We start from the raw sequence: 58406 nt of genomic DNA, 5'->3' as shown, positions 1-58406 counted from the left end.
ATAAACTCGCCCGATCGGGCCCGGTCAATTAATTGGCCCAACATCTCTAATTTTCTTTGTGATTGGGCTTCTTTTCCTTTGAACCCAAAATCCTTAGCTAGCTTGTTCATTACTTGATCCGAAATATTAAATTGGATCACCTCATAAATTGAGCCCTTATTCACCGAACTAAATTTCTTTAACTCGGTCTTGAGCTTTAAATATACGGTCATAAAATACGATTCGACTCTAATATCTTCGTAGTGGCTCAATAAGCCCGAGAATCGTAATAAATCTGCAAATTCCTACAAAATGATACCAACTCTACAAAAACACTAGAAAACGTACATTAGTAATAAAAATAGCTCCGTAGAGCTCAAATAAGCACAAATATGACCGTAGGACGGGGAATAAAAATATATATAAAATAGACTCATCAGCCACAGACCCCATTGCTTCTCTGTTAGCTCATCATCCTCTTCAGCAGTAGGACAATCACGCTCCGTGTGGCCCATCACCCCACACATAAAGCAGAAAGTAGTCAATCTTTCATATTTAAGTTGAACAATTGCCACATTCCCCTGTTTATTTCTGATTTTTTGTACTCTTCGCAAGGGTTTCGATGTGTCCAACATAATCCCCACTCTACGAGATTTGTCCCAACCCAAGTCATCTTTCTCCACCTCCATAACAACACCAATTTTCTCCGCTATCACCCTAACATCATCATTCGATCTGCTGTCAAAAGGTAAGTTATTAAATCGTACCCAAAAAGGGCAAAATTTCAATTCAATCGACTCCGGTTGTTCATCACCATTAATGTCCTTAAGCAACAGTAACTGATTATCAAAGTTCCACGGCGCTCCGTCAAGGACTTTCTCCTTATCACGCCAATGGAAAAATTGGATTATAAATAGGTTATTTTCAATTTTACGAAACACAACATCACGTTTCAGAGTCCAAGTTTGTTTCAAGGTATTTTGCATAGCATCAAAGTTATACGATCTCACCGTCAAGAGTTTTCCGACCACCGAAAGGGCAATCTTGCTTTCCTAGGAACTCGAATTGGAAACCCCCAATTCCGCAATTTCGTCCTCATCCGCGGTAATTTTCAGATTCGACCACCTCTCCACGATATCATCCGCCATTACACCAGAAAACAGAACCCCAGAACAAGGTGGGAAGGCTTGAACACACAAGAGAAAACACCTCTGACCTCCGCGAAAAAGAAAACCTATTCTCCAGAGCGAGACTCGATATTGCTGAAAACTTGGTTTTTCAATCTTAAAGCGAACGATAGCTAAAATAAAACATTTAAATATTTAAAGTCTAAACCTATTCTCCAGAGCCGTTTTATTTCTTTTTACTTGTGCACAAATATTTTTAAAATGTATAAAATAAAACATTTAAATATTTAAAGTCTAAATTATCCTTATCTGAAAAATCCTTAATTGTCTACGGTATACGAGTAGTTGTTAAAAAGGAAAATACTTGGGGAAAATCAAGCATTAAATTAACTTGAAAAGTAGGAATATTTGTATTGGGAGTAGGCGAATATTTTTACTACCTCCGTCCCCTTTTGATTGTCCCTTATGAATATTTTTCACGGGAATTAATAAACATAAATAAAAATTGTAAATATGAATAGTTGCATTGGAAATATGTATATTTTGATAAATGGAGAAAGTTTTATGGAAAATATTTATATACTCGTATGAGAAATATGAAAATTATTTTAATTTAAGAAATAATTGAAACGTAACCATTAAAGGAAAGCGCCAAAAAGGGCAAACGTAACCCTCTTCTTGGAACTGAGGGAGAATATTTTATTTTGGAAATTAATGTTAAAGTATTAACTATGGACTTTTTTTTAAAACATTCCCAATTATTGATTGATTCATGTCGATCCCAACTTTATGAGTTTCTTTTTTAAAATAGTCTCTATCATATAATAATCAAGTAAACTAGTTAAATTTGTCACATGTTAATTTTTAGTGTTTTATTAAAAAAGAATAGTAACATGAAGATGGTGTAAAGGGAGGGAGCAGGTGTTTATAATGGTGAAGATTCAATATTAAGAAAGACTCCTAAAGCTAGAACTGCTCTAACTTAATCAATAGTTGAAACTTTTTAAAGAATACCATCGTAGTTGAGATTGTTGGTGTCAATATATCCTTTTATTTTTCTCCAGTTTTATCTTTGTTGATTTTCCTCCTTGTTTATCCAATTTACCCCAATCTTTTTCCTACATCGACAGCTTTGCCAATGAGTAGATGCAAATACAAGTAAACCTACATGCACATGGTGTTCCGAACTTTCAGCTATAAACTAAGGAACTAGTTTAAAGCAGATTAATGTCTCTATTATATTTCTGAGGGTCTACACAAACAGTATAAGTTAGTTATTCTTAATGTGGAATAAGGTAACTCGCGTCAATGGGAGTGAGTATAAATTCAATGGTTTTTTGTACTTTTGGTTATTTATAGGTCCCAAAGGTGAGTGCTACAAAGGGTGAACCTCTACTTGTGTCAGGCAAATAAAGTTGTTAACCACGTGGCGCGCATTTAACAGTGATTTCAGTGAGATAACCAATAAGGTCTAGCTATGTATGTATGTCTCATAGTGAGATAAACAACGTTGTAGACTACTTACAGTCAATATTGACATCTGATATCACATTTCGTACAACTAGCTCCTAAAAATGAGTACCTCTATATAGTAGGTCGGACCACTTTAATTTGTGTTGTTCGGAATTAGCCTAATTGATTGTGTTGTCTTTTATTGTTTAGCCAACTTGAATGTGTCATGTTTAGGGGCTTCAGTAGTTGATGTCTTGTGCCTTGAGGGCCTGTTCTCATTGACTGAACTCAAGTGAACTGAACTGAACTGAACTTATTAGAGCTGAACTGAACTTAACTGAATATTTTATAAGAGAAGGAAACTAGGAGCTAGGGATGGCAATATTAAGTGGATATCCACGAACCCGCTCCACCCGCTATAAATAAATGGACGAAAACCCGAATTAAATGGATGAGAAGCGGGTGACGGATGAAGTGGGTGATGGATCGGATCGGATGTGGATGATACTTTTTTCACCCGCTAACCATCCACCCACCCGTTTAATATATATTATAATTTTTAATCTAAGAATTTTAATAATAAAATATGAAATGTGCAAGAAAATTACTTATTTTTTTGTTGCAAATTAATTTTTCAAACAATATATTGTTATTGTTTCAATTTGTAGTAATAAAATAAAAAAATTATGGTACAAATAACCGAAAATTAGAGTTTATGTGAGTTTTTTTTTCCACTTTAATACTCATCCATTAGTCATCCGCTCCACCCGTTTCATCCGCGGTTGATGGACGGACGGATATGGATGATTGGTGAAGCGGATGACGGATGGATGTGGATGGAGCGATTAGAGTAATGGATGGATGCGGGTGAAGCTCCACCCGATCCGAATCCGATCCATTGCCATCCCTACTAGGAGCTGAACTAAACTTATTAGAGCTGAACTAAACTGAATTGAAAATAATCGTATGTGAACAGCCCTGAGTCATTTTAATGTGTTTACAAGCCATCTTTTAAGAGTTTCATCCATATTTTTTATCCGTATTCTTATTTTTTTTTTCTTTTAAAAAGATTGAGAAAACTTTTATGAATAGTGTGAGGACTAATTTAATTATCCTTAAAATGTTTGTCTACTTATATAGTTATATGCCCTTATTGGTATGATGTCAATTAGGGGTGTCCAATATTTGAATTAAACTGAAATCTAATCTAATCCAAATCGAAATATCAATTCGGTTTGGACCCAAAACTTTAAATCAGATCGGATTGAGATTTTTTAAATATTTAGATTTTCGAATTGGATTAGATTGACCCTAATTCGATTCAAACAAAACTGAAAACCGAAATGTAAATTAAGCATTTATGAACATGCTGCTCTAATGTCTTAATTAAGTTGCTGTTGCTAAATGCTTTGGTTTTGGTGGTGCATGGTGTTGCCTTGTATTTTGCTCACTTCTATAAATATAACTAAAATAATTACCACTCATATCATGACTATGCACATGTCAACCTCTCATAAAAAATTTCCCTCCAAAACTAATAATGACATCATTATATTTTTCAACATAAATAAAATTTTGATAATGGTAAATTAATTATACATTTTTTAACAGATTTAATATTTAAATTCTTCTACTCCGTATATTTTATACAAATTATATGAATTAGGGTTTGCACTCTTTATTAATTTACTAATTTACTTCGTTAGATATTGCTTAAATTATTTATACTGCGTACATATTACCCACAAATAAGCCAAAAAATTATTGTTAAAATCGTGCATCGCACGAGCCTAACCTAGTTGCTGCTAATATTTGTTGTATGGTATTATTGAGTTATTGTTGTAACGGTGTTTCCTTGTACTTGTACTAGCTTAGTACGGAGTAGTAATTAATATTGACTTGATGTTGAACAATTTGATTTAATCATGATTACTTTGAAAAACTTGTAAGTCTTGTACAAATGTTTTTTTTTTTTAAAAAAAATTGTTTTTTTATTTTTTTTATTTTTATTACCGTATTAGATGCTAAAAATCAATACAATTTATTTTTGGGTCGGATTCAAATAATCGAATTTCAATTCAAATTGGATCGGATTGGATTGGGAGAGTAATTCGAACTGGATCGGATTAAAAGTTGAAAACCAAATTATATTTTGGATCGAATTGGTTTTGGCCTAAATCCAAACCGAAACCGTACGGACACCCTTAATGTTATTGTCTCTAAGCTTTTTCCTTGTATAATTTTATGATTTATATCTTATGAATAGTGTTTGTACAATTATACCCTTCAAAATAATTATTTACCTATTTGCCCTCATTAATAAATATTTTTTTTTTAATTACGAAGGATAGTGTGTGACATTTATATCCCTTAAATATATATATTTTCTTCATTATGCTGCCAAAGTGCCAAGTGAAAGAGCTTCCCGAACATAACAAGGTTTGGCGTGTGAGTGCCTTAGTCACTAGAGTATTTTTTAAATATATTATTGTTTAACAAAGAATTCAAAGATATATAAATCTCATGCATTCAATTCCTACACCTTTTACTTTAGTTGACACTTTTTACTCTAGCACTATGCCAGTCGCCCCACTTCGCACCACAATAGCAACCATTCAACACCGAACAACCACCTTTCACCAATTCCCACATTACCGCAACCCTAGCACCAGCGACCACCAATTACTTCACCCTATTGCCACCTTTCACCAATTTCACAACTCAATTTTGATTGGGAGACGTACGACGTCGTATGGAAGGAGCATGGACATGGAAATAGACATTAAGCTGTATAGATCAGTGATGATTATAACGAAACCCGAAAATCCAATCGAAATATCTCTAACCAGTTTATGAACTTTCTTAGCCATTGTCGAAACGACGTTGTATCCAATGTTACTCAAGTATACCAATGTTGCTCCATTAAATACCCCGGTCAACCTGTATGGAATAAACCTACCTGAGTTATTCGGGTTCTTTGGATTTGTAGATTTCTTTGTGGAAAAGGGTTAAGGGTGGGGAACGGGGAAATTTGTAGATTTCTTTGTGGAAAAGGGTTAAGGGTGGGGAACTGGGGAATATTGTTCCTTGGCGGGATATGAGTGGGGCTAGCGAGGCAGGGAAAAGGCTTTGACAGGCGAGGTAATCGTGGAAGAAGAATGTAAAAAAATTATTCTTGGAACAGATCAGGCTAGTTGGCAATGGAAGCAAATTTGGAGAGTTAAAGAACATATCAAAACAGGTTTTACAGGCAATACCTGGAAACATAATGCTATTGGGTACTCTGTGAAATCAGCTTATAAATGGCTGCAAAAGGTTAACCTTGAAGTCAATTGGTGCAATTGAGTTTGGAACAGGTATAACATTCCTAAACATAGATTTACTCTCTGGATGTCTATGTGGGGAAGGCTTAGAACAAGAAACAAGCTCCTGCAGTATGGGGTTATCAGTGATGATGCCTGTCCTTTATGTGGTGATGCTTCAGAAACTAGTGAGCACTTATTTTTTGAATGTGACTATAGTAAGAAGCTGATTAAGATGATACAGGATAAAATTCAAATGACAATGGATTTTGGGAACCTGATTACTTGTAATGAGTGGTGCTGGAAGACAAAGAACAGGTTTCAGAAACAGGTTCTACAGAGCATAAGTTGTGCTCTGGTGTACAACATTTGGCAGCAACGGAATGGGGCTGTTTGGGAAGGAAAGATAGATAGACATGATATTGTTGTCAATAGAGTTTGTATAAATGTGTATCATAGAATTTGTAGTGTTCTTTCTTGTAAAGTTAAGGCTAAGGATGTAGCTTGGTTAAGAGGCTTATGCCTAGGGGTTTAGTAACCTCTGTGTATCTTTTTTTGTGATTAATAAATTTTCTCGCCTTTTCTCAAAAAAAAAAAAATTATTCTTTAGTGTTTTAATCTATTAAAAAACCAATGAGAAGGTAACACGTGTCAAGTCACTTTCTTAAATAGATAAATCGGTATGGTAATTATTTTAGCACATGTACGTGGATCAAAGGTAGAATTGTTTCTAAAATTTTTAAAAGGTGATATTGTTTTAAACAGAAAAACCAATTTTTTTATTTTTACTGGAAAAAACCATATCTTATTAATTTCCATATTTCCTAAATAAAAAAAATTAAAAAATTCATACCGTACAAAAAATTTTACAAGTACTTGATACTCCATTTTTCTTTCCAAAATAAATAAAATACTTGGGAGTAATTCAGGAGAGAGAGAAAGAAAGTGCAATTCCAGCAACCCCGATCACTCAAACCAAGATCCAACCACAACACCAATCCATCAATGGACGGCGTAGTTGTCGGCGCCGGCGGAAGAACCGGCGCCGCCGCAACCGGTGGCGGCGGAACAACGTTGTCGGAAGTCTACCAAAATGCGAAGAAACTACAATTGAAGATCAGAGATTCCCTCGAAAGACTCGAACGCCTTGAATCGTCCACCTCCACCGCCTCCGCCGCATCGCCGGAGTTCGCTTTTGATGTCAAGAAGGATATCTCGAATCTTCATTCTCTTTGTAATGATATGGATCATCTTTGGCGCTCTGTCGCGGTTAAATCTCAGCGTGATCTCTGGAAAAGGTTTTTGCGTATTCTCTCTCCTAGGGTTTCGATTTTTGTTTTTGTTGATTGTTTGTTTGATTGATCTTTATTTTAGTAATTTATGGATGATTTTGATTTGATTTCGGAAATTTGCCTTGATTTGATTACAGAATTTTGAAATTCGCTGGTTTAGAAAAAGAATATTTTAATAGAATATGAATTTGAATTTAGCTGTTGATTTTTAGTTGAAATTTGATTATGACAAAGGTGTTATCTGTTCTTTACTACAGTTTGTTGTAATTCAAGCTAGCATCTGCTACAATTGGTTAATTCTTTGTTAGTACTATGCTTTATGGTATCGCGAAATAGCCAAAATTTACTAAGTTCTCTTGAAACACAATTGAAATTCCTTGTGGCCTGTTATTTGGATTGGGATTGTAGAACGGGTTCTATCGTGGTATGTTGAGATTGTCATGTTGATTTAACTGTAATACTTCTCAAAGCTATTACTAGGTCGTATTCCTAATGCTTATCCATATTTATGTCGAAATGCAACTAATGTAATGGCGGTCATTTTCCATTTGAGAGAAGTTATAACTGTATTGTATTAGTTTTGTTGTATAGAGTAGTTTTCTGCTGGCTTTGTATTTTGTGCAAGGATGTTTACATGAGCATGATTGTATTTTATTGTTAACCAGAAAAGTTGAGCAAGTTGCTGAAGAGGCATATTCATTGAAAGAAAGTTTAGACAAATACTTTATGAGAAACCAAAGGCGGATGCAGGAAGCAAAAGAGAGGGCCGAATTGCTGGGAGGAGCTGTACGTTATTTCTTCGTAGTTTAAGCTAGAGTTTTTAAATATATGCACTTTTTTCATTGCTATCTCTTTGTTTACTATATCCTACTTCATTATCTTATATTGCTGCTTCATGCTCTAGAATGGGGAATCTTCTCATGTCCTAAGAATCTTTGATGATGAAGCACGAGCAATGCAGTCAGCTCACAACTCTTCAAGGATGTTGGAAGATGCTTATTCAACCGGGGTGGCCATTCTTTCAAAGTTCGCTGAGCAAAGAGAAAGCATGAAGGTAATTTCTCTTGCATTGCTGGATTTCAGCTTAGCTGGATACACATCTTTTCATTTGTTCTTGTCCAATATGAGCTTTGTTTTTATTTTATTTATTTATTTATTTTTTTTAAAAAATAAAAATAAAATTGAAGATGTGTGTTAAGATTATCATGCATGTAATGGTTCTAGATGGATATAAGGGTTTTGTGTGCATGAAATGTCATATACACAGTACTCTGAATATAAAGGGTATATATCAGTAGGACATTGTTAGTGACTAATTGAGTATAATTTCTCTGTAATAATTTCCATTTTAAAACTTGGTTCTACCCCCCCCCCCCCCCCCCCCCCCCCTCCTCTTTAGGCTTACTGAAATGGATGTAATTATGATCTAGACTTCCGTGGATTTCTATAAAGATATACCAATGATAATGCAAGATTAGTCTCACACTAATGTCCATGATAATGCTACTCCACCTTGAAGTATATAACTGTCTCGCTATCTATATGAAATTTCATTACCAATAATTGGAGTGGTATTGAGTAGTAATTTAAGTATGGAACTTGTGAAGATAAGCTCATTATTGGGGATAGAGATACAATTATATTGAACTCTTTGCAATTACCAAGCAGGTCATACTTACTTTTGTCTCATACCTTGCCCTTTTTACATATACGTGATATACCTATTTTCCCCTCCTTTCCTTTCTCCATCAGACACCTTGTAACTTTCCTCATCACTGCCACTTTTGCTTCACGAAAACTCTAATTAAGGTCATGTTTCCTGTTTCAAAAACTGTGCAACTCAGAAACTCAAGATGAAACGTTTTTTCAAAGCCAGCAATCTTTTTAGAATTTCCCCCGTAAGGATCTTTAGAGTCATTAAATGACCTTTGTCTTTTGAAATCTTTTGAACAAACCAAGTTACCAAAGCTATTGATTTAAGGTTTTAGTTTTTGCATTTCCACTTTTCTATTGCGACACCCAATTTACAGTTCATCTATTCTGCCCACTGATAGCCCCCATTTTCTCAATCGGCCCTTACTATATCTTCTACTTCATCCTCTCTTCGCCATTAATCAATATACTTCCTCCGTTCTTTTTTACTTGACCCGCTTTGACTTTTACACTATTCATCACCCCTCCTTTGACCGTCTTTTGTGAATAATATATAAGGAAAAACATATTCATGTAAGATCTTTTTAAATTCGTCTCAATAAGTACTATCATAATATGTAAATTTTATAATTTTTACTTATGGAGAATTAAAGTTATTGTTCGTTAAAGTTTTGCATTGGCAAACGTGATAAAAGAAACAGGTCAAGTAAAAAAGAACAGAGGAAGTAACATTTAATTTTACACAATGATAATATTAAGGGAAAAAATAAGGGAATTTTTCTTTATTGAACATTTGAGCTGATCAATCATAGTATTTCTCAATCATTATACACATTGTATCTCTTCTATCTAATCAAGGAACAATGTCAAAAGAAGTTGAAGAAATAAGTCGAATAACCCTCAAAAATGAAAATGAAGAATAAGAGTTAAGGTGGCCATTAGGCAGTTTAGGTGTTAAGTGGTGATAAAACCCTCACAAGCAGGGTTTCCAAGAGTTTGGAAACTGAAATATAAGCGAGTTATCTCAAAGTTAACCCAAAAATTACTGTGGCTCAGTGGGTTTCATCGTCTTCTGTTTTAGCACATTTGTGGTTCCGTACCCCCTCCCTAATTTTATTTTCTGTAATGAATAGTCAAATTTCAAAATTTATAGACTTTGATTAACAGTATCTTGAAACTATATTGATTTAAATTGTGCTACTAACTGTCTTTGTCTATAAAAGTATATAACTGTATTTAGGTATATGGATTTTGTAAATTAAGCTATTAAATTATGTAAGTTACTTATGTGCAAAGATCAACTTTTGAAGACCACTAAAAGCTTCTTGAGAGTTGAAATGGCTTAATGGCTATTTTGGGATAGAGGAAGTTTGATAATTTTGGAAATGTAGGGAAGGAAGTTCATATGGTGATCAGCTTGATGATTTAATGATTTTTGTGGCTGGAGTTGAATAATAGGATCAACCATTGTGGTATGTGGTGGTATTGGGTGTGAACGGTTGGGTATACACTATACAGTGATTTACCTTGCTTCTTCTTTTACCATTGTGGTATGTGGGGGGGGGGGGGGGGGGGGGTGGGGGGGTGGGGCAGCGTGGTGTTCCAGGTCTTTGCTTCTATGGCATACTGCTTAGTTAGCATACCTCAATCAACTATTTAACCTCAATTCAATGTGGGTTGAAATGGGAGTTGAATAGAGTCCTGACTTTTAGCTTGCTTGGTATGCACAATATTGAGCTCAAGCTAAGGTGAATGGTTTCCTGTAGAAGGTTGGGTTGATTCTGTGAGTTTAGCTGTTGGAAGAGGGTGAAGAATAGTGAGAGGAGTATGAGTGGAGGAATGGGGGATGGTGATGGAGGGGAGGAAATGGCTGTTTTGGGGTTGTGGCGTGCTATCTGCTATGGTTTCTTTGGGAATAAGGATTCTGAGGTGAGGCGGAATTAGTTGGGAATGTATGGGCGAATAGGGGGGAAAATGAGCTAGTGATTGCAGAGAGTGGAGTTTTTTTTTTGTAAAACAGACATACACTGATGATTATAAGGTATGACGCCATGTGTTAATGAGGAAAAATCAAGTTTAGTGCCCTAATAAGTTATATGTTGAAGCCTTTAATCGTCCTTTAAGCATGGCACGTGAAGTTGAAATACGAAGAATAAATTTAGTTGCTATTTTTCAGTTACTCTACTAAAACATCGAAAGGAAAGCTAAGGCTCTCTTTTTCTACTAAAATCTGCACGTTTCTCCCTTCTTGCTGCTCAGGAAAGTACTTACAGCAGCTACTCTGCAAGATTTTCCTGCTTGTGTATGAACTGTATTAAAAACTTGGGCAATGTGGCTTATGTTTGCCCCACCACTTACTTTGACGTTGGGAAAATTTTATATTATATATTAGCTATGAACATTCTTGTCCATCTCATTACATTAAAAGTGAAGGGTGTAGCCCTCTCTTCATCGCTTTATTGTTGATTTTTTCATTATTGCATTGTTTCAGAGTGCACATCGCAAGTTACTTGACGTCCTGAATACAGTGGGGCTCTCCAACTCGGTGCTTAGGTTGATTGAGAGGCGGAATCGTGTTGACACTTGGATTAAATTTGCTGGAATGATCCTCACATTTGTTGTCTTGATTATGTTGTGGAGGTGGAAACACTAACAAACCCCATTTGTGATCCATGATGGATACCGCATTACCTTACTGTCTGAATCTGTCCCTTGTGTGGAAAGACGGGTATCCTTTATGGTTAATGTCACCATTCGTGGCTACTGAATGATTATATTGTAAAAAGATTGGTCTAAAGCAGTTAAAACGATTCAGGTCTCAGTATTATGAGCTTTTGACAATCTATGGAAATGTAAATAGTGATACGTTGTTTTACTGTTCCTTTTTTTTTTTTTTTTTTTTTTTTTTTTTTTTTTTTTTGAGGAATTTAGTGTTCATTACTTCATTTAACGGAAGTGGTGCTGCCAAAATTCTTGTACGTTGTTTTGTTGTAGGTTTTTGAACCTGATTCATTGCAAATCGGGAATTATTGGCTTGTGGCTTCATTGGATCCATGGTCATTACTCATTGCACTATTGTCTATTTGTATTGGACAGGATTTTGGACTTGAAGATTGTTTAACAAAGTAAATTTCACATGCGGCTCAATTGCATTCGTGTTATTCTTCATAACATTACGCAATATGTATTCTTAACTAGGAAAAAAATGATTTGTTGTTCTTTGAATTAATTCCTTCTTCAAAACTAATTTGGAAAAGTAAATGAAGTAATTGTCTAAGAAAAAGACTCAATATATTGTGACATATAACACTTGATCTCCTAGTCTCCTATTCAATATCGATGTGACAAAAATTTCAACATATACATTTGGATACTGACTAGTGACTAGTCATTATTCATCAAGTGTACATTGCTTATACACTTTACTAGACGTGACTGTAAGGGTTACGTTTTGAAACTGCCTCCTCCTTTTCTCATCCCTTTTTTCTTCCGATACTAATGTCCAAAGTAATGCAATATTACTGTATTTAATTGTGTCGTTCTTTAAAAATGTCCCTTATCTCACAAAGTTATGATACCATCCCTAAATAGTAATGGCCAAAAATGAAAATTTAGGATGAACTTGCCATACCATATTTACCATGGTTATATGGACATTGTTTATTCTTATATAGAATTTCATATATTATCACCAACAATTATTACTGTATTACTGTATTTAATTGTGTCGTTCTTTAAAAATGTCCCTTATCTCACTAAGTTATGATACCATCCCTAAATAGTAATGGCCAAAAATGAAAATTTAGGATGAACTTGCCATACCATATTTACCATGGTTATATGGACATTGTTTATTCTTATATAGAATTTCATATATTATCACCAACAATTATTACTTACCAAACGAGTTGTTACAATTTTAGATTATTTTGTCAGTAATAAGTTATTTGTACGTACTCGTAATTTTCAATAAAGGACAATGATGTAGACAAGATTTGATCTCACGCTTTGAGTATCATTCCTAATACTTTACCATAATTAAAGTACTTGGCATTCGCTTTTTATAAGCTTTTTGATATGTATGCTTTGATTAAATCTTATGCAATTTCGGGACTGAAGAACTTTATACATATAGTAAAATGGTTTAAGTTTACTTTGTTCCCATTAAAAGGCATGAGTCACCCTAGGTGGGCTAGGTCATTACATATTATTTGAAAGTTACTCTTATATGGGGTATGAGCCGTATGACCACATATTATAAGTTAAGTCCAATTAAAAAGTAATCCCTATCTTATAATACATTCATTTAGTTTGTATTTTAGAAAATTTGCTAACTTTATGTTGTCATGAATATTTCTTACTTCTCTTTATCTTGTAAGAATTTTTTCCTCGTCATTTCTTGTTGTATTTTCAACATTGCTTGCACATACAACTTTAATTTAGGGTGATTTTCGTGCCATTGCTAGACTATTAGCATGTTTTAATGTAAAATTCAAGCTCTCTTAGAAATGATTATCATTAGATAGTCATCATCAATTAATCATTTAAACTATCTTCGAGAAAAAACCCTCAAATTATAATTATAATATGTGAGATTTATTTTCACCATTAGAATAGATATGAGACATAACATATAATAAGTAGCAAAACGTACATTTAATCCCAACTCGATTTTAAAGATTGGATAATATTAAAATAAGGGTTTGTTCGTATTTACTGAACTGAACTGATTGGAGCTGAAGTGAACTAAACTGATTGGAGTTGAACTGAACTCAACTGAACATTTTATGAGAGAAGGAAATTAGGAGCTGAACTAAACTGAACTCAACTGATTAGAGCGGAATTAAACTAAACTGAACTAAAATGATTAGAGCTAAAATGAACTGAAATTAAATTGAAGTGAGAGAACATACATGAAAACTACTCGGGTACATAGTTTAATTTGTTAAAAGGGTTAGGAATTAGTTTAGCGTAATTGAGATAGTGTAGATTTTTCTAGAGATGCACACACAAACAAAAGAAGGTCACGAACTCACGATTACAATTTGCTAAGTTCTTGCAACTTGTGAATCAACTATGTATCAAAATAAGGGGATAAGATGAGGGATTAGAGGACTACAATTCCACACGCCATAGTCTTATTGAGGTTTTTTTAAAAAATATTTTTTAATATTGTTTTTTAATAATATTGAAGAGAGTAATCCAACGCTAGAAACCAAAAATCAAGGCTATCGAATGATAGTGAGCTCAATGCAATACCTTATCACTTTTGCACATAAATCCATCAATTTGCAGTTTTTAGTAAGTTGGAGAAAACCATATTAGAAATCAATCTTTGCTCTTGTTAAGAAATGATATACTATCTCATATTAACCTAATTAACTTGATACACTTGTCAATGCATCATATTAACCATAAATATAAATAACCAATAAACATTACTCCTAATAAAAATTACTCATGTAAAATAAATGTTGACATCATAAATAAAAAGTCAAAATTATTAAAGGTAAAAGAAAAATTATTATTATGAAAAGAAGGGAGTATTGAAATCCTGACCAAGTATCAACCCTCACGATTTTAAAGTACCTGTATTAACTCCCTATGTTTTTTTTATGTTTTTCTTAAATTTTTTTTTTTTAATATTATGAAAAGAGTAAAGTAATACGAAGTATATAAGTAAGGTACGAATAGGAATAAATTTTTTTTAAAAAGTAAGAGATAGGCTAGGTATAATGCGAGAGGGAAAAATATTATAAAACTAGGTTAGAACCCGTGCGATGCACAGTTTATATAAAACCTATTTTAAATTTGTATATATATATTTTTTTAAAATAAATGGCTGTTATACATGAATATATATAAATAAGAATTTTGTACATTTTGTAATTTTTTATTTTTTATTTTCATCAAAATTATGATATAGTATCTGTTCAACGTCGTCTAATTCATATTTCAATGTAGGAGGTCACTTATTAGTGTGCTATTTAAAATTGTTTCAATTTCGTACGATAAATTGATAGGTTTTAATTGTAATGTGGAAGCTTTTAACATTTAAATTTCAAAAATGTTAAATATGGTAGCTCTACAAAAAAAAAAAGAAAAAAAAAGATGGCATCATCATTGCATTTAGGCGGGAAAATTTTTATTAAGAGAACGACATGTGGGCAATGGTGACATCGGCATCTTCTGTTTTAGTAATAGTTAATTTTTATTAAGAGAACAACACGTGGGCAATGGTGACATCAGCATCTTCTGTTTTAGTAATAGTTAATAGATAGATGATAATGGGGTCAAAAGAAAAACATAGTAGTACTTAGTATTTAAAATGAGTGGGGTTGTGGAGATTCTAAATTTGGAGATGGGGCGCTTAAAAAAACAGCCACTTTTGGGAAGTTGGGCACTTTAAAATAAAAGGAGGAAGTATTCTTTCTTTTATACAAGTATTGTTTTACTTACTTACTATATATATGCAATATAAGAAATTGTTGAATAATGTGAGTCTGTATAAGATAAAGTAAGAGGGAATGTAAAAACGTGGGTTTATGTCAAAGAAAGATGAACAATGTAAGATAGAAAGTATAAAAAGGTGTAATTACTGTGGGGTTAAAAGATAAGATGGTAAAATAGGTACCATTATATGAATAAGGTAGAGGCGATCCTCAATGGCCTGACCTACTAGCCTGATTCAATCTGGACCCAAAAAACTGCGAGATTGGATAAAATCAAATACATATTTTTAATAAAATATTAAAAACCTGAACCCGACTTGAAAACCTGCTTTGTCCCGGCAGGCGTGACACTTTTTTACAGGTTGGGTATGATATTTCATGTTAAGGCTCTGACCGCCTTGAGCCTAATCACCTCTAGAATCAAGCAGAGTGGGCAAAACATGAATGGACGATCTAAAATGAAAAGGATCGAAGGGAGTATAATTTTTTAATTAAGCATGTTGGTGGGATTATAATGTTGATTTACCCCATAATTCCCTAATTTGAGTAATAGAATTTTGGCACATACATTTGTTCTCCATCAACATTTTGTGAAGTTTATAGAGGAAGAAAAATAAAACTTGTATAGTAATAATTAGGTAAAATTGTCATAATTAATATGACTTTTTAATGGTTTTCCAGAAGAAAACGAACTTTTGATTATTACAGAAGAATTGCAAACCTATTTAATACATTAATTATGACACGTTCACATTTTCATTGGTAATTCTATTTTATATATTCTTTAAAAAAAAACGATTTTAATTAGAAAAAAAAACCCCAAACAACCCCTATATCACGTCAATGGCTCCCGCTTCAACATCCATGATACCCCACCCCACCCCTGCCATCATCGCCGAAAACCCCCAGCCCCATTATCGCCGAAACTCCGTTCCCACCATCATTGTGAAATCCTCACCCTAACCCCTTACAACCGCTGGAACCCTTATTCCCACCCTCCACCAACCTTGAAAAACCCACTAGGTCCACCCCCATTCCGCACCAACCTCAAAACATCAGCAAATGTGGTTGGTGTGCGACAAGCTTATGTGGTGGTGAAACGGCGTGTAGGGTATTGTAACACCCAAAGTCAACATGAGCCCACTAGTAGATCAGATTTTGTTCTCTCTGGGCCCTACCTCATACTGATTTACTTTGGTATAGGACAACAAATTCTACCCAAAAGGCCTCTACTAGGTTGAGGTATCAACCCCCATATAAAGAAAGCTTCATTCTCCTCACTATAGACACCAGCTCCCCTCCTTTGAGGAGCATGCGTACTAGAGACACAACTAGACATTGAAATGGGTCTTGGCTTTGATACCATTTGACACCCCAGGTCAACATGAGCCCACTAGTAGATATTATCATCTCTAGGCCCTAGTGCGCAAGGATTTGCTTTGGTGCAGGACAAGAAGTCCTACGCAAAAGGCCTCTACTTGGTTGAGGTATCAACCCCCATATAAAAGAAGGTTTCGTTCTCCTCAACTTTCAATGTGGGAGCGCCATAGGCACCTTAGCTTCTCCCTTCCTTTAAGGAGCATGCGTCCCGAAGGCATAATAGGGCATTGAAATGGGTCTTGGCGTTGATACCATCTGACACCCCATGTCCACATTAGCCCACAGATATTGTCCTCTTTGGGCCTTGCATGCAAGAATTTTTTTAAGTGTAGGACAGAAGTCCTACCCAAAAGACCTCTACTACTAGCTAGGTTGAGTAATCAACCATCTCTATATAAAAGGCTTTGTTCTCCTCAACTTTCGATGTGGGATTAAACACTAGTTCCCTGCTATCCACCCTTGAAAGGGAACCTGCGTTCTTGAAGGCACAACAGGACATCGGAAGGGCCCTGGCTCAGATACCATATGTAGAACCTAAGGTCAACATGAGCCCACCAGTAGATATTGTCCTCTCTGAGCCGTAGCAGCAAGAATTTACTTTAGTGCAGGACAAGAAGTCCTACTTAAAAGGCTACTACTAGGTTGAGGTATCAACCCCCATATAAAGAAGGCTTTGTTCTCCTCAACTTTCTAATTCTTTTTAATTAACACGAATATTTAGTCACGTTTGTCAATACACGATTTCAATAATGAATTTCTGTAATTAACAATAATAAAAACAAAATATAATAAAGTTGATTTTGAAAATATATATCGTAACGAATCTAACAAGATTACACAAGACTATATTTTTCATTACATACAAATCACAAAGTACAGTCAAAGAGAATTGTGTTAACAGAATTCAAAATATGTCAACTAAAAAAAAACAAAGAGTTAGTATGAAACGGAAGTAGTACAATTTTTTAATATTCCAACTACCCGACTTATCTCTTATTTTATCTAACTTAAATTGTCTAAAACTATGTGCCGGTCAAAGTATAATACTTAATAAAAATGGATGGAGTATTGAAAATAATAAATATAAGAGAACATAATTAAATTACCACTCTCAATTTGCATCCAAAAAAAAAAACTAAAAAAATACTACTCTTAATGAACTATATATGCAATAAATATTAATTGGCTATTGGTGCAGTAGTGATTAGGGTTGCACTTGGTAGGGAGGATCGCATGTTGAATCCCCACAATAATAATTGGGAGGAGACTGGAACTTAACCACCAAAAACTAGATCTCAAATTCGAATTAGCTCAAAGGATAAAACTGGTGAAATACAAAAAAAAACTATGAATGCAGAAAATAACTGAGTATGTAAAGTGGAAAGCAATCAATCCCTCCCCTCACCCTATTTCTTTCTTTTTTTTTTTAGGAAAGCAATCAATCCCTCTCACTTTAGCGGTAATTTGAAAAATAACTACCATATTATTTTAATGATATATAATATGATTGGTTCATTTTTTTCATGTTATAAAATGGCCACGATTAGTCTTATAATATCTACAATGTAAATATAAATTTTGAAAATTAAAATCCAACATAAAATAATCTTTTTTGAGAAATTATAAAATAAGAATAAAATTTACGAAAATGAAACTAAAAATTTGATGAATTAAAAAAATGTTGGTGATACTACTTTTTTTTTTTTTTTTTTTTTTTTTTTTTTTTTTTTTTGCAACACTTTTCTTTTCACGCTTGCCGATGCATGTTTTCAATAGTTAATATCTTTAAGTATCAATATGTAAAAATTATAAAACCTTATATCAAAATTGTATGAATCGAGACGAACCTAACAAAATTCCACATAACTATATTTTTACTTAAATATAAACTATCAAAGTGAAGCACATTATGGTAGTTATATTTCAAACGAAAACTGTAAAATTTTCATACAACTAAAGTTCTACATTAGCTATCCAATTTCATTTGCATATTTTCAATGCCTAGTCATACGATAGCTCTAGAATTATTATGAGACATAGAGAGTATTTTTGATAAGTTGTTTTTTGTTTTTTTTTTTTTTTTTTTTTTTTTTTTTTTTTTTTGTGAAGAATTTTGGTGTAGACACTGTCGAGTTTACAGTCTTTATACACAAATGAAGGCCCAAAACCTCTCATATAAGTGCTGCTAGCTTAATCCCGTATTCACCTTACCTTATCTTTCTGTTTGTTTTACACCATTTTATCTGCCATCTTTCTCTCTCCTCTCTTCTCACTTTCTCTCTCTTAATTCAATCCACCCAAAACCTCTAAATTATCATTAAACCCTAAACCCCCAATTCATTTCTACGTTCCTTCAATCATTGTATTGAAGGAACCAACAAATTCAAGCTCGCATCAATGGAGTCGGAGTCTCAAGTGGATACGACGTCGCTTCTTTCACGACAACCTTCAGGTATTCGTGCTGTCCCTTCTCATGATGATGATGATGATGAATTTGATGATGAATTAGTTGTTGAAAACAATAATTCTCCTGAAAAAATGAATAAAATTGATGAAACTAATAAGAATTCGATTACTAGTAGTAGTAATGGAAGCAGTGATAGTAGTATTAGTAGTAGTTTTGCGAGTAGTGGTAATAATGGAAGTTATGTGAATGGTGAGGAGGAGTTTGAGACTCCTATTGATGGCCCAGATAATCAAACCCTAGATAAATTGATTGAGGTTGATGAAACTGATGCCCCTGCATCAGGTTCGCCGGGTGTTCGGGCACCGAAGGCGGGTTTGCCGGTTGCGAAGGTTTCGGATGATGGAGATGATGATGAAGACGATGAAATTGAGGTTGATAGTGAAGAGGAGGATATTGGTGTAGTTGGGGATGGAATGGGTAGGTCTTATGGTGCTGAAAAGGCGCCTAGAGTTAGGGTTTTGGGTGAGGAAGAGGAGGAGGAGTCGTTTGAGGAGGCGAAAGAAGAATTGGGCGATGAGGGCACTCAGGAAAAGAGTGAACTTGAGTCTTTGGAGACTAAGGATGTTGTTGGTGATGATATGGGGTCTAAAGTGGAGGAAAAGGCTTCCGAGTCTCGTGATGGTGAGCCTGTTAATGAAGAAGATTCTGTTGTGGATTCCATAAAAGTGGATGCTGTTGAAGCTGTAAGGTCAGGAGTTGCTGTTGTTGGGGTTGAAGATGATAATAAGCAGGATTCGAAAGTTGAATCTGTGGACACTGTTGCTGGGGAAACTGAAAAGGAGGTGGATGCTGAGGTTCGAGATGATAATAAGCAAGATTCGAAAGTCGAATCTGTGGACACTGTTGCTGGGGATACTGAAAAGGAGGTGGATGCTGAGATTGAAGTTGGGGAAGAGGAGACCTCTGTTGTCGAAGAACCTGCTTTAGCGGATTCTGCATCTGTTGAAGATAGTGGTGTCAAGCAAATTGAAGAGGGGGATTCTGTAGTGGACTCAATAAATGTTGATGCTGGTGAAGCTGTTAGGTCTGGAGCTGCTATTGTTGGGGAGATAAAGGAAGAGGAAGAATCAGGGGATACAGGAACAGATGAAAATGATGCTGTTGTTGAAGAATTTCTTTCGGCAGTGGAAGGGAAAGACTCAGGGAATTCGGGAACAGTGGGTGAAAATACTGTTGCTGAAGAATCTTCTTCGACAATTGAAGATACTGCTGCAGAAGTACCCGATGAAGTGGACTCTAAATCTGTAGAAACTAATGAGGCCAAGGTTACTGATGAAGGAGATGCTGTTGTTGATGCGGTGAATGTTGATGTTGTTGAGGCCGTAAGATCTGGAGTCGCTGTTGTGGGGGGTTCTGACGTGGGACCGGAAACAGACATCAAGGAAAAGAGTGGCTCGGATACTGCAGAAACAAAGGTTGACAGTTCTGCTGTTGAAGAACCTGCTTCAACAGAGGAAGATTCTGTTAAAGAAGAACCTGCTAAAACGGATTCTAAATCCATGAACACTGATGACGCAAAGGTTACAGATGAAGGAGACTTGGTTGTTGATGAGGATGATGTTGGTATAGAACCCGTGAAATCTGGAGTTGCTGCTATGGAGGACTCTGGAGCAGCCACTACTGAGATGAAAGCGGAAGCTAAGGAAGTAGAAGCACCTGCTGGTGAAAACACGACATTGGCCAATGATAATCATGCAAACTCATCTGAGGTGAGTACTTTTTTATGATAATCATGTTGAACTAGCTATTAATGACATTTTTATATGCCTAATTAGGTTTGCCTTTGCAGATTGTTGATAATTCTGACAAAGAGGCCCTCACAAATGAAGCAGAAACACCTGCACCAGAAGAGATTAATGCTGAAGCTGCTGAATCCAAGCAGCATGAATCTGCTGATGGAATGCAATCTGTTTCTGGTGTAGAGCAAGAGAAGGTTCAACATGATGATGTAGATGATGATGCATCTGATAAGATCGATGATAAAACTGAAACTTTGATCCCGGATAAGGGAGAGGAAGCTGAGGAGAGATTTTACATACCCCAAGAGGAATATGATGAAGGCTCTGATGGTGAAGGTGAACCTCTGTTCTTTAAGAATGAAATCTCTTCCAGAAATTTTGTGGAGGAGTTGGCTTCTGGTGATCGTTCAGAGATGATTGATGGACAGGTTGTCACGGACTCTGAGGAAGAAGCTGATTCTGATGAGGAAGGGGAGGGTAGAGAGTTGATTGATTCTGCTGCATTAGCTGCTCTTTTGAAAGCGGCAACTAGTTCTGGTTCAGATACTGGTCCAATCACTATAACATCTCAGGATGGATCTCGCCTTTTCTCGGTTGAGCGTCCTGCTGGTTTGGGAACATCACTTCGTTCTGTGAGACCTGTGTCTAATTCAAGCAATTCCAGCATCTTTGCTCCACCTAGTGCTGCTGCTCCATCTGAGGAGAGCCTAAGTGATGAAGACAAGAAGAAGCTGCAGAAGATACATGACTTGAGGGTGAAATTTTTAAGGCTTGTTCAAAGAATTGGCCAGACAGTAGACCAATCTGTATCATCACAAGTTCTTTATAAACTAGCAATTCTTGCAGGAAGGACGACAGTTCCATCCTTCAGTCTTGATAACGCAAAACAGACAGCTATGCAGCTTGAGGCTGAGGGGAAAGATGATTTAGACTTTTCCTTGAACCTGTTGGTTCTTGGGAAAAGTGGTGTTGGCAAGAGTGCCACCATCAATTCTATATTTGGTGAAGAGAAGGTTAAAATTAATGCATTTGAACCTGAAACCACTTCTGTTAATGAGGTTAGTGGAGTAGTGGATGGAGTCAAGATTAGGGTCATTGATGCACCTGGTCTTAAATCTTCTGCATTGGAGCAGGCTTTCAACCGTAAAGTCTTAGCCTCAGTCAAGAAGTTCACCAAGAGATATCCTCCAGATCTCACACTTTATGTGGATCGGCTGGATTCACAGACAAGAGATCTGAATGACCTACCCATGTTGAGAACAATCTCCAACACTCTTGGTTCTTCCATCTGGCGGAGTACCATTCTCACACTCACTCATGCTGCTTGTGCTCCCCCAGATGGTCCAACTGGCACTTCAATTGGCTATGAAGTGTTTGTGGGACAGCGTAGTCATGTTATACAGCAGTCTATTGGTCAAGCCGTTGGTGATTTGCGTTTTATGAATCTAGGCATGATGAACCCTGTTTCCCTTGTGGAGAACCACCCTGCATGTCGGAAAAATCGGGAAGGGCTAAAGGTACTTCCTAATGGCCAGGCCTGGAGACCACAGTTAATGTTGCTGTGCTACTCCTTAAAAATTTTGGCTGATGCTAGTCTGACCTCAAAGCCTCAAGATCCTGTAGATCACCGGAAGTTTTTTAATTTCCGTACCCGTTCGCCTCCTCTCCCATACTTGTTAAGTTCGTTATTGCAACCCCGTACCCACCCCAAACTTTCAGCTGATCAGGGTGGTGACAATGGTGATTCTGATGTTGACTTGGATGACTTGTCGGATTCTGATCAGGAAGAAGATGAGTACGATCAGCTCCCACCATTTAAGCCTTTGAGGAAAACTCAGATTGCTAAGCTTAGTAGAGAGCAGAAGAAGGCATACTTTGAAGAATATGACTACCGAGTGAAGCTTCTTCAGAGAAAGCAGTTGAGAGAGGAGCTCAAAAGAATGAGGGATATGAAAAAAAATGGCAAACCAAGTGTGGATGAATACAGTGAGATGCCAGAAGATTATGATGGTGAGAATGGAGCCCCAGCTGCTGTGCCAGTTCCTTTACCTGACATGGTTTTGCCACCCTCTTTTGACAGTGACACTCCAGCTTATCGATATAGATTCTTGGAGCCAACTTCGCAATTCTTGGCCCGGCCAGTTTTGGACACTCATGGTTGGGACCATGACTGTGGGTATGATGGTGTCAATGTTGAGCAAAATCTTGGGATTGCAGGACGCTTCCCTGCTGCAGTTACTGTGCAGGTGACTAAGGATAAGAAAGACTTTAATATTCACTTAGATTCTGCAGTTTCAGCGAAACATGGAGAAAATGGTTCTAGCTTAGTTGGCTTTGATATTCAAACCATTGGCAAGCAACTTGCCTACATTGTGAGAGGGGAAAGCAAATTTAAAAACTTGAAGAAGAACAAGACTGCAGCTGGAGTATCTGTTACATTTTTGGGGGAGAATGTTGCCACCGGGGTAAAACTTGAAGATCAAATTGCTTTGGGCAAGAGGCTTGTTTTGGTGGGAAGCACAGGTACTGTTCGTTCTCAGAAAGATGCTGCTTATGGAGCTAATTTGGAAATACGTCTCAGAGAAGAAGATTATCCAATTGGCCAAGATCAGTCCTCATTTGTGCTGTCACTGATGAAATGGAGAGGAGACCTGGCAATAGGAGGAAACCTTCAGTCCCAGATTTCTGTTGGGCGGGGTTCAAAGATGGCTGTTCGTGTTGCCTTGAACAACAAACAGAGTGGGCAGATCACAGTGAGGACAAGCAGCTCCGATCATGTAGCTCTTGCATATGCTGGTCTCATTCCAATCGCTCTTGCCATTTATCGGAAATTCAGGCCTAGTGTCAGTGAGAATTACTCTATCTACTAAAATCTGCACTTCATTTTTGGTTTCTGTCATTTACTTTTGCAATGGTGATCAAATTTTGATTGCTTTATTACTTTTCGAGTCGCTTCTTTTGTCATTTTCAATAAGGCTTTGTTTCATCATTAGTAGCTCTTTCTTTTTTTGGGATATATACCACTCCCTAATATATATGCGGGTTATCAATGTATTAATATGAGTACGAAAAACGACTTTTGTTGCTTCCCATTAATGGCAATCTTATTTCTTTGAATATCTTCTAGCTAGCCTCTCCCTACCCTGGCCCCCTTATATTTCTGATATCTTTTTGCATGGCAAAATCATCTTGGATCTGTTCGTTGGTATGGCATGGAACGAAATGAGTCTTTTAAATTGGAATATATAGCCTCTAGATTTTGGCTGGTCGAAGTTATGGCCTTGGCCATGGATCGAGTCTTAGTTTTACATGGCCTATTGTTTTGGAAGAACAGATGAAGTAGTTCACCATGGTTTTTAACTGTTCTTTTATGCTCATGATTCTTGAATTAGATGAATGAGTATTGTGTGCTTCTTTGTATCAGTACTGTAAAGTGAACTTGCCAAACTACCCTTGTAGGGTCTGTTTGAACTTCTAAATAATCTAGTTCCATGTTCTGAAATAAACAGAAATTTTCAATAGTTAAATGGTTACAGACGTAAAAATATAGTGATGTAGGAGAATATATGCACAAAATCTTGTTTTACTACATATGCTAAAGTTGATTTCATACTTGGGAGAATTGAGCTTTGGATTATTACAGAAATTGAAATAATGTGAAAGTAAATAAATAATTCACTTGATTTTTTGCACTGATACTAGAGTTAATTCAGTAATTAACTTAGGGACTTAAGGTGAAAGTCTGTGTTCAATTGTCATTTTTGCTTTTCGAAAATAAACAAACGATCTTTGATTAAATTATTCTATGCTTCTATTTCATTATTTTTTGGTATTGATAAACTTTATTACGAACTAACGAAATATATGTTACTTCCATTCTCTGTTCTTTATGTTTTCTTACATAGGTTCTATTTTTTTTTTTTTTTTTACTTTATTCTATATAACAAACTAACCATGTATATGTTACCTCCATTCTTGTTTGTTCTTTATGTTTTTTACATAGTCGATTCTTTATACTTCTGCTTCATTCTTTTTTTTTTTGGTATTGGTATATGTATTATTTTATCTTCTTTGACCTTGCACAACCAATTGGTTGTTGGTGTAGTGGTGATTGAACTACACATGGTAGGGAGAACTTGTGTTCGATTCCTCGCAACAATAATTGGGAGGGGACTGGAATCTAACCACCCAAAACTGATCCCGAATCCGGATTAACCCAAAGGGTGAATCGGGTGGAAAACCAAAAAAAAAAAAAAAAAAAAAAAAAACAAATAATATAGGGCCTTACTTAATCACTTGTTAAGTTGTCATTAATGGACCCTATTTTCATGCTTTTGCTGCATGTTACCCATTTTTCCATTCTTTGTTTATCTTCTTTCCTCAATTCTCGTGTAATAGTTCTCCGTAACTGTCAATAGTATTTAGTAACAGAGGCAGTAATTTTTTTTCATTTCTGAATATGTTTGGTAGATTTGTATCATTAAGTAAGTTCCGTTATAACTTTATCAATATAATTTGATCAAAAAAGAGATGTTACTCATATTCAGGTACCCGTATCTCAATAGGTATGTACCCGAGTGTATGACTCTGTATTTTATGAAAATTTTCCATGATTTTGAACTAAAATGAATTATCTTATCCATGTCAAAGTATTAAGGGTCTAACACGGGTACTGAAAGTGAGATGAAGAGTCTCGGTAACATAACAAAAAAGTGATTAGTTGATACAAAATAGAGAGAGTAGCAGTTTAGGGTTCGTTTGACATTGCTGTGGTTTTCTATTTTTTGGTTTTTTGGTTTTCAAACTCATATGATATAAGTCATATAATTAAACAAAAATTAGTCAAACTTATTTAAATCATGATAATTTTGAAAACTGACAACAGAAAAGTGAAAACACTTTTTTCTTGTTTCCTGTTTTTGGTTTTTTGTTTTTAAAAAAACTAGAAAACTGAAAACAGAAAACGATGCCAAACAAGCCCTTAATTATTTGATTGCCAATTATCCGTTCAAGTTACAAAGAAGATACCTTCGAAAACTCGGATAAATGGTAGTTCACACATCATCAAGAAAATTTATCCCAAATTATCCAGAAATAATTCTAACACAATGACAACACTCTAACACAAGCTACAGAACATTAATAGGCAATGGCCATTCGATCCTCGGAAACATATCGGAACCCATTTTCATCAGCTTCCTCAGCAAAAATTTTAGCAATCTTCTCAATGGGGATCAAAGGGAAGTAATGAGCCATTGGTAACCCACTCTCTGCTGTAAAGTCCACCACTTTGTTGTACCTCTCAGCCCAAAATGCCGCGGTTGGAACCATTAACTGGCTTACTTGCGAGAGGATTGGAACTTGTTTACACAACTGCCATGCCAAAACTGCATATTCCTCAGCTACTGGTTCATACCTGATGATTATGTCTTTGGCCACTGGCTTGTAAGTCAAGTATGCCTCCTTTGCAGCATTAGCTGTTGCATCGAGCAGGCCGGTTGCTTGGATCTCCATGGCTAGCTCCCGTGTCACCTCTGCAGCTTTCTTTGTCACATGTGTCATTAGTTTTGGCAAGGGCTCCTGTCTCCAGTCTATCTCGTGGATGAACTCGTCCACCTATATACCTCATGAGTAAATATTCTTGTAAAAAGACATAGCAAGTACAGTTTTTGTTACAATTATCATGTTGGTTAATAAAATTTGTATCTAAGACTATATAAGGCCAAAGAGACGTTGAACATCTGCTGTAAACAGAAATACTCACTGAAATAATGCATCTTTATACTATGGATTGCAATGCAGGGAACAGGGTGTTCGCTACGGATAGCCTGATAGGGTAGTGCTTTGTTACTTGTGTAGCATGTCTGCATGTGTAATAAGAGCTGTTTATAATGTGGCTGCGAGTCAGAGACCTATAAAGTATATACGATCCTTCAACAAAGAAACAGATACTGATTGAAAAGGTTAGGGGAAATGGTGCAGGAAAATGGCCGCAACTCTGCAAGTGACAGGGGTATGTTCACCTTTGATGTATTTGGATGTTCTTGCATACATGTTTTTGGTGAAAATTCAACTTCAAAGGTCCATCAATCATGCCACTCATATCTTGAGTCGAATTCTACGGTATGAAAGAATAGCCCAAGTAACATAGGAATATAGGATATGCACTTACTATTTATTTCAGGGGTTTTGGACATACAATGTTGCTGATGTCTTTGGCAATTTCCTATAATAGTACTCTTGTATTATGGGATGTATCCATACTTAAGTGATGGATGAGTGATGATATAGCCCAAGCATGAAAATTCTAAGGTCCCATAAGCCATCTTACATGGCACTCTCGCCAAAAAAAAAAGTGGTCCCAAATTTTCTTATAGTGATCAAAGTATTTTTCAGTTTGATCACTATAAGGAAAATACTTTGATTACCGTAGAAACATCCTTTAAAAAACTTTATAACTAATAAAATAAAAAAAGAGGGACTACTTTTTTTTTGTAGTCAAGAAGCTGTCAACTCAGCAGGCCCCAATTTTTCTTATGAACTTTGATCACCCTAGAATCATCCAAAAGCATCAAATTATCAAAAAAAAATTTGTTATGTCATATACTTAGCTATAAGTGGTTGAGACAATGTAACAACTAAATTCCGGCGAAGTAAGGATGTTGATACAGTGAGTCAAGTGAAACTCATAATAACAGATTGAAGGAGCATAGGAGCAACTTAAATGCAATGCAGATCTGATTGTGTTTATGCACAAAATTTTCATTCTTAGCTATTGTGCCTATAATAGCTCGGATACATGCAACCCTCAAGACTTTAACCAACTTATTCGGCATCCAAAAAATAGTGTCATCAAACTCAACACTAACCTTGCGGTCGAGGAATTCAAGAAGCTGTATGGGAACATGGTGGAACTTGTCACAGAAAGGTCCAACGATTCTCAACACGAATTCTTCGATGGCCTCGATTCGTGCCTTGAACGGACCACTATGCTCCTTGCTCAGTTGATACAGTTTTGTTAGAAAAACAACCATGTTTTCCACCGTTGCTTCCACAAAATCCAAGTGCTTGAGCTTTTTCTCTTCATTATCATACACCTAATAGATTAATGTATCATTATAGGATCAAACTCACATATAAAGTTAATAGTCGTACTTCCCTAATAGATTAATGTAATTTGAACTAGTAACATGACTAAAGATTTCAACTCGATCAAAACTTTGACTCATCATAAAGCATGTATAAACTAAGGAAGGTTTTGGAGTACTTACAACAACAGAGTTGCTTACTTCAAGAGGTTCTTGAGGTTGTTCTATTGCTTCCATGGTGAGCTGAGTAAAGCTTGGATAAACCTATTCTTGTCTCTCAAAATTTTACGAGTAAGATTTATCCCATGCCGCTTTGCAGAGTTGTAGTTATCTTGACTCTTTGTCTTGGAAAATGGAAACATGGGCTTTTGAAAATTATCTATAAGAAAGAAAAATAAATTAAATAATCTCAATATTTCTTCAAGTTTTTTTTTTTTTTTTTTTTTTTTTTTTTTTTTTTTTTTTTTTTTTTTTTGAGAATCAATATTTCTTCAAGTAATAAAGAATAAATGTTGTTGTTTGCTAGATAAGATTTATAAAATTAACAATGATGAAATATAAAAATTCAAAAATGCTAAAGGTTGTAAGTTGTGACCAAAAAAAAAAAAAAAAAAAAAAATGCATCACAATCCTACATGGCAGATGATGTCGCAAGTTCCATAACTTATAAAGCATACATTTTGCTTCTAAGTTGGTGATTTTGTTCCACGGCATAACTATGTTTTTGAGATCTTCAATCAAGTATTTTCTCTTTCATCATATACGGAGTAGTATTATTGGAACCACAAGTACCAATACATCTAGTAGTTGAGTACCATCTCTTCTCTCACCAACCAGAGTTACCTGACATCATAGACCCTAACTCTGATATTTTTTTATTACTATTTTTGGGTGGAGATGTTGTCAATAATTTAAGTACTGCATTAGGAATTTTAGGATTTAGAAATCAGTATTTCTGTATTAACTACTTGACATCATCTACAGAAACATAAGCAGAATTTTACATATTGTCAATTGATATAGCAGTAAATATTAACAGAATTTTCAGTTTTACAGACATTTATCAATGAGTTCATGACAAAAGAGATACTTTTCACTATAACTTTTCTCACTACAACTAAATGATGATCCCCACCCCCCCAAAAAAACACGAAATTACATACACGACCGCAAGTGCCGAATAATATTCAAAGCGAACAAAGGCTCTACATCGACGAGTGATGATGCATACGAGGTCCTTTCCAACCACATAGATATTTCCCATACACACTTGGTTTTTGTTGCTTCTTTTTGTTTCCACCGTTCATCAAGGGTGTTGTGGGTGCAGATCTAACAACATGAGCCCCGCTCCCACGATGAGCAAGGAACTGGTTGTGCAATGTACTGTATTCAATGTCACTGCGCTTGTCAAGCCATGCAAAAATGTCACTGAAAACAAGCTCTACATTGTCATCAGGCTCTCCGGATGTTAAAGCGTGCCACATTCCTGGATATAGTTTGAAGGTCTTGTCGATGCTGCTGGCTTGCTCATACAATGCTCTGCTTACTTCTGGGTCAGTCACTGTGTCTGCTTCCCCATGTAGTACAAAGAATGGCACCGTTACCTGTCAATCAATCATGCTGCATTACTAGAGTTATTTATAAATTATCTTCAGAATTTCAGATTAGGGATAACTTATATATATCATATAATCCTTTTATTAATATACGAATAGCAAGTCTTCTCATGACTGACAAAGAATGAGAACATAATTTACCTCATGTAAGCTGTCCTCCAGGCCGATACTTGTTCTCAGCATTTCCAGAGCTGTTTTCAGCCTGGGTTTCTCTTGATATACGAGCTTGTTGCTCCTTATCTGCAGAACAGGCAACAGAGGATATCTCAAAAGGAGGAAAAAAATGGTGAGAATGTGTGCATAGAACACATAGACTTCCAATGGTTTGAGAATCAAAGAATGAATTAGAAGATAACCTCTTCCCGCTTGATAGGGTCTTTAAATGCCGAATCAATAACATCTTTCGAGGGAACTATCTTCCATTTAGGTATAATCTCCTCCACTTGTGTCAAGATATTAATTACGACGGGGTGAGGCTTCACCTTTTCTGATATCTGGCAGTTTCACCAGAGTATTAGAAACGTTGCGATTTAGATTACCAATAAAATTTACAGGAAAAGCCTTTCCCATTCTCATGGTTAACACTGTTTCATATACCAAAATATCAAATATTCTTTAACTGTTTAACAACTAAAGTAGCCAACTGATCCACGAGAAACAGTTTTATAACACGATCATGTGCAAGTGAAAACGGGCAGTATATATCATCATTGATATGTAATTATGAATCATCTATGGCAATCTAGCACTACCTTACACATGGGTGCAACAAGAACTGCACCATGCCAAAAGGTAAGGTCTTTTTTGTGAAGCAACAACGCAACAGCTCCTCCCATCGATTCTCCATATAAAAATCTCCGTTTACCTTTATACTCATCCTGCTCTGTGAACCATTGAAAACGATTAAAGACATCATGTGAAATTTGAGCATGGATTAACTTAAGGAATTGGTTAACCTACCAGCAACTGACTTGAAAAAGTCATAACAGTCATTCACAATATTGTCAAACTTCTTAATATAACAGCGGGCACCTTTGGACCTTCCATGCCCCTCATAATCCATACCAATCACTGCATAGCCAGCACATGCTAACTTGATTCCACATCCTGCCACCATAATACAAAACTATAGTCACCACCATTCTACGATTTTCAAAATCGTAACAGAAAAAATTAAATTCTGCTAAAATGTCTATAACATCAACATATATTGAGTTTATTGACAATGACACTTATTTGAGGTCATTAGTCCATATCATATCATGATTAGTTGGAATGGCACATAATGACATCAATATAGTCTACATCTACCTAAATAAAACTAATTGGCCGTATTCCCACTCTCTTCTTCCCTCATTTCAAAATACTTTTTTCTTCAACATATTTCCCTTCCTGCCAATCCAAAAAAATAAAAAAATATAGGCTAAAAAGCCATAAGTAAAAACAAGTGCTCCAAAGTCAAAAAACCCTGGTGGGGCCTGATGAAGGTTGGTCTAATGAATCAATAATTGGTTGTTCAACCAACTTAAACCAAAGAGCAATATGCAAGGATATGAGAATTCACTAATTATGTCAGCAAAGACTAAAAGCTAAAAAAAAAGAAAAGCCACTGTGATTCACCCAATAGTACACTCTGAATCAAAAAGTTATATCACTATAACTATAATTTTCTATTCTATATGACTGCTACTTGTAATGTTATACATTTCTCTGAGGAAAATATTCTTTAGTTTGGCAAGGTTAAGCGGCTAATTCTACCATCTTCTTACCTCTAGAAGCCTTTTATCAAGTAGATAGTTTACTTCATAATCACCATGACCAAGTAACCCATGCACTTAAGCTTAGCATTTTTCAATTCTTGCAACATCCTTTTTACCCCTAATGCACTAAAAGTTTCGATAGCGCATCCAAACGCAATTGATACATCATACATGTCCTTTCACGCTAGAGTTATAAAAATATCCACACTAAATTCAAATTGGACAAAACATCCCACTATTACATATAGGAAGAATAGAGGTCAAGTTACCAATGAGAGAATCAATTATTGAGAAATAAAAAAGATAAGATGGTAATACAATATGTAGTTGCAAATTTGCAAAAAAAGGACTTGTCAAAAAAAGATATCGGCTTAGATCTTTTTCCAATTTGCTTCTAGACTAAGATGGTTAGGAGGGAAAAAGGAAAAATATCGACATGATTCAAAAATAATCTAGAAAGGGTTAACACATTAAATTTGTCAATTAATTACCACACCAAATTCTAAGCTAGCATATAATGTGAATCATGACACAAAGCTCAACTACTAAAGACCAGTTTTTTAAGGTGTAAATCTGGTGGTTGGAGGATGTTATATCAGGAAAATAAGTCAATTTACATTTAAAAAATGTCCTATAAAAGATGCTGACCACAAATAGGTGAAAAATGCAGTACCCAATTTCAGTATGTGGTTCACATACAACTTCTAATGTACATATATTGCATGTTTCTTTTTTTAAAATGAGGTGGGCCAAATTAGATTAGAATTCAGGACAAAATCATTAATAAGATGGAGGTGACTGGGGAGGTTGGACATTAAACCTTCTTTTGACAAGAAAATAGTATGTTAAACATAGCAATATGCAGTAGGATTCGCAAGACCAAAAACTATGCATTGATATCGAACTATTTCAATATGTTAAGCAATTTATTGTATGTATGGCAGTATGGAAAGTCGGGTTTAAGATAAGGGATTCTCGCTTAATGACATTAATTTTAGCTCAAATTTTCAGTTGTAATGGGTAATATGGAATCATAACAAATGTTAGCTTGTTTCCAAGCAAGACCACATTCTGCATTTTAATCAATACACAGTAAAGCAGTTGCAAAAAGACTGAATAGTCTTTTTCTTCAGGACAAAAGAGTGTTCGTGTACTCCCTTCAATCTACTTTTACATCCCATTTATTACTTTTTAATGTGCATTTTCATAACATAAACATTAATTATATGAATTATGAAATCATATATGTTGTAGTCTAAGATGTATATGGAAGACATCCCAAAATGCAAATGGGGAGATCTATGAGGAACGGAGGGAGTAAATCAAAGTACATCAACGTCTACCAGAGTATCAATATTGAATAAAAGACTGGAAAAAGTTTTTAGGATTCAACTTCATGAATTAAGAAGTTCAACAAATATTAGATTGATGTCTCAGTTTGACCAAACTGATGTAAACACATTTGATGTACTTCCAAGTTCCATTTTACATGTGCCATATAGGAGCCTTTACAGCACACACACACAAACCCCATAAAATAAATGTACAAAGTACTCTGTTTACTAAGAAAACAAATCATGATACATTGTACACAATTTAAATAATCGAGCAGACATTAAGACCTTATCAAAGGTTTCTTTTCTTCTCTATTTTTGAAAATAAAAATCTAAATAAGTGCGCGAGTGTGTATGAGTAATTCTGTGTAAAAGTAGTTTTGGAAACTTAAACAAGAGCAGGATAATCATTTCAGACTTGTTGATTCACCTCCCTCCCTAAAGACTCCATTAGTTCTCTATTTTTTATAATCACAACTTCACAAGTAAGGCATAAAACTAGAACAAGATTCGAAACCCAAGTTTATGATATAGGCCTTTATAAGCATAATCAACTAAAAAATTACTATCTCTTTAGTCCCCCCACTCCCCCCCCCCCCTAATTAGTAAAAAGAAAACTCCAGAAGTTTGGAGATTAGGAGGCGGGTTTATCCAAACCAAGATGCAACAAAGCTAGTAGACATCCACGACACCGAGACCAGAAGTCCTTCAAAAAGTTTAAAGATGGAAAAGAAAGCACTAGATCTTACAAAACCAAAAAAGTGTGTACCAAACTAACAAAAAATACTTAAGTCATGTTGTATATAACAACCCACTTTTACTTTTTCAATTGCTAAAAATCTAAAATACACATCTAATATGAAATTCAGTGTATAATAGCATTATCTTTGAATTAAATAAAACAACAAAGGAAAGAACAAAGAAGTTGTCTATTATTATAAAATTGTTTGTTGAAGAAAAAGCTACCCATGATGAGGTCAAAACCGGCAGGCCAACCCAGTGACAGAATACAAAGAACAAGAACAATTGTGCTAACCATATCTTTATGTTGCACTTACAATTTAGGAAGCCAACCAAGCAATAATATGATTTTGAAAAAAAATAGAATTAATAAATAAATGAATAAGGAAAATTAAAGCAAAAATTGAGCTTTAAATGCACTGAAAAGTAGAGACAAATATAGTGAGAAAGCATTAAATTACCTCTCATGAAACTGCTGCATTCCATGCCATACCCTGCAATCCAGCATACCAATTATGACATTAACAAAACTGACACTCATCAATATGCACTATGACATTCAGAACACTACTGTAATACCGATCAACACGTGATTTTGTCATGAACTTCGAAACACCAGAAGTACATTAAAAATCGAAGGTGAAATTTAAAATATTAGAGGAAGAATAGTGTAGTAGTACCATGGCAGATGAAAACAAGAGCCTTAGGAGGAGAGAGAGGCAACCATCTACAAGTAAAAAGCTGGACATCTCTTGAATTCCTAATGTACTCCTGCAAAACACCATTATTATATCTAAATTATAAGCAAAACCCACTTCATAAAACACAAATTCAATCAAAACCCAGAAGTTAAATTTTGCTCAAACATCCTAAAACAGGAAAAATTCAAGATTTTTTTTATAAAAGAAGAATATTCACCTCTTGGTACTCAAATTCCATATCTTGAAAGATCCAATAAAAAAGTCAAAATTTCATGCAATCAATACAAAACCATGCACAAATTAACAAATTAAAGGAGATAATGAAGAGAAAAAATAGTGTTTGGAGATGAAATGTGAAGCGAAAAGGGTGGGAGATGTGAAGTTTTAATATGGGATAGAAATTTGGAAGGAGTAAAGAGAATCTAGTGATAATTGAAAGAAAGAACCAAATATAGTGTGAGGTCTGAGGTGGGTTATGTTTATGTCCAATTAGGGGGGGTGAGGTGACTACGCGCGCTTGTCATCCTCGCCCATAACTTATTATACCCTTGACCTTCTTCCCTTGCTACGAAGATTTCCTAGTCTTTGTATCTTTCATACACGGGTTTCGTCCCGTGTCGTGCACGGGGCTAAATTTTTCGATACTTCTTCCGTTTTAAAATGTTCTATTTAATGATTGTCTTATAAAATCAAAATGGAAGTAGAGTTTGTGTGGAAATGAAGGTCATATAAAATTAATGTTTTTCTTTTTAATAAAAAATAATAATAAATATGATAAATTTCTCATAAACATTTTTTTTATTTTTAATTTTTTTTTAAAGTGTTGCACTTATTTGGAAATTTTAGGCGATAAATGATTATGGATGTGTCATCTTTGGTTATATTGGATCAAAATCTGAATTATTAGTCATTGCCCATTTATTAATTAATTAACTAATTGTTTTAGTCTAATGTGATTATAATAATTTAGAATGCATTCTGTGCATTCTAGTTTTGTGCCCCGTTCGATGCCTGAGTTATTTATCAAATTTTAAAATAAAACTTTTTTATCTAAAATAAATATGTTATTTAAAATTTCTACTCATGGATTAATAATCACCTGACAATCACACTTGTCCGTTAATGGGTATTATTAACGTACAATCAGAACAATCGTCTAAAGCTGTGATCTCTTTTCATTTTCTCTAAATATCTAGGGAAAGTCCAGTTGCATGTGAAGACTTTAGAGAACGGTTATATAATCATAAGTCTCTTTGATTTTTTTTTTTATTTTTTTTTCCTTTTGTACGTCTCTAGATCCGTCATTTGTAGAAATATTGGTATTTTATTTAAAATAAAATTCTAAACCAAAAGTTTTATTGAATATTAAACTCTAAAATAACTTTTTTTATCCTACTATATCTATCCAATTTTTAATGAAAATAAAACTCTAAGAATCTAAGACAACAAACTTTTTTATCCTATTCTACAAAAAAAAATACTTTCAAATAAATCCTAGGTGTCATATCAATAAATAATTGTTGCCTACGTGGTATGACACTTGGCGAAAAGCTGGAATGTCAAGTGTCGCTGTCTCATGATCTGGCTAAAAAATTAGCTTTATATATTAGTTGAGCTTATATGAACTTGACTTTATTAAAACTTATTTTAATTGTAAATTGAACTTTGGTGTCTTGTATTAACTTTTATTAAAACTTTTTATTTTTATTTTGACTAGAAGAAAAAGGATTTCATTAATGAAAGATAGCTAAACTGCTTACAAACAATTCCTAGGAAAATTAGTTTTCCAACACAAGTACAAATCACCTTAGAACTAGATACATCATAGATTTGATCAGTGATCGCCTTAATAACAAAACTTCATCCGAAGCAATACAATTTGTGAGTTAGCGTTAATTTGGCTTGAGATCCACTGATGAATAGTTATTTGAGTGAAAATACTCATATAGCCTTCTAGATACTTCCGGAAATTATGAAACCCTAAATCTTCAATGTTACAAATAAAAAAGAAATTAACCCTAATAATAGAATAACCACCATCTCAAAGATGGGATCCATTTATTGAAAGCAATTAAAAAGTTTTTTGGGGCTTTACCAACGGTAAACACCGATAGAAGCCCCTTTAAAGATTCACAAAAAAGACTAGAAGAAGAGAGATGAAAGAGAAAGAAAAAAAGAGGAGGAGAGTGAAAAAAAAACTTCAAGAAAACAGAAAAAAGCTAGGGATGGAGGCTAGAAAACCCTCCTAAGAGATAAACCTTAGTGGAACCAGAAAAACCCTCTCAAGGAGAAACCCTAGAGGAACCATGAAAACTAATGTTCTTTTCAATATAACTTTTATTAGAACTTTTGTAAACTTATTTGAAATTATTTTTCTTGAACTTATCATATATGGACTTGTTAGCCCTTATATATGGACTAATCTGATTTTTTTTTATTTTTATTTTTTTTAAAAAAAAATGGATATAGGTGAATAGATTAAACATGACCTAATTAAGTTTAAAGAGTTTATGAGGTGATAAGAGATATAAAGACAAACCATGAACATAGAAGGAAGATTTGTAAAATAAAAATTGCATAAATGGAAAATGTGCAATCTTAACTTCAATGGTATATATTTGTTGCAATTTGAAATTATCTTGCTACATAAAAGTACTTGCTTCATAATTGGATCATTTAGTTGTATTGAGCAATGATCTAAAGCAACTACCTTACTTGAATCTAAAAAAGGAGGAACATAAAAAATTATAATTGGTGTGTTGATAACTATTAAAGTCATTGAATTAAGCTTCATGTGTCGTAGCTACACATGGTTATTTTGTGGATCAGAAAAGGGCTAGTGTAGGTCAATTGCAAGTCTGCTCATGAATTAATCGACTTGTATAACATGTTAAAATAGCAAATTAGATTGCAAGTCAATGCTAGATATGTCCATAGTGAGTGAACAAATAAACAATTAATCAAAAAGAATACAAAAGTGAGCACATATAAACTTATTGGGCGGCCTCATATTGATCCTACCCCATAAAGAATATGTCCATTAAGGTCCTCTTTAAAATCGCTTATAAGGTTATATTCACTTCACCTATTTTTGTTGAACTGAATTACTTTTATTGAATTTAAATTATTTCTAGTGAACTTATTAGTTTTACTGAGATGAAATTATTTTTACTAATTCTCTATTATACTCCCTCCGTCCCAAAATAACTGATACATTGGAATTTTTTTTTTTCACTATACATATATTAGCACCGAGTCACCGACTATAGCTTTTTTTATCAACATGATAAAAACATATTTTATCATAAAATATTTTGTTAGATAGGTATTAATATAAAGTTTTATAATATAACTTTTTAAAAAAATAATATTCATTAATATTTAAATATGTAAAAATAAGGTCAAACTAGTGCATTTGCATGTATGCAAAGTTTGACTGTGTCAATTATTCTTAGACATAAGGAGTATGTCTTTTTTAGAAGTAGGGCCTGTTCACATTTACTTAATTTCAGTTCAGTTCAGTTCTAATCAGTTCAGTTCAGTTCAACTCCAATCAGTTTAGTTTAGTTTAGTTCAGGTCAGCTCCTAATTTCCATCTCTCATAAAATATTCATTTCAGCTCAGTTCAGTTCAGCTCCAATCAGTTCAGTTCAGTTCAACTCAGTTCAGTAAATGTGAACAAACCCTTACTGATTTTAGTGATTTGAACTTATTTTTACTAAACTATTTTCACTATATATAGTAGGCATGTCACATAGCTTTAGGAAAATTATAAGATGTGGGCCAAAAAGGGAGTATGATAATATAAAGTATAGTTGAAAAGTATATACGTAGTATTTAATTGTTAGTTGGAGAGAGAAATAAAAAAAAAAGTAGTGTAAGTGATGTTGGTAGAAGAGAGAGATAATAAAATAGTAGTGAGTCTTTACAAAATAAAAAATTGTTGCAATTATTATGAAACGAATGTAATAGAAAAGTGTTGCGATTTTTACAAAACGGAGAGAGTACACGATCAAATTAAACAAGTGAATAATGGTAAAAGTAAAAATTATACTCGTATCAATTACTTTGGAATGGATTATAGATATATACTCATAATATGAATATCTACTCGTACAATAAATTGGATATGGATATGTGATAGTGATAGTCGGATATATCATGTCGTGAATTTACTGCCAACCTACTAGGGCCCTCTCCACAAAAAATCAAGGCCTTGATGTCTTACAAAGTTACAATTGGCAAAAATAACATCTATAGGTCCAATACCCATTTGTCTTGTTTTAAAGTGAGTTATTCAAAGGGTGGGTTCACCAAAAAAAACATCTTTTTTTTGGGTGGATATTTTTTTTTTTTAAAATTTATTTTTTTAACCTAAAATCTGTATTAAAAAGTATGGGTTTGGACAATCCTAAATACATATTTTTAGTTCATATGGAAAGTTTACTTCGATTCGATAATCTTGAGTTCTTAACACTATATTGTGGGTTTGGGGCACAAGATTTCGTACTAAGGCTGATCTTTAATTATCCGATGTTTACTACTCCTTCATGTAGCCATGTAGGAATGTAGGATACTAACTTTCGAATTTACTTCTAATTGCAACATTTTAACTTTTACATCATCATGCACCATGCTTTAATAATTTGAAACTAGTTATTTCCAACAAAAAAAAATATAGTCAAAATCAAGTACTTATTTCCACACACTAGGAGTTTTTTTTTTTTTTTTTGAAACCCAGAATACACACTAGGAGTTGGTTAGCAAGTTACATCTGTTATATTGTTCAAGGATAACTCCTACCAAATTTAGCTAATCCATCAGCTGCTGAGTTTAAATTTCTTCCTTTGAACCTTGGCTTCTTGTAAACAACTTATAAGTTCCCTGCATTGAAGGTTATAATTGTATTAATAAGTTATTAACGTGTATTATTCACCGTAATTCTAGTTTGAATGTCGGAAACAACTCGAAAATAATCTGAAGCACAGATGGACCTGCAATTTCTATTCATCTATCCGAGTGCTTCACTAATTGTTAATTTGAGTAATTGATAAAATGCAGAATGCTAAATCTCTGATAGTTCAGGTTTTAAAAGTCTAAAAAAGTTTTGTTTTGGCAAAATGCTAATCTAGCCCAGCTCTTGCACCTTGCTAAGAATGCTAACTTGCTAACCTTATACTACCTACAGTACTAATAATATGTGCTAATGCTTGCTAATAAGGACGCTATTCACTTAGATTCTTGTGAGAGGAACAACAAGCTGTGAATTATAATTGGCCGCACAGGCTGGCTCATTTTAAATGTCTTCCTTCATGACCTTCAACTAAGTATCAAGTTTGAGAAAGTCCTGCAGATTACCGGGTAAGGAAATTATGAAATTCCTAAATAATATTGGATGTTTTTTTGGGACATGCAAAAGCAAATAGTGCAGATGTGAGACAGCAAAGTGTATATTAGAGACAGTCAAGCTGCAGGTTATGAGATCAGCTAAAAAGATGTATATGATGAAAGTAGAATTTGACATGTTTGTTAAGTTGAAAGCTATTTACTACCCTAAACTAGATATTAGTCTCATATAACTATTGTTGTACCAAGTATTATCCATAATTGCAAATTTCCATGTAACAGATAAATCTACACCTAATTCATACATGCTATCATTCTATGAACACTAATAATCTAAACAAATTTGATATTAAATTGTATTGTTTACCTTTAACAATTAAAGAAGATAAATAGAGGATGAGAAATGGAAGAAGGGTACATGATTTGCACGAGTCAATCTCATCGTGACTGCGGGAAATTTACCATTGAGCCACCTTTGAACATATTTCAACTGCAGACAATAGCTTGTTTTGCTGTTATTTATTTTCTTTTCATAATTCATTGGGTTCATTGAAACCAGAATCCCGCCATTGGTCATAACTCTTGTCGAATTTAATTTGACAAAAGAAAATGCAGTTACCTTGATTCATGTTAAGGTTAACACAATAGCTGGTCAATGCAAAAATCTTGAATTTAAAATAATGATATCACTAGCTTGAATAATCAATGTTCAACAAGGTAACAATCAATTAGGTAAATTGAAAATAAAGGGAAGAAAGGAAAATACACTTAAAATTCAACCTTACCCATTTAATTTCTTCGGAGAGATAATGTCAAAAGTCACAATGTCCTGGAATAATCAGCTGCAGCACCTAAGATTGAAAGAAGAGCAGCCACCCCAGCAACCTCCTTCTTGCTACGAGTCCCAACAGCAATAGCAGCCCCAACTATAGCACCTGCAGCTGCAGCATTTATCTGCAGGTGAAGACCCAGTCAATTCATATGGGATGATATGCAAGCCACCAGGCTTAAGCATTATTTGCTAACAGCATCTGATCTTTTCATACATCAGATTTTGTTCCAAGGCAGAAGAATTGGAACAGACACATTTTTACAGGAAATCAGTACACAGTTTATATTTATGGCCTTATGGGGAAAATTTATACAGCTGTAAGTTGCAAGACTGAAACAGGAATTCCAACCTCCCAGAGATTTATACTAACCAAGTGTTCAGCATTCTCAAGTTTAAAATCACTTACGTTTTGTGTTTTTTTTATTTTTTTTTAATTTTTTAATTTTTTTCTTCTTTATCTCTTACATTATAAGGCTATGATTCTCAATGCAAAATGAAAATATCAACTGTAACTTTTCATGATTTTTCCTTCTTCTGTCTAAAACATGATCAATATAAATATATAAGTATTCTTTGTTGAAAAGATTTATTGGTGCAGATTCTATATGAAAACATTAAATTAGGTTAACCAATAATGAAATAACAGACATTATTCTTGAAGTCAAGTAACATTTTCTATTCCATTCTGATAAATGAATGAATTGAAATTTAGTAATTCAATGGATTTCAGAAACCAAATATAAGAAGATAGAATCTGGACTAACCCTTACAAAGAAAAATTAATGCGATTTGATGATACATAAACTACTCACCACATCTTCACGCCCTCGATAACTTTGGATTCCACAGCGAGTCAAGGAAAAAACCCCAGCAAACATTCCTAGTCCAACGGGGAATGGAATTGTATAAGACTAACTAGAATTACAAGCAAGCTTTGAAAAGGATCATATGCCAGAAAACAGTAAGGGTCAATACATAAAAAAACAAGGCCAAGTCACAAAAAGCAGCAGCATAACCAAGTTGTCACTATATTCCTGAACCTAGCATAACTTTCATGAAGCAAGACATTGTTGCCTAAGAAATCACCAAAGGAAAGTTCTTAATAACTCTGTAATCGCTACATTAGGTTTGTTGTTGCACCACAATGGCTGTGATGGATGTATAGGATTTCTCCCCCTTTTTCGCACCACTGATCTTTTTTTAAATGTCTGCTAATCTTCTAACAAATTAATGTCAACAATTAGTTTCTCATAAATCAATTTCTGCTTTTTGCCTAATTAGAAAGAGGAATGGGTCAGAAGCCTACTGATTCATCATCAGGAGGATATATAGCATAGCTCAACAAGTCAATCAAATAACATTAATCACCAAAAACCCCATTACACATACAAACATTGTGAAGGAATGGGTCTGAAGACACTATAGAGATCTTAGAAAACTTATTCATCAGAAGGAGGATTATATAATTTAACAAGTCAATCACATAACATTAATTACAAAAACACAGAATCCCCAGAGTTGTAGAGATCAATAAAATGCTACGGAGTAACATAGAAACTTATACTTCATCTCAAAATGTTGGCCCCTCAGAACTTATAGCTCAATGTAGTGTGAGTCACAAAGATCCAGCTCACACTTTATTGCTTTTCATGAAAACTAATTTTAGTCAGTAAACCAAGCCAGTCAAAACCAATAAGTAGACAGTGGTGAATATAGATTCTCATTGTCCCCCATTCCCCCACGAGTCCACAACATAATCAAAGTTACCACAACTCCACAACAAACACTCCAACCGAATGTCTGAACTCTCAATGACAAGGATAGAAAATACTCCCCCATTCCTTTATAATTATTGCAACTCTTCAATTATAAACAAGTAAAATTAAAAAAGGTATTTTGAAGATGTACATCAAGACAAAGATAACAAGAACAATACATCAATTATAGCGATAGTAAAAGAAGGGGGTAAATATAGACCTCTACCCCCTGATACCTATGAGAATCATCGCTATACTAAGCATAACAGACCCATGATAGCTTTGCAAACTGCCAATCAATCATATATCTTTTGTTATCAGGCATAAATATTGGTCTTCTGTCTTTTTACCCATATCTTTTATCCTTATGAGACAAGAATGCATCTCAAGGTAAACTACCATGTTTGCATCTAGATTACTTGGACTTATTATTTCACCTCGGATAGTTGATTGAAATACTCAATACGACAACATGGTTATGGACATTGACATCTAATTATACACCTGTAACGAATCAGAGCATGCCACCTGTGTCTTATACAAACAAAAGCCATCAGTGAAAAGGACAGGGTCTGAGACCTCTGACCACTATCTCAAGCAAGGTGGTGAGGCACAACCAAACCTAGGAACAGTAACTTAAGGCTGCAGCCACTAGTTGGCATATTAGGATAATGACAAAGGGGTGGTAAAGTTAGTTATTAAAGCTGTACTAATTAGCTAGTAGTATAAATACTTAAATAGGTGGAGAGTGGTAGAAGGAAGGTAGGCAGGCATTTGGTGTGAACCTTTTGGAGAGTTATGGCCTAAAGCCATTATTGGAGAGTTGTGAGCTAAACTCAGTTTTGAAGATTGATAGCCTGAAGCTATTAAACCTATCTTTTGTAAACCTTCGCCATTTTCAATCAATATTCAAGCTTTAATCTTTATTTGCTAGCAATATTAAATCAGAATGATCAACCCAGAAAACCAGTCCATTGCAACACCACTTATAAGAAAAGCTTTCATACAATAGTTGGGTCTAATACAAACATAAATACCCAATTACCCATGCCCGACGTAGGTGCCCAAGACCTAAAGCTGTAGGTTTGCGCTGAAATGGAAGTAATAATCAAACAACCTTTATACCAACTGTGAACTAATAATCAACGAAAAAGAAAAGAGTCATCATTACAGCCTAAGGAATTTACTTCTCAGAGAACTCTTTTTGACTCATGAATTCATGAGACAACCACATGCACTAAAACCCTACACACCATATACTAGTATCCTTTGCAATTTTCCTGATTATAGGCAAAGAGCAATAACATCGTGGAATTCTTACAAAGTGAAAGGATCCCATCTCACTACATCCACCATCTATTCCAAATTCTGATTATCTCAATCTCTAAACTCAACCAAATTACAAAGACCAACACACACAAAATGACAAAACTACAAAAGAACAACAATTTTTACACATTCAGCATCAATATAAAATTTCTAAATGGTAATAAAAAAAAAATAAAAAAAAAAAAAAAAAAACAGACTTAGTTTACCACATTGAAAGCCAGTTACGCCAATTGATCTCGCCTGCATTTATAAACATAAAAAGGTATGATATGAGCATATATTAAGCAGAACAAAAACAAAATTTAATACCCATTTCTTCATTCTTTCTAAATATTGAACAAAATCATATTTCTTACCACAAATGAAGCACGAGAAAAGCCAGCAAGACCTAAATTATCAAATTTCAAACACAACAATATAAACACAAATCAAAGAAATAAACCATCCTACTACAAATAAACAAATTAATTCAACAAACTAATAAAAGGGTATACTTATTTTATCAAAAATTATAATAACCCATGATCAATTTGTCAAATTGTTGGATAAATTACCTAATTTGTTAGCATCATATGATCCAGAACACAAACCCCAGAGTGCTCCTGCCTGCAAAAAATTGAATGCAGAAGAAATATTGAAAAGGGATAAATAAAAATAAAAGTTCAAAATTATGGTTGAAGAGATTGAATGGCTTACTGTTCCAATACGAACGATGGATTCAACGGCAATGGAAGAGCAAGGTGTATCTTTCTCAATGCTGTTGTCCATAACTCATAATCCTCTTTTGCAATTTATCACAGAATGGTGTTTAAGGCCCTTTTTGGTTGGGAGGAATTGGGAGGAAAAGAAAAGAAAGGAAAGGAAAAATACAGATTCCTATGTTTGGTTTGAAAAATTATATGGGATATAATAGAAAATGAAGGGAAATGGAAGGAAAGCTTCCTTCACAAAATCTTTCCTTTCCTTTCCTCTCGAAATTGGAGGAATTTGGGAGGAAAGAAAGAAATTAAATCTATTAAACTCAAAATTAGTTTTCCCTTCCCTTCCTTTCCTTTACTAATGTCATACCAAACAATTTATTCTTCTCAATTCCCTCTTTTACTAATATCAAACCAAACATTGGGTGCTATAGTTTCTTTCCTTTCCCTTCTCTTCCTTTCTTTTCCCTTCCCTTCCTTTCTCTTTCTTTCCTTTACTAATACTGAACCAAACAAAGCCTAAATATTCACGACTTTAGTAAAGGTGCTAGTGCAAGTAAAAGTTTTGCCTAAATGCAATGGGTACTAAGTACTAACTAAGGTCCGTTTGGTTTGATGTATGGTAAAATAAAATTAGTTTTTATGGAAAACATAATTTCAAGGAAAAGTACACTTGTAAATTTATTTTTCTTTGTTTGGTTGCATGCAAGAAAAGTTCAAGAAAAATAAAAAATAGGAGTAGAAATGTAAGGATGGATGAAAGGGTGGTAAAAAAAGGAGGAGAGAGGAAAATGTGGTTTTATACTTTCATGTGAAGGAAAATGTTTTCCATCATTAAGGATGGAATTTTCCACCCTTGGAAAAATTGCTTTTCACCCTTTAACAAACCAAACAAAGGAAAATGGAAAAATCATTTTCCATGAAAACACTTTACATCAAACCAAATGGGGCCTAAACTACGCCCGGTATTTACCGAGGAACGCTAGTATTTTTTATATGAACTCTGCTAAGTAACCTTTTCTTAAATTACTCTTCGGTCTTTCTCTCTCTTACTTTCACTTTTACTTTTCTATTTCTTCACCTTAAGAACTTCATCCACAACTACCACCAAGCAAACCACCACAATTCCGTCACCACCAAGCAAAGCCACCACAATTCCGTCACCACTCACCACTAAGGGTTGCGATCGACTACAAGGGATGATGTCAAGAAATCGGAAAGGCAAGGGGGTTGCGACAGGTGATCAAGTACTTGTTTTACTTTTTTTTATTACTCCCTCCGGTTTTTTTTTTTAATTTTTTTATTTGCATCACTTGGTAATGCGTAATGCACATAGTTTTAGAAGATAAATATAATATTGTGATTGGGTGAATAAATTATTATACTCCCTCCGTCCCAAAAAGAGCGACCCATTTGGGTTGCTTACGCGGGTATTAAGGAAGTTAAGTAAAAAGAGGTAAAAGTATATTGGAAAGATAAATTTACATGGGGTTTGTAAAAAAATAGAGAGAGAAAGTAATAAAATAACATGGAAAATCAAATTTTTATATGGGGAAGCTAATTTTGCACAAATATTTTAGCAAATTGGTGGGTGTTTTAATGCAAATGGGTCATTCTTTTTGGGACAGAGTTTTGGCCAAATGAGTCGTTCTTTTTGGGATGGAGGGAGTAGTAAAAGTAATATGGTCATATGGAGACCATGAAAGAGAAAGTATATGAGAGAGGATATATATTTTATTATTTAAATGAGGACCATGAAAGAGAGAAAAATGATAAAATAATTTGAGTAGGTTTTAAAGTAAGAGAGAGAAATTATAATACTTCGTATATAGTATAAATTTACCAAATATAGAAGTGATGCATTTAAAAAAAATACCTATAAAAAGAAAGTGATGCAAATAAAAAAAATGGAGAGAGTATTTCAATTGTTCTAGACGAACGCCTGATTTTTTTGAATGTTCCATGGAAGGAACACCTGAAATTTTAGAATCTCCCACAAAACATTCTAAAATTTTAGGTGTTCCCCTGAAGAGCATTCTAAAATTACAGGTGTTTCCCCCCTTAACGCCTGAAATTTTAGAATGTTCCAAGGGTGATTCTAAGGGTGATTTCAAAAATTCAGGCGTTCCTTCTACGATTACGAAATTAAAAAAAAAAAACCGACAAATCAGAGCACTCACCTACTTTGCATGCTTCGACGACCTTTCCAGTGGCGTTGCTGCTTCCTTAAACTCGTCCATTCACCGCTTGCACTAATTGGTGAAGAGTAAAGCAATTTTTGTAAAAAAAAAAAAAAAATATGACGCGGTGGCTGTTCGGAGGTGATGGGTTGTTTGGTGGGTGGTGGGGTAACAAGTTACAGAGTGGTTAAAGGAAGTGAAAGTGGAATAAGATACATTTTATATGGAGGCATGTTTGTAAAGTCATGTTATAATACGAGTGTTATCCAGTAAATAGTGGACGTGGTCTAGCAATTTCATTAAGGTTAAAACAAAAAAGAAAAATTGAAAGAGCATTTCGTTAAAAAAAAAATCAGTTTAAACAATTTCCATTAAAAAAAAATTTAGTTCAAGAAAAATAATTACAATTTAACAAAAATAGAGTGAAGGGCTTCAAGAAAAAAAGTAAAGAGAACGGATAACTTATTTTGAAAATCAACTCCCTCCATTCTTTGATATTTGCATCACTTTCATCGACACATATCTTTACTTGTGTATAGTAGTAATAAATATGTTAAAGAAAAATTTAATGACAATAGACATTGTAACTTATCCAAGGCTCTTAAGTTCTACTCTCTTCGCTTCAAAATAAATAAAGAGTTAAAGTGGTATTAAAATTCAGTTACAAAAAATCATTTAAGCAAAAATAAGTTAATTTAATTTGTTTTTATTTGCCAAATTCACATAAGAAAGTTCAAATTTATCAACTTGATAAAAATATTTCATTTATCGAGGAATAATATTGTTTTTATTGTAATATCACACAGTGAAAGAATCATCCCTTCCGATTCTCTCTGTCTTGTTAGATAAAAAGAAAATGAGATCCCAAAGAGCCTTTCTTTATCATATTAAGGGGTGGGGGTGAATAGGAATTTACATGCATATGACTAACTAAGACATTCTTTTCATTTAGTAGATCCAACTCTATGGCCTAAATTGGGTTCACTTGGAGCTTTAGCAATGACCATAGGAGATTAGGAGGTGTGATGTACATGCACTTATTTCAAGGGGGCGCTACACTACTTCTAAGTTAATACAATTAGTTATATCAATCAGCTAGTAGTTATCTAATAGGGTAAATTTTTAACAATTTAAACCCCTTCACATGAACTTTTTTGAAAAAGAGCTTTTTAATAATAATAATAATAAAAAACACTATTTTAAACAACTCTTTATCAAATACTCCGTATCTTAACGGGGCGTTTGGTATGTGGGATAGGGATAAGAATGATAAGAGGATAGGATAAGGATAGAGAATTTTGGGTGGGATAGGAATTAAATAAAACTAGCTTAAGGCCCGTGCCATGCACGATATGTCTAATTTTTGTAAGAATATCTAACAAATAAAATTTGATAAAACATACACATCAAATATAGAAATTATAATGTCATAATCTAGACAAGTAGGTAAGCAAAACATTAAACAAAAATGGAAATTTGGGCTACCTAAACTTGAAATTATTTTCGGGCGGGGCTTGGTTTGATCAGGTCTAGTGGCCAACTGGCCATATTAGTAAATACTTATTTATAAATGAATTTTTAATAAACATCAAAAATTAATCATACAATAGACTAAAATTAATTGATATTTTACTTTTTTTCTAGAATTAGACATATGATTAATTGTCAAACACAACATTTTAATTTACAGTTATACTATACTCTATAAGTCCTTAATTTGTAATAATATATACGTAGTAGTAAAATTTTAGAAAAAAATAATAATTAATTTGAATATATAGTCATATTGAAATTGATATTGAAATAAAATATTAGGTAGAGGAATTGGAAAAAATATTAAGTGTTTTTAAAAGTAATTTCTTTAACATCTATTATATGAATCAATTTATAATTACTTTTTTTTTTGGCAAAATTTAATAATACTCCATTTGAAAATAAAGAAAATATAAAAGATTTAGAAAGATGTTATTATAGAATCAAAATAAAATATTATCAAAAAAAAAATTGTCATAAAGATAAAATAAAATATTTAAAATGATATTATTATAGAATCAATGTTAACAAAAAAAAAATAAAAAATAAAAAAAGAGTTAAAAAGGGAATGAGAGTTTTGGAGGGAAAAAACAGCACCAGGATGTGACACGTGTCACTCCCGGTGTCTGTTTTAGTATTAAGGTAAATGATTGATGATTGATGTTATCCCGTGTTTAGTATAAACTAGGGATATAAGTAGAATAGGTAACAAAGTTACGAATCTACCCTTTCTAACCCTATCTTTCTCCTTTATTTTTTTCTCTTCATTAAGGGTATAAATGGTATTTTAATTATAATCTTTATTCCTCATTCTTATTCCAACCCTGTATAGAAATTGAGGGATAAGAGAGGTGATTTAATCCTTGTCCCATCCCTCTCTCTAATCCCAATCCCTAGAAACAAACATAGGATTTTAATATCCCTTTTCCTAAATCCCTTTCCCCAAATCCCTATCCCTCTTCATTTATCCCCCTAAACAAACATGCTGGAAGAGTTTTTAAAATTGTCAAACAACTCTTAATTTCACTACTTTGTTCTCATTTTGGGCTTGCTCTTCTATTTTTTTTTTTAAATAATAATTAAAAAAAACTAACTCTCTAAATTACATCAATGGAGTAATGGTTTAAAAATTTGTATTGGAGATTATGAAAGCTAAATCAATCTTAAGAGATAAGGATTGTGACATTTGGGGTATTTTCGGTTTTTCACAATTCATACTTCCTAATCAAAAACAGTTATCACACAATAATTAACAATACGACTTTTAGTGCCACTCACAATCCTCCTCTCTCAATCTCTCATTGATTTCCTTCCTCAAAACCAGTCAACCACTCCACCATTTTTTTTTTCTCTCTCTCCTTGATCTCTGAACTTGCAGCACAATCCGCTAACCTCTGACCGCTATCCGCTCTTCCCTTGGTGCTGCAGTTGTTAAGGTATAATTGTGCTCATTTTGAGAATTTGTCAAATCCCAAATTGGGTATTTGTTTGTTGGGTTAGATAGTGTGGAGTGATTATTTTTTGTATTTTTTTCATGTTTGTTTTTGGGTATTGATAAGACAAACTTCTGATTTTAATGGGTTTTTGAATAATGTCGTGTTGCTTAGATATCAATTGTTTGGCTGTATGTGTATCTGAAGTTCTTACGGCCTGTTTGGTAGTTGGTAATAAATTGCGATAATGGGAATGGATTTAAAGTGTCATTTAGTATGAACCGTACTTATATTCTTGATAGGAATACAATCTTGTCCCTTAAGCATCTTGAATGATCATGGGAATGAACATTTACGAAGAAACAGACAATTTAGGGGTCATCTTGAATAATCATGGGAACGAACATTGATTTTCTTTCCAAATTTACATACAATATCATTCCCATTACCACTGTTTATGCCGGGTTACCAAACCAACTGTTAGAGAGGTCGTCGATGATAGGATTCTAATAATTGCATTGTGTTTATGATTGTCTGCTGTCATATTTTGTGTTTGTGTTAGTGTTAGTGTTAGTGTATTGGATATTGATTTATGTCCCCTTCGACGTTGTAGGAGCTTAAGGGATTTTGATGGTCTGCTTGGGTTGCTGCTGATGTCTTGCTATTAGATATAGCTGCTTAAAAGATTTTCAAAGATGGCATTCCTGCCCTCCAAGAATCTTACAGTTTTTGTAGACGCGGCTTTAGCACATCAGAAATGCGGAGACTATTTGGTTTTTAGAAGTGAAACATATCTAGGAAATGAATTGCGTACAGCCTTGTACTTTACAGGTCTTGCTTACTGTTTCATCGGATTATCAGCCATTACAGATAGATTTTTTCAGTCCATGGAGAATGTGGTTAAGCAAACTCGTAAAGTGGTGGTAATTGATCCTTTGACTAAGGTTGAAATTGTTAGATATGAGAAGGTGTGGAATTATGCAATTGCAGATATTGCTCTTCTGGCTTTTGGAACTAGCTTCCCTCAGATATCTTTAGCTACCATTGATGCCATTAGGAACCTTGGAAGCCTTACAGCTGGAGGTTTATCTTTTTTTTTTTTTTTCTATTTTCTTATGCTAAGTATTTTTGGTGTCAAATGTCATGCTTGTAAAGACTTTACATTAATGTATGGATAACATCGGTAAATAAATAGAAAGCTAAAAACCTCCATAACTTTATTTAGTTTGGTTGAAAATTGCAGCTTTTACATATTTTTGGTTTCAGCTGTACACCAAACTGTAATCTGCTTAACTACTCTCTAGTGCTGACATATTTTTAAGATTCAGTGATCTTGTCGCTTCAAGTGGAATATTGCTAGTCTGTTATAGTATTCAATCAATCAATCAATCAAAGTCTGTTATAGTATTATTGTTATATATCAGTGTATGCTATACTTGATTATGTTTCATGGCTTAATAATGTTCCAATATGGAGCACTTTTGCTAGAGATTAGCCTTTTCTTCTGTCCTACTTTTTTACGAAGATTATTAATTGAACTAGTTAGTGTATTGCTCAACTGAGTTAGAGACAATGAGAAGGGTGATATGTCTGCAACTAGGACTCACTGGTTCTTCCAAACATAAATTATGAAGAAATTTGTTTTAGCTCTAATATGGAAGCACCTTGAACAGGAAGAAGATAATTTCCAGGCATAAAATAAATGAAAAAGTAAAACATTCAAATGTTGTGCTGTGTTTTTCTCCTTGCTTCTTCTATTGATGTTTGGTATTGACTTCAGCTTGGGTTTCTTTTAGCTTCATCTGCCCTGCTTATTCTGTTTTGTGCTTATGACTTGTAATTATGTAGGCTTGGGTCCTGGAACTCTAGTAGGTTCTGCTGCATTCGACCTATTCCCAATCCATGCTGTTTGTGTAGTTGTTCCGAAAGCTGGAGAACTGAAAAAGATATCAGATATAGGAGTTTGGTTGGTCGAGCTATTTTGGTCCTTTTGGGCTTACATATGGCTATACATTATTTTAGAGGTAATGTATTCTATACATTATACTCTCTTTAGCTCATTAGCTGGGCATACTTTTAGTTTTCTTGTATATAATTCTTCAAAAGTAAAATTTCATGGAGGACATTTCTTGTTGTAATCTGATGGAATTCCTTGTTCATCTTTCTGGATGCTTTGCTTTGTCTTCCGAACTTAATATTAGAATTAATATCTTCTTTGGGATTGTTGAGGTGATTGTATCAACATTTGCATGCATTATTTCGCATGTAACCTCTGGTTGTAAAATACTAGGCAAAACAAAAAGCTTATGATATAATTTAATCACTTTGTAATGAATATATGATTTGCTCAGCTTAATGTAAGCCCTTGTACTTGATATAAGACGATAATTTACTGTAGAAATGTTCTTTCTTCAGGTTTGGACTCCCAATGTAGTTACTCTATTGGAGTCATCTTTGACAGTGTTGCAATATGGCTTACTGCTGTTAAATGCATATGCTCAGGACAAGCGATGGCCTTACTTATCTCTTCCTTTGTAAGTTTATGTTTTAAAATATTTGTTTCTCTTGCTGGCTTGTATTATCTGACATACTTGGTATAAAGGCGTTTTTCTATCATTCACTATTCAGCTCGAGATCTGAGAGGCCTGAGGAGTGGGTTCCAGAAGAGGCTTCACCGTGTAAACATGAAAACCTCGGAGAAGACTCTGTTGATTCTGTTGCTGATTATGAAGACAGAAACACTGTCGACATCTTTTCCATTCATGGTGATAATGAGACAGGTAACGTTCACACACATCAGGAGTTTCCTTAGTTCATCACTTCATCTTGTGCCTCTCAAAGCCAAATTGAATTTACTGTTGATTTCGTGTAAGGCTCGGTATAGCCTCAGTAAAATTGATGTATCTTTTTATTTAGATGATCTTTTCTGAAGTATTACTTTCAGGTACATATCAGGCCCTGTCTTCAGATGAAGTGGCTGAATTTAACACTGAACAAGTTGTGAGAAACATAAAAGTAGACAATGCCACTATCCTGTCACTTTGGAAGCAACAGTTCGTGGATGCACTCATGGTACTTCTTTTATTTTAGTATTTTTTGTTTTACATGACAATAGAGGGTTTTATTTATTAAACAATGTGTCAAAAGTGTAGTTTTTTCAATTTCATTACTATGTTGAGGAAAAAATTTATGGATGAAGGCTCCATTTAACATCTAGTGCTTTACGATTAAACAAAATGCAGTGTCTATTTCAATTGAATAGAATAATTCAAAAAGGCAATTCTTTCGCCACCTCTATCTTCTAAACTTCTCTGCTTGTATATCACTGAATCTTCAATAAACTACCCTCTGAATGAATTTTTTTTTTTTTTTTTTTTTTTTTTTTTGGGAACTAGTTTATTAGACATAAAAAATATGATTTCTTCTATTTTCCTCCACGAATAGATTACAGTCATAGGATTGGGAAAGTTGGAAATATAAACTTTATTACCGAAATACTTTTTCTTATATAGCAAAATGATTTTTAACTTTCTTTGTATCTAGAAGAATTTTCGATAACTGATGAGGTAGGAAATGAACTTTTAGGGCTGTATTTAGTCTCTGGAGGGAAATATATTGGTATGTATCTTATTGTTGCATCTGTAGGAGCAGGCTGCCTTCTTGTCATTGTTCTGTGAATATACTGACTTTTAAGTTTTGGTGAGACAGTTTGAACATAAAAAGCTGGAGGGTATCTTTATAAGGTCGGTTAGATTTATCTGGTTTTTGCTTCTCCTACCATGGAGGTTCATGTTTGCGTTCGTGCCTCCTTATCGTATTGCTCATGGATGGATAGCCTTCATCTGTTCTCTACTCTTCATCAGTAGTATAGCTTTCGTAGTGACGAAGATTACAGATATGATAAGCTGCGTGACAGGTTAGCTTGTTTTTAAGGTTTTGTTGGTTGGTATCTATTGCCATGATAAAATGTAAGTCCATAATTTTCTTGACTCATATTCTGTTTGACAGGATTAAATGCTTATGTTATTGCTTTTACGGCGTTGGCTGCGGGTACGTCTTGGCCAGATTTAGTGGCCAGCAAGATCGCTGCTGAGCGTCAGACAACAGCTGATTCTGCTATTGCAAATATCACCTGCAGGTTATCTTTTTTTCCCCTTTTTTTTTAATCTGCTTGATACATAAAAGATTCTTAAAGACAGATCTTCCTAGTTTTCTAGGACAGGCAAGCAAGTACAAATGCATTATAACATAGTTATGTTTGGTTGTCTTGGATTTGACTGCTTTAAGGTCATATAGAGGAGGCAAAAGTGCAATATAAGATGAGATGTGTTGAAGTTTTTAGCACATCAGATTTCCTTTTTTGGCCAGATGTTTGTTCGTATGGAGGGGGGTTGGGTGGGGGTCTTGGTAAAAGGGAGAGAGGACCCTTGTAGAGAGTGATTTTCTATTTACCCGGGAATTGAATTGGAGAATAATGACTTCTGTCTTGTTTCTTAAGTGGAAGTGAAAATTGATCACTCCAACCAGATTTTGGTTAGACGCGTTTGTTTTTATTCAAACTGAGAGAATTAGATGTGAGGAATGAAAACTCATTACTCTATATTTTTTCACTGTGTGAAACCTTTCGAATTTTCCTAGTAACATGCTGCATGTCCATTAGATTTTTTTGCTCCCATGGTAACATTTATCTGAATTTTCCCTTTTCTTTTGCAGCAATTCCGTGAACATATATGTGGGCATTGGCATCCCATGGCTTATCGACACAGCATACAATTATTTTGCATATCATGAACCATTGAGGATTGAAAGTGCCGAGGGTCTTAGTTTTTCATTGCTTGTGTTTTTCTGCACTTCAGTAGGTTGTATATCAGTTCTAGTACTGAGGCGTCTTGTGTTTGGTGCCGAGCTTGGCGGACCTAGGATCTGGGCATGGATCACGAGTGGGTACTTCATGTTGCTTTGGCTTATTTTTGCTACTCTGTCTTCACTCAAAGTCTCCGGCCTTCTGTAATTTTGCAAGTCAATATTTTTTGCTTTAATTTATGTAAAATTATTCATTTAAAATTCATAAACATTTTATCAAAGTGTGATATGTACGGCGCATATAGAAATATCAAAGAAAAATGAAATTTTTTCCATAGATGTATAAAGCTTCAAACATTACTTGATGTCATTCATTTCATCAATTGGATCATTTTGTGTTTTGCGAATTTCTTACTCGTAAATACTCTGTTCACAAATAACCTTCGTGTATGGCTTAGGGTGTTCCCACTCAACTTATTTGAGGTGGAGCCCACTAACTCTCTTTCCCTCACATTCTCACCTTACCCAATTCAATTCCTTAATATGTGTGTCCAAACTTAACCGGGTGACTTTCGATAATGGAAAGGCTTCCCATAAAATATGCATGACCTGGTTAGCGAAAGTCAACATTAGGCTGTGGACCTCCCAGATGCTGGTACGTGTCAAGCAGATATGGCCTTTGGGAATGGCGGCCTTCAAGGCCCAAATCCCAAGAGAACTGCAAAACGGTGCTGCCCTAAATCCTAGGTCACCAAACCCTAGGACAGGGCACACCTTTTTAGGACCTTATAAATAGGGAGATTCCCCCATTTATTGGGGTATGTTCAAATCATTTACATCATCTGCCACTCTCAAGAAACAGACAGACACCTGATCTCGGAATCCGAGAAGATACTTTATTTTCCGCATCCTTTTTACTCCGAATCCTTATTAACTTAATCTTTGGAGGCAGACCTCCGAACATCCGGAGTTCCGTTGTTTTGCAGGTACAAGAGACTTGGATCTGATGAGTCATATTTATATAGAGTTTATAGGCACGTTTATGCTAGTTTTATAGTTGTTTTTTGAGTCTTTTATCGCTTATTAGGTCGTAATTGCATAAGTTGTTCATTTTGTGCTCTATTACGCTTCTTTTGTGTTTTCTTAATGTTTCAGGTAGTTTCTATAACTATTTGGACGATTTCGGAGTGATTTTGGAAGAACTAGACAATGAAAGGATGAAAAGTCGATGAATCGAGGTTGTTCAATGAAGGATATATGTTTGTGGAATTTTGTTTTGAGATTTATATGCATGAGGAATGAATATAGCATCCACAAGGGTCGTTATGCACTTTACGGAAACGAATTTGAGTTAGTAACGAAGTTAAACCATGTTTTACAAAGTGGCAAAACTGACCTTTGTCCACTCTTTTGATCATAACTTGAGTTCTACAAATCGGATTGATGCGATTCAAATTGCATTGAAAACTAGACTTGAAGAGCTTTCAATTGATAGGTCACACGCCCCAAGAAGCCTTCTAGAACAGAAGTTATAAGCGTTTGAATCCAAGCGATGCTGTCAGCCACCCGCAGGATTTTGCTGCGGGTCTGTCCCGCGCCCACTCGAGGCCTGCCGGAGCTACTGCCAGCCCGCGGCCATTGACCTGCGCCCTCAGGTTCTGACGAGCAGCCCACGAGGCATCATTGATGCTCGTCTTTCACTTGTCCCTCAATTCCGTCGATCTTATTCGTGCCACGTCACCTTCTATTGTCCAATAATAATTCAACTTATATAATCTTTATTTTCTTATTTCTTTTCTTTATTTATTTTTAGTTTAGTTTTAGTATAATATAAATACTCAAGGGATAATTATTTTCCCTTATGTCTTTTTATGCTTTTTATTATTTTACGTTCGTTTAAGTTTTCTCTCTTGAACCCTAGTTTCTCATGGCATCTCCATGGATTCTTCCATGGATGATTCTTGGCTTTACTATTTTAATTCATTGAGGTATTTTATTTCTATTTTCTTGCTTTTAATTATGTTTTATTCCTTAGATCTAGTTTTATTTATTTATTTCATGCTAGAGTAGTTTTATTTCTAGGGTTTGGGAATCCATGTTTATATTATGAATCTTGATTGATAATTTTAATATTTTGATTATTCATATCTCTAATTGATAGTGTTTTTATTGATAATCTTGCAACCTGATCAATTGTATGATTAATTCATGTTAATAAGCGTTTGAATCGAAAGATCTTACTTTTAGAGGCTTCCCTACAATTAGCAATTCTGATTATGTTAGCGACCGAACTACATATGTTGAATTGAGAGCGTTAAGACCCGACCGTAGGCGTAGCAATTGCTCTAGACAATTGATTGATTGAATTGTTATTGATTTTTGATAGAATTAGAACTATAAACATGGTGAACCATAACCCTAGATCTTTTTATTAATTGTTTTATTTCTTTTTTTTTAATTTAGACTACTTTTCTATCTGAATTTCGTGACATAGGTTAATTTCTCCAATTTCTTAGAGGTTAGATTAATACCATCTCCATGTGGATTCGACCCTACTTACCCTACTACATTGTTAGTTGGTTTTGTTAGGAATTTATTTTTGACAGGTGTACGACAACCTATCAGGATCCAGTCTCTGAGATGTAACTCATGTAACTCTCCCGAGGGACAAAAACACCCAAAACATTTGGCGCCGTCTGTGGGGAGAGTACCTCAAAGATGGTTTCACAAGAACCTATACCGCCTCCAGAGACTAATCGGTCTCCGGTTGATCCACAGGTCTATTTAGACCATGATGATGATAACAACATAGAAGTCGAAACTCATGTGGCTCATGATGGGTCACTCATCTCTAAATACATCTGCTCCAGGGATCAGCTGGAATGGACTAACAACCAGGCGGGTCCTAGCAACCCTCCTATGCAACCGTTTGTTAACCAGGCGGGAGGATCAGATCTAGTCACCTGAGACGAACTCATGAAATTCATGAGTAGTTGAAGGGATGCTAAAATTAAAAAAAAAAGGAAAACAAAACAAAAATCCCCAAAAATACAATCAGAAACCCACCATCATCGCTCTTCTTCTTCTCGTGGCTGCTCTGATCTTCCATCAACACCATCACACGCATCATCACGGTCATCACAATCATCAGCAATCAAATCACAATCTCGGCCGTTGGATCTCCAAGCCCTTAAGGATTCACGAGAAAATCACGTGATTTTTAATGACCCATTGGAGCATCCGCCCACACCCTTCGGAGCGGCGGCTCAAGCTTTCTACTCAAATTGGTAAAAATTGAATGAATGAGGAGCGTCTGCTTCGAAATTCAGAGCTCCCGCTCTAAAGAGTCTTTAATTTGCGGCTGATTTGTGGAAAATTGGGGGCTGCTCTGTTCGAAATCACTGACGCTTGTTGTGGACGTTGGTGGCGAGGTGATTGCGGTGGCTAGTGGTAGGTTGCGATTTGCGCGGTGGGTGTTGGTGCTGTTTAGTTGCGGTTGCTGCTCGGGCTTTGTGGTGGCTGTGAGTTTCGAGTTGGTGTGAGAACAGGGGGTAGTGATGGCTGTGATGCATGGTGGAGGTGTGGGTTTATTGGAGTTGTTGTTGTAGTTGTGTTAATTAGGGCTGAGCAAAACTCCCCGAAAAACCGAAAACCAGAAAAACCAATCCGTAACTGTTCCAAAAATTAAGGTACCCGATCCGATAACCATAACGGTTCGAGTACCCGTTCCGATAATTTATTATCGGGTATGGTTATGGGTATCATTTTAAAATTAACGGTTACCCGATCCGATCCGATAAGCATTTTTTTTTGTTTTTTTCCTACTTAAATCTATTAATATAAATCTAAACTTTTACTTTACTTCATAATCACTTTATAATATCAATGATTAGTAATATTATTAATAATTTGGTCAAGATCATATGGTATTGTTTTTAATTAGTTGTAAATTATATCATAATAACTACATAATTAAGTTTAATTATTATTATTGGATATCTTATTGGGTACCCGATAACCGATCCAAAATTCCGGGTACCCGAACTTATCGGTTCCGGTTATGGGTATCACTTTTAGTGATTTTGGTTATCGGATACCCGAACCGTTAGTACTAACGGTACGGGTACCCGTCCCATGCTCACCCCTACTGTTAATGGTGGTAATTGCAATTGGTTGTTGGAGGTGGGATTTTGGGGATACTTGGCTAGTGAATGCAAGTGAGGGAGCAGGGGAAGTGTGGTGTAGGTTTAGGAATTTGTGTGGTGAAGGTTTAGGTGGCTGTGGGGTGCAGCAACTTTGGGGCTTGTAAGCTACTTGGATTAATAAATTTGTCTCAAACCCGGAGCATCAAACACGACCTACAACAAAAACATGAGTGGATTATCAAGAGATAAAATAAAATAAAATTAAGT

General features: G+C 34.6%; 6 protein-coding genes across 9 annotated transcripts; 3 read left to right on the top strand and 3 right to left on the bottom strand.

Moving 5' to 3' along the window:
- The first annotated feature begins 6775 nt into the window (after window positions 1-6775).
- LOC145617845 (membrin-11-like) lies at window positions 6776-11680 on the top strand. Its single transcript, XM_081672599.1, has 4 exons — window positions 6776-7158; window positions 7818-7938; window positions 8057-8206; window positions 11297-11680. The coding sequence occupies exons 1-4, from the start codon at window positions 6866-6868 to the stop codon at window positions 11456-11458; spliced, it is 726 nt and encodes a 241-aa protein (XP_081528725.1). The 5' UTR covers window positions 6776-6865; the 3' UTR covers window positions 11459-11680.
- Window positions 11681-18839: 7159 nt separating this feature from the next.
- Window positions 18840-23962, top strand: LOC145618537 (translocase of chloroplast 159, chloroplastic-like). 2 transcript variants are annotated; one of them, XM_081673308.1, is made up of 3 exons: window positions 18840-19089; window positions 19387-20813; window positions 20894-23962. In XM_081673308.1, the coding sequence occupies exons 1-3, from the start codon at window positions 19035-19037 to the stop codon at window positions 23711-23713; spliced, it is 4302 nt and encodes a 1433-aa protein (XP_081529434.1). In that variant the 5' UTR covers window positions 18840-19034; the 3' UTR covers window positions 23714-23962. The 2 variants fall into 2 exon arrangements, with proteins under 2 accessions (XP_081529434.1, XP_081529433.1); XM_081673307.1 differs by having other exon boundaries at window positions 18840-20813.
- A 1988-nt stretch (window positions 23963-25950) lies between these two features.
- On the bottom strand, window positions 25951-27934 carry LOC145618377 (stress-related protein-like). Its single transcript, XM_081673148.1, has 2 exons — window positions 27713-27934; window positions 25951-26459 (listed from the first exon to the last, which is right to left on the bottom strand). Exons 1-2 carry the CDS (start codon window positions 27875-27877, stop codon window positions 25983-25985), a joined length of 642 nt encoding a protein of 213 aa, XP_081529274.1. The 5' UTR covers window positions 27878-27934; the 3' UTR covers window positions 25951-25982.
- Window positions 27935-28934: 1000 nt separating this feature from the next.
- Window positions 28935-34572, bottom strand: LOC145618278 (caffeoylshikimate esterase-like). The gene is made up of 8 exons (XM_081673054.1): window positions 34301-34572; window positions 34063-34153; window positions 33844-33876; window positions 30508-30654; window positions 30300-30430; window positions 29904-30041; window positions 29689-29787; window positions 28935-29535 (listed from the first exon to the last, which is right to left on the bottom strand). Exons 1-8 carry the CDS (start codon window positions 34319-34321, stop codon window positions 29137-29139), a joined length of 1059 nt encoding a protein of 352 aa, XP_081529180.1. The 5' UTR covers window positions 34322-34572; the 3' UTR covers window positions 28935-29136.
- Window positions 34573-38597: 4025 nt separating this feature from the next.
- On the bottom strand, window positions 38598-44311 carry LOC145617252 (outer envelope pore protein 16-4, chloroplastic-like). Of its 3 annotated transcripts, none has more exons than XM_081671947.1 (7): window positions 44044-44308; window positions 43902-43953; window positions 43704-43735; window positions 43545-43587; window positions 41074-41141; window positions 40215-40383; window positions 38598-38967 (listed from the first exon to the last, which is right to left on the bottom strand). In XM_081671947.1, the coding sequence occupies exons 1-6, from the start codon at window positions 44113-44115 to the stop codon at window positions 40249-40251; spliced, it is 402 nt and encodes a 133-aa protein (XP_081528073.1). In that variant the 5' UTR covers window positions 44116-44308; the 3' UTR covers window positions 38598-38967; window positions 40215-40248. The 3 variants fall into 3 exon arrangements, with proteins under 3 accessions (XP_081528073.1, XP_081528075.1, XP_081528074.1); XM_081671949.1 differs by having other exon boundaries at window positions 38614-38967; window positions 43554-43587; window positions 44044-44295; XM_081671948.1 differs by lacking the exon at window positions 38598-38967 and adding an exon at window positions 38990-39430 and having other exon boundaries at window positions 44044-44311.
- A 4698-nt stretch (window positions 44312-49009) lies between these two features.
- On the top strand, window positions 49010-54359 carry LOC145617301 (magnesium/proton exchanger-like). Its single transcript, XM_081671994.1, has 9 exons — window positions 49010-49194; window positions 49805-50274; window positions 51040-51215; window positions 51607-51725; window positions 51820-51971; window positions 52136-52263; window positions 52900-53107; window positions 53200-53329; window positions 53905-54359. Exons 2-9 carry the CDS (start codon window positions 49887-49889, stop codon window positions 54200-54202), a joined length of 1599 nt encoding a protein of 532 aa, XP_081528120.1. The 5' UTR covers window positions 49010-49194; window positions 49805-49886; the 3' UTR covers window positions 54203-54359.
- Window positions 54360-58406: the final 4047 nt, after the last annotated feature.

Source organism: Chenopodium album, chromosome 26, assembly GCF_948465745.1.
Source record: "Chenopodium album chromosome 26, dcCheAlbu1.1, whole genome shotgun sequence".
Classification (NCBI taxonomy): Eukaryota; Viridiplantae; Streptophyta; class Magnoliopsida; order Caryophyllales; family Amaranthaceae; genus Chenopodium; species Chenopodium album.
Note: the sequence above shows the minus strand (reverse complement) of the source record. Positions and strands in the feature narration are given on the sequence as shown.

Bases quoted from the DNA above. Each gene is read 5' to 3' on its own strand.
- LOC145618537 (XM_081673307.1), top strand. From the start codon at position 19,035: ATGGAGTCGGAGTCTCAAGTGGATACGACGTCGCTTCTTTCACGACAA. The intron at 20,814-20,893 runs GTGAGTACTTTT...TTGCCTTTGCAG, and splicing joins ATCATGCAAACTCATCTGAG to ATTGTTGATAATTCTGACAA.
- LOC145618377 (XM_081673148.1), bottom strand. From the start codon at position 27,877: ATGGTTGTTTTTCTAACAAAACTGTATCAACTGAGCAAGGAGCATAGT. The intron at 26,460-27,712 runs GTTAGTGTTGAG...TGAGGTATATAG, and splicing joins TTGAATTCCTCGACCGCAAG to GTGGACGAGTTCATCCACGA.
- LOC145617845 (XM_081672599.1), top strand. From the start codon at position 6,866: ATGGACGGCGTAGTTGTCGGCGCCGGCGGAAGAACCGGCGCCGCCGCA. The intron at 7,159-7,817 runs GTTTTTGCGTAT...ATTGTTAACCAG, and splicing joins CAGCGTGATCTCTGGAAAAG to AAAAGTTGAGCAAGTTGCTG. The intron at 7,939-8,056 runs GTACGTTATTTC...TTCATGCTCTAG, and splicing joins CCGAATTGCTGGGAGGAGCT to AATGGGGAATCTTCTCATGT.
- LOC145618278 (XM_081673054.1), bottom strand. From the start codon at position 34,321: ATGGAATTTGAGTACCAAGAG. The intron at 34,154-34,300 runs GTGAATATTCTT...GGTGTTTTGCAG, and splicing joins TGGAATTTGAGTACCAAGAG to GAGTACATTAGGAATTCAAG. The intron at 29,536-29,688 runs GTAAATTATGTT...ATTGATTGACAG, and splicing joins TGGAGGACAGCTTACATGAG to GTAACGGTGCCATTCTTTGT.
- LOC145617252 (XM_081671948.1), bottom strand. From the start codon at position 44,115: ATGGACAACAGCATTGAGAAAGATACACCTTGCTCTTCCATTGCCGTT. The intron at 43,954-44,043 runs GTAAGCCATTCA...AATTTTTTGCAG, and splicing joins CCATCGTTCGTATTGGAACA to GCAGGAGCACTCTGGGGTTT. The intron at 41,142-43,544 runs GTCTGTTTTTTT...CCGTTGGACTAG, and splicing joins CTTTCAATGTGGTAAACTAA to GAATGTTTGCTGGGGTTTTT.
- LOC145617301 (XM_081671994.1), top strand. From the start codon at position 49,887: ATGGCATTCCTGCCCTCCAAGAATCTTACAGTTTTTGTAGACGCGGCT. The intron at 50,275-51,039 runs GTTTATCTTTTT...GTAATTATGTAG, and splicing joins TGGAAGCCTTACAGCTGGAG to GCTTGGGTCCTGGAACTCTA. The intron at 51,726-51,819 runs GTAAGTTTATGT...TTCACTATTCAG, and splicing joins CCTTACTTATCTCTTCCTTT to CTCGAGATCTGAGAGGCCTG.